Here is a 68277-nt window from a genome sequence, read left to right as displayed (position 1 = left end):
TGGTTCTTAACCTTTTCTAAGTCACGGTGCACTTTTAACCGTATGAAAAATTTCAGTGCACCAAATTCATACGGTTAGAAAACAAAGAAAAATATGCGGACATAACTTATACATTGGAAGGACACTGCCAGTGTTGCCAGAGTAGCAATGATACCACATGTAATATTATGTGCCGCGGAAGTTTCGTCTCAAATCACATTCAAGTCTCATGTTGTATGCTTTTACCTCAGAGTAATAATGCGTAACCTAGAGAGGAGCCCAAACGTAGAAAAAAACATTCTATGACTATTGGGTATTAAGTTAGCTACAGTTCGCAGCAAAACAATAGGCCGCACTCAGGTCGAGAATTGCCAAATGGATATTAATTTGCATTGTAATTACTTTTAAATATGTACCTGTGTATTTATCATTGCAGGGTTATTCCAATCTATTTTTCTATAATTCGCCTATATTTATTTTATAAAACTGAAAATACATGTTTGTGTTTATTTTTTTATTCATTTTATTCACAATATATTTATGCTATATTTGTTGAGACATAAATCCCAACTCCATTAAATCAAAGTCCTGTGTTGAGTTTGTTTGTTTGTCATGTCTCCGAAATGGTGAGTCGTAGCGGCCTGAAATTTGGACACGTCATTTTAGATGCGATTTCAAGATTAACGTTGCTATTTTCGAGTAAAATTTTAATCGACCTCTACTCGATAAAAACTCAAACTTTATATGGATGCCTAATGCGGCCCCGACATATTGCCTATAATCAACTGTCATTATCAGCAATAAACATACTTTAATTCACAAATTTATCTCCTAAATTGAGAAAAAAATATTATCTGAAGTAAATATGTTGATATAAGGAAAGTTTTTAAGCAACATAATACACGTGTCGGGACAAATAATGCCAAAAATCTATGTAAATCATGGGAAAATATTCGGAATCAATTACCTGTGAAAACTGTCTCTTTTAACAGCTTTGACGCTCCTACTGCTGCAATCAAACATACTGCAATTCACCATAGTCGATTTTTATTAATTAAAACGTAAATATCCAATTTATTTACAAACAAAGCCAAGCAGAGCTACAAAATCATCCGATCGAACCGTTATGTTTATGTTGTCAAAACAAAATGGCCACCAATTGGTTGCTAACCAACAAACCAGCATCGCTTGTGCTCTATGAAACATAGTGATAGGGCTTATCTCTAGGTTACGCATTATTACTCTGAGGCTTTTACGGTGTGTAATATTTCCTTACCATTTTTGCAGTGCACCGGTTAAGAACCACTGCTTTATAATAATCGGTAGACGACCAACGAGCAAGAGTCATTCTCGACGCCTTTATTGGTGAACCCATATTTAACCACAAAGTTAATGCTTAGAATATTCATTTTAAAAATCATCAATGGAGTCTCCCGCAGAATTCAGTTTATGACGCGTCAATCGTCGAGCCTTTAAGCGTCGAAATACATAATATGGTAACAATAATCCTACATATGAATCCGAAATATACTCATATAAGTGAATGCAAACAAGTGTAACATTAACAGCAATATAAAATACAAGTCTTTTGTTCAATTGCTTTTTATAATATAATGTATGCACAGTTAGAAGAGCCTCCTTAATTCAAACTATTTGTGACTACTGAGAATATAACCAGAATCTTGGATAAGTGTGGTCCGCTCTAACGCTACGCTCAGGTGTAAATCATGAGAAACAGAATGACGTGGGTAAGACCTGTCACTGAGAGGATACGTATCACTTGATCTGCATCACCAAAGTGACCGAATCTTTTGAGTAGTTCAATTGAACGAATGTATCTTTCGCTCATTCGGCTCATTTAGGTCATCGTATCTCCGCATCTTCGTATCATTTGTGTCTTTAGTTCGTTTCGTTCTTTTGTTTGCTTTCGCTGGTTTGTCAGCATGATTTTCTTTATAGATTTCATAACATTTTTCTTTAGATATTATAATATTACAAACCTGAAGAAAAGAGATAAATTATTATATCACCAAAAAAGACATCAATACTGTTAGGCATTTTTTATGGAACAAATTAAGACATAAATTATATTTCATGCAAAGTTAATTTATTTTTATTTACTTTTACATTTAACGTTTTCTTTATTTTTTTAAATAAGAAATATTTTAAACATTCTTAGCAGGTTTCCTTTTTTTTAAGTAGGTTTTAAAAAACAATAATCGGCCTCTAGCACAAAATGGATAACTGACCTAACAAGTAACTCCACAATTAGGTTGTTATTTTTTACATTATTTCATTTCTAATTATTTTTTCATGTGATTAGATTGTTATTCTGTAATTGTGATATTTTCATCACTATTTATTTTAAGTTACTTTATATATTTTTTGTTTATTATTATGGCTTAACACGAGCACAGCCTAAACAGCCATAATAGGTAAGTGAATATGAATGTTTTTATAGTGAATTAATAAATTAATTAAATTGTTTCTGTAATTATTTATACTAAACAGAAAAATATATAATATCTAATAAGCTCGAGCAAACAAACTAACCTCTTGTTCACATTTGAGGGCATTAAAATATGAATAACTAATGTATACATCTCAACTTAAATATTAATTAATAAAACAGCATTTTTATAGTGACATTTTAAAATTAGTGTAAATTAAATTTCAAGTGTCATTCCTTTACCGGCACCGACACGGCGCGCGGGCGATAGCGAAAAAGGAATAAATAACAAAACAGCCAGTATAGGCAGTTCGGTACCTACTATAGATACAGAGCGTATATGTAGGTACCTAATCTACCTACTAACCACAGAGATAAGGACACAATCTCGTTCAATGGATGAACTAAATGAGCTAGAGATCCAAAAGACACTACACAAAGATCCATTTAGTTCGGCGCTCTTTTCGTTCGCGAACTAACTGACCGAGATGAGAGAAACATAAATCTAGTTCAATGTTTCCGACCTTGTCAGTATGACCGGGTCGTTCGCGAACTACACACCTCTAATGACCACTTCGCAGTGGCATAGTTGGCACGATTGCCCGTCTTGTTTTAAGGTCCTGGGTTTGTTCCCAGCAAAATCGACATTATGAAAATAAAATGATGTTTGGAAATAATGTTCGAAATACTCTCCAATTAGAGAAGCTTAGAATAATATTTTTAACCTGAGAGCTTATTTGAGGAGGAAAAACAGCGACTGGGTTTTGAAATGAAATACAGTATACTTTTTGTATGAAGAAAAAAGCTGAAGTAATCAGCTTGTTTCATTCCCCACTGGGAATGGCCTGGCGCTGGGTGCGCTTAATAATGTTTATATATTTTTTTGTATCAAATATATTGGTAAGCTGCACATAATTTTTGCCGGTTGATACCGCCCGTCAATTAATAAATGCGTAGGTAGTGTCTAGAGTCAATTATTGTAATGGTATCTACGCAGGTACCAATGAACAAAATGACTCGCCTACAGTCTGTATTAAATGCCTCAGCGAGACGTGTTTTTGGAATCTCTTAGTACAGTCATATCACTCCACTACTTCAGCAATTACACTGGCTACGTTTTCCACGGACAGCGGAATACAAACTCTGTTGGCTTATGTATAAGTCATTCCACAACTCTGCCCCGGAACATCTAAGGGAACTTTGCATTCCAGATGAACTAGCTGACAGGCGTCTTACGCTTAGCTCAGCGACGGCGAGAGAAAAAGTTATTATACCTCTACGCAAACAGCGCACTAAATTCAGTGAACGCGCATTTGCGGTCGCAGGCCCTACGGCATGAAATGCTCTCCCAGCAGAGGTGCGAGGCTGTGAGAGTGAAGTGATGTTTCGAAAAAAACTTAAAACCCACTTGTTCTCTAAATCATTTAAATAAATCCGTAGCATTTGATGACAAAGCACATTGTTTTTCTTGAATTACAAATTAAATAAGTTGAAATTGAATTTATTTATTTATTTGATCGCTTTGTAAAGCGCCCTTCGGGTATTATATTGCGAAAATGCCGTTTTATAAGTTATCCATAATAATCGCTTTTATGGACGATTCTTTTAAATATTTATGCGTTGAACTTTCGAGCCACAGCGACCTATACTCCGAAATGAGGGAACAGACGAAAAAAGCCTCAGAAATATTTGGATGCTTGAGAAATATCGCACGGCACAATAAACACATGCGGATTGAAAACAAGATCCGGGTATACAAAACGTCTGTCAGACCAGTCATGCAGTCAGAGCGTATGCAGCAGAGATGAAGGCAGGTACGGTGAGACCGAACAATCTGCTCAGAACGTCAGAGATGAAAGAAATGAGAGCAACAGCAGGGAGAACCCTAGGAGACAGGATCCGGAATCAAGAGATTAGACGTTGTGATACCCGAGACAGAGTACGGTGGACCAGAACAAGAAGGTTCTAGAGAGATCTCGTCGATAGGATGGACAGCAGGGCGAGCCGATACTTTTTTTTTCCAAATTTTGAAATGAAAGGGGTCTAAAAAATTGCCTTTTGGATTACTCATCATCATCATTCCCTTTCCGCACCAAATGGTGTATAGGGCACTGGATTGGTACACTAATCGCAGCATACCTCGATCTATTTTGTTACATTAATGTAAGGTGATCAGTCTTACGCTTACGCGTCCAGGAACTGTAAAATATTCTAGTGTGAAAACACCCTTTTAAATAAATATTTCATATCAACCATATCGGGAATCGAACCTGAGACCTCTTGCATGGTAGGCAAGCGCGCTGACCATTACACCACGAGGTCGACAGATTACTCGGAATGCAAAAAATATCAAAAGAAATATTATATACTACTTTTGGCCCATAGCTTGAAATCTTTTACAAAGGTCGTTTTTTTTACGCTAAACCGGCTGTTTTTTCGTATTTACGTAAGAAAATCAGTCCAATTAAATGTTATAATGTGCATTTAGCCTTATTAAATAAGCATCTAAGGGCGCGCGTTGCAATTTGTTTTGTAATAAATGGGTAGCATTGTTTTAATGAGCCATTGTTTTCGTCAATATTCGCCAGGCGCTCGACGGAACCAGTTCCGCGGAGTGCAAACTTTTTGCATTTCGGTAGTTTTAAAACGTGTTCGAATTTGTAATTTGATTAAGTTATATCTTTACTAACAAAAAACAATTTCATCAATATAGATAATTAACAAAATGTCCAGACAGTGATAAACTTCAAACTTCGGTTGATTGCCAAAAGTAGTAAGGAATATTTTTTAAAATAATTTTTACGTTCAATGTGATTCAAAATGCAACTTTTTAGACTCCTTTAACTTTGATGTCTAAAAAAATAAAAAACTTCATACATCATCGGCCCCGTCTAATAGACAGGCCCATGAAATTCCAGCTGGTCGCCGTCGGCCCGGAAGACCACCAAAATGGAAGGACAGCTGGAACTCAGCGTCTCAGGAATCCCCCTCTGACCACAACAGATCAACCGATCTAAACAGAGAAGAAAAAGTCTAAATTTTATGCTAAATTAAATCGATATATCACTTTGAAAATTTCCCTTGAGGAAAATATTCGCTATTAGGAAAATAGCGCTTTATCCATAATAATTTCTAGAATCCAGAAAAACTCACGTTGCATCTAAACGGCGAAATTTCATTTTCAAATTAAAATAAATTTCATGGTCATTATTTAGATTTAAGATATGAGTCTCTATCTAAGGAAAGATCTAAGTTTTTTGTGCAAATACATTAAGATATTTTTGAAATAGTGCAATATTGTCTATACACTGGGCTAATACATAACTTTCATGTAGCCTGAGCCTTTATTTTAAGACCGTAAATAATACTCGGTTATACAAGTTTTAATAGTATGTACAACTTTTCTTATTTTATACGAAAAAATATATGAAGTGTAAAAGATATATCTAACGATTGACTGTCACATATTTTCAGTTTAATTAAAAAATATTCTCTAGTTACAAAAACAAGCAAGGACAATGTGGAAGCTTGGTGTTACAATATTTTGACTTTGTCTAATTGTTTGTAGACAAGGTTTCGCCCCCTAGTCAGTTACAAATATCACCATATTATTAAGTGTTAACATAAGTTGTGTTCGTTTTACTTCAAATTTTAAAATGAGCCCAAAAGGTAAATCAAAATGGTAAAAGTTATACATCATTCAAAAGAAAATATTCTGCTCTTCAAGATGTTGTCTGTTTTTACATTACATATATTATTTAATTTAATTACAAGCCTTCAAAGTAGAATTTCAAGTAGACGAATGTGAGCACTTTCGACATCTCCTTCTGTTTGCGTTCGATCGCGGGAATAATGCTGCTTGCAATATTTGCGTGTAAGGTGAAGATGCTATTAATTATTGACTGATTTGGTATAAAATAATGAAGGAAAATACATTATTGACTAATTTGGTGTAAAATAATGAAGGAGTATACATTATTGACTGATTTGGTGTAAAATAATGAAGGAGAATACATTATTGACTAATTTGGTGTAATATAATGAAGGAGAATACATTATTGACTGATTTGGTGTAAAATAATGAAGGAGAATACATTATTGACTGATTTGGTGTAAAATAATTAAGGAAAATACATTATTGACTAATTTTGTGTAAAATAACTAAGGAAAATACATTATTGACTGATTTGGTGTAAAATAATGAAGGAGAATACATTATTGACTAATTTGGTGTAAAATAATGAACGGGAATACATTATTGACTGATTTGGTGTAAAATAATGAAGTTTCCACCACCATTTCTGACTAATTTGTTGTTTTTTTTGTTATCTCCTTTTATTCCTTTTGATTTGGAAAAAAACAGACAAAACTTATGTTAACATCCAATAAGTCTTTTTGGCCATTCTTTAGTCTTCCATTCGTCGCTCTACACCTCCAAACCAACGCAGAACCCCATTCTTGACTTTTTTTATGGTGCGTATCTCAGCCTTAGACAACGCAGGGATCTCGCCATTTATTCACCTACCGTATAATGTTTGGCTACTCAGAGATCGCATTTCGACAGCATTCAGCCTACTATTGCACGTGTTCATCTAATTCCAAACTTTGTTTGCCAATCCCCTCTCAATTCCTTTCTTTTACAGCATGTCTTCCCATACACATAGCCTTCCATATTCCCAACAGCCTCATCTCTGTTAAAACATATTCATAATTTACATACAATGAGGAAGTTCATTGCTGTGGAAAATTGGATACAAAAATGTGTTCTTCGACGCGGTAAAAATTAAAGCATTTAACATGGTATTTTCAGAAGTCAAGAATAATGTCAAAAATACCATATAAATTTCAAGCTGATTTTTACGATTCTATTGATACTATCGATATATTTGAAACATGTTTTCATTTATAATTTTCAGGTTTAAAAATGAGCATATAGAAAATGGTTCGCAGTTGGGATCACCTCATTTTGGCGTCATGCGTTATGACCGCCGACTGCGTTTCTAAAAAACATTGCGTGCAAGTTTGGCGCTGAAACGTTATTTTGACGTCATGCGTTATGACCGCCGACTGCGTTTCTAATAAACATCGCGTGCAAGTTTGGCGCTGAAACGTTATTTTGACGTCATGCGTTATGACCGCCGACTGCGTTTCTAATAAACATTGCGTGCAAGTTTGGCGCTGAAACGTCATTCGTGCCGTTTTTTCCACAGGACGCAAAACGTCTCGTTTTCGGGTTATTCAAAATATGTGTAATTTAAACCCTTGTAGAAATTTTATCCGACGTATTCTGCTTATTGAAAAATAAAAATAATCAAAAAACGTAAAAAGACCCAATTGTACGGCGAAGTTTCTCAAAAAATTAATAAAAAATATTTTCAACAACGTTTTGAGTATGTCCAAATGTTTGTAAAATCTTAGATCTAAATTTGTTACGAAAACATTATTGAAAAGGGAATATGGAATCATTGGCTGGTTTAAACATCACACAAAATATAAAAGTTGAGAAAATGTAGATGTTTAAACGTAGGAGAATTGTGAATTAATGTGGCCACTTAAACCAGCCAATGACAGGTTATAAGCCCTGTAAATGCCTAGACTTCCATCTACCCTTATCGAAAATGTTTTCCCTCTCTGTTGCGACAAATAAATCACGTCTGAAGAAACATCTCCTTTCTCTTCCTTAATCTCTCCTCCTATCTTTTTTCCTCTTTCCTCTTTTTTTCCTTTTTCCCATTGTGTAATAATTTTGATTTAAGTTAATTTATAAACAATTTTTATATATTTTTAGCTTTTTAATCTTTTTTTTTTCTATTGAATATGTTCTGTAACTTGAATTATAAAAATAAAACTTTTATTTTATTGGTTGGTTGGAAGAAATTGCCATTTGACAATAAGCCCGCCAATGTACAAATAACATTATGTACAAAAAGTTAAATAATAATAATAATGATAACAAATTTAGATAAAAATAATTTTAACGAATTACAAAACGGATGGCGAACATTTTAGAGAAGGGAATACGGATGCCTAGGCATTTACACGGCTTATGACCTGTCTAAAAATAATTCAATCAGATGAATCTATTCACAACAATGAAGGTTTCAGCTCGTTAACTTCTCTCAATCAACAGATGGAAGAATTGAAGAATATGAACAAATTCAGATCGAAATAAATTTCAAATGACAAAAAAATGTAAAAAATCACTTCTCATTTCCGAAACAAAAGTACATTGCACATAAGAACAGCTGCGTGAATAACTTTACAATAGGAGTTTTGAAAATACGTTGAAATCTTAAGACAACTTTCATAATATATTCTGTATAGATTGACTTATTACTATAGATTCAGGTTTAAATTGGTGTTTTTACAAAAACTTAGCTAATTGCAAAGGGTGTTTTTTTTTGTCGTAATACAACTTTCGATCGGACAGGACACTTATTACGCAAACACGTAAATCCCACTGTTCACCAATTGCAGCGTTTCTTGATCATTGTTACATGAAAGCAAGATGATCATCTTACACTTCAGGGCCTCGATTATGATGGGAAGATAAAGACGTCATACCTTCATCTTAACGGTATAGTTGAAGATAAATATAAATATATGTTGCTCACTTGTTCGTCCTCTTTTAGAATATGCATCCGTGATCTGGTCTCCCTTCTATTATTTATTTATTTATTTATTGACACTTTATATACATACACAATAAATATACATATAAGGGCGGGCATATTGCCTTAAGGCAATTTCTTCCTACCTACCCAAACCGTTCAGTTTGAGAAAATTATAAATATATTGATATATTGAATCTTACGATTTTATACAAAAATTAAAAGCAAAGATTAACAAAAATAAATATATGTATAAAAAAAATATAACACTTTACTATGAAGAGAGGAGAGGGGATAGGAAGGAAAGAAGAAGGATAAAGGAACAATTTAAATATTTAGATAGTGAAATTTCAATCTTGACTTAAATGTAAATAAAGAAGGGGCGTCTCTAACATTAGTGGGTAGATTATTCCACAATCGAGCGGCTACTACTGTGAAAGAGGAGGCAAAAAAATTAGAGCGATGACGGGGTATTAAAAGAGTTCTCTCGTTACTAGAACGAAGAGATAGTCCGTGTTGTGAAAGAGGTTGGATGAGCTCTCTCAGATAAACAGGCGAAGTGGGATTATTTAAAATATTGTGAAGAAGTGAAGAATGAATTCTATGTAGGCCGGATAAATCATATCGAATCCGTGCAACATCGTTTGCTAAGAAAAGTAGCATGGATGATCGGCCTCGAGAGGGGAGACTACACTTACGGAGAAATGGACTCAATGTTCAAAATCTCAAGTCTACAAAAACGTAGAAATAACATTGACTCCATATTTATGTTCAATTTGCTGAATGGCCTAATTGATGTGCCATCGTTACTGGAACAGGTGGCATTCAATGTTCCGATCCGCCGGTTGCGAAATAATAATGCGCTGTTCCTCGATCAGCACAGCGCAAACTATGGCTCGCATGCACCAATGTCCCGATTGTGTCGTATTGTAAACTCGAGACAAGATCTGGACTTTTTTGGTGCAAGTCTTTATAGATTTAAAAATTCACTAAGATAGACCGGATCTTGTCTTAAGGTAGAAAAATATTTTAATAAAAACGCACTTCTTTGAATGACGTCACTGGTCCATATGAACCATCCAATGATATGAGAGCTTTGAAGGATATCCGGTTTGCTCACCGTAAATGAACCAATCGGAAGAACTGTCATAGAACAACCTCTGACGTCACACGCGGAGTTTCAGAAATACAAAACTTTAAAAATCATAGCGCTGATAATACGATATGCAAAAATTAAATTTTGGCTTAGTTTAATATTCTATTAACAAATAAAAAAGAAAAAAAGACACTGAACTTTTCAATTGACTTCTTTAAAATGAAGTCCATGAGGATTATAAGATTATAATATTATTTGTTAATAGACTATTAAACGAAGCCAGATTCTTTTTTAATAAATATTTCATGTCAACCTAGTCGGGAATCGAATCCGCGGCCTCTTGCATGGTAGGCAAATGCGCTGACCACTTGAACCACGAGGCCGACAATTTATTTAAAAATGTGTTTTTACACTAGAATATTTCATAGTCCCTGGACTGACACCCGAAACGAAGACTGATCATCTTACCTTCATTAACAAAAATGACCAAGATACGCCGCGATTTGTATACTAAAATATAATGTTGGTATACATGCCCCTGAAGTATGTAAAAATTTTCAGCTGTATTCATTATTTACTCGGTCTGTGGCAGCCGCTAAGGTAAGACGTGTTCGGCGTGCTCGGCGATTTTTGTCTTGGCGATCTAGAATGCCTCCACTGGGACGAGTGAGCCTTAGTTCCGACGCCATATCCGTAAACCCATCTTTCGTCACCTGTTATAACACGTTTTAGTGATTCTGCATCGTCGTTGACTTCATTTAGTGACACCTGGAGCTCAATCACAGATAACTATCGACATGCTAAAAAACGTGCTAAGTATTTGAGCGATCACCACGAACAATCATGAACACGCTGAAGTTAAAGCGGTCGCGTTGCAAAACGCCATAGATAAGTTCCGTATCCGTAGTCCGTGGTCAAACGTCAAATCAAAAAAGTCAACACGCGTGTAATCTCGTGCCGGTTTGTTATTTCGTTTTCAAGTTACAAACAATTACTATGGCGACTGCTTTTCTCAACATTTGGCTTGCCGACCGCCGGCTAAATGCAATACGGCACTCGAGAAAAATTGAAAGAAGGCGTGTGCGAGATTCAACCAATCCTCTTGAACTGACCGAAGTTGAATTTCGTTTTGCAACGCGACCGCTTTAACTTCAGCGTGTTCATGATTGTTCGTGGTGATCGCTCAAATACTTAGCACGTTTTTTAGCATGTCGATAGTTATCTGTGATTGAGCTCCTGGAGCTCAATCACAGATGGCTATCGACATGCTAAAAAACGTGCTAAGTATTTGAGCAATCACCACGAACAATCATGAACACGCTGAAGTTATCGCGGTCGCGTTGCAAAACGCCATAGATAAGTTCCGTATCCGTAGTCCGTGGTCAAACGTCAAATCAAAAAAGTCAACACGCGTGTAATCTCGTGCCGGTTTGTTATTTCGTTTTCAAGTTACAAACAATTACTATGGCGACTGTTTTTCTTAACATTTGGCTTGCCGACCGCCGGCTAAATGCATCGAGAAAAATTGAAAGAAGGCGTGTGCGAGATTCAACCAATCCTCTTGAACTGACCGAAGTTGAATTTCGTTTTGCAACGCGACCGCGATAACTTCAGCGTGTTCATGATTGTTCGTGGTGATTGCTCAAATACTTAGCACGTTTTTTAGCATGTCGATAGCCATCTGTGATTGAGCTCCTGAGCGATTTCCATTCGCCGCTGTTTTTGTTCAAAATTCAACAATTTTGGAACAAATTTTGCTGCCACGCGTTTCATACCCAAAACACTAAAAAATATACATGCCATGAGCCAGTGGATATGCCAACATCATCAGCGACTTCTCTGATTGTGATTCGGCGATCGTTCATAACCATTTCATTCACTTTTTCTACGTTTTCATCGGCTGTTGATGCGCTAGGGCGTCCGGGCCATTCGTTATCTTCAACGTCTTCACGGCCATTTTGTAAACGCTTATACCACTCGTAAACTCTTGTTTTACTCATATCAGATTCGCCATAGGCCTTTGTTAACATTTCACACACTTTGCTACAGTTTATTTCATTTTTTACACAAAATTTGAAACAAATTCTTTGATCCATTTTGTTTAACAAACGAAAATCGCCGAGCTCATAAAAACACGTCAAACCTTAGCGGCTGCCACAGACAAAGTAAACAATTAATATAGCTGAAAATTTTAGCATACTGCAGGGGCATGTATACCAACATAATAAAAAAGAATTCACTTCGTACGCTCAAAACACGCGAAATTAATAAAAAATCCGTTATTTTCTGAACAGACCTCGTAAATATGTGAATATATATATATTTTTAAATTAACCATGTTTGTTTAACCTATTGTATTCTTATATTATGTGTAGGTATCACAATGTTTATGATCCGGTCTAAAAAAATCCGGTCTGACGATGTCGCTAGAGCGATGTAACCGAATATTGATCGAACAAACGGGATGGGTTAAAGCGTCACCCTATCATTAATTCAAAAAATAATTTACAAAATAACTACGAAATTATGCCATGAAAATGTACTAATTAACTAAGGTTTTATACAAATATATCGACGCTAAAGAAGCTAAGAAACTGATGCGCCATTGAAACAAAATAAACTGTCTTTTATATGAGTTAGTAACACTCAAAAACCTTTAAAAGGACCTTAGTCCTTAAAATATATCTTGATTAGAATGACAGCTGTCAAACTAATTTCATTAGTGATGGGAAGTTACTGATCACGGATCAAATCGATTTTATCAGTTTTTTCATGCAATCATGAAACTCTATTGATATAAAAAACGCAAAAAACAAGCCTATTATTCTGTGTTTAACACAATTATTCACCGAAAAATGAGACATTTATACTTTTTTCATGAACAACATCAAGTGAATTATTTGTTATTCGATCAATTTACATTGATCAATTTGTCCCATCTCTAACGTTTTTGCAAAATGGTGTAACCTTGTAAGAACGTCGTTAATAATTAGGTTTAATTTAGTTTTTTTTCAGTTTTAAAGCTGATTTTTTATATTTATGTTGATTTATGTGACAAGCATTGTATTAAAAAAATAAATCAACACGCCAGATACGAATCATTTTTCGTTTGTCAATATAAATAACTCCTTAGACGTCACTACAAAGTTATGTCGTCACTTTTTCTGACAAATGTCATTCTAATCCAGCTATATTTTGAGGACTGTAGTTTATTTTTATTCATAAATCATATACCACAAATTATTTTACGAGTATAATACGTTGAACTTCATTCCCAGGAGTTACAACGACTCAATTCGGGACATAAATAATATTAACATTTAGAAAATAACACATATTGAGAACAACAAAGAAACAAAGCAAGTTTAGCACCTTTATAACTAAATATAGCACAACAATAAAACGTTTATCTGTCGTTTTGGACGTACCAACACAGAAAATCTCTTTGTGATAGAAATATAATAATAATTCCCTCGCCACACCTAATGGTGCATAGGGCACTGCACTGGTACACCAATCGCAGCGTATCTTGATCATTTTTGTCACATGATATAAAATGATCAGTGTGCTTAAAACAACAACAACAACAAACCATCACGTCGTTTCCCCATAGGGGTAGGCAGAGAGGATAGAACGCCATTACACTCTGTCTTTGCATACAGACCTCGCTTTTTCTACATTCATACATCTTCTCATGCACGCACGCCGATTCTTCCTACTCTTGACATGTCCATCTTCAAGTATTTTATGGACTCAATCGTGCCATGTCTTTCTAATTCAACGTTCGCATTGTAGGTCCTTTTAGCCGTTCTTTTGCTGTCTATTCGCTCTACATGTCCAAACCGACGCATCACCCCTTCCTTGATTCTGTCGATAATGCAAGTCTCAGCCTTACAAAGTTCACGGATCTCGACATTTGTGCTCCTATTATACATCGTTTTACCGCACGTTCACCCGAGGGATCGCATTTCTTAAAACCAAAGCTTAAAACACCTTTTTAAATCAATGTTTCACGTCAACCTCTGGAGCCGAGGCCTCTCGCATGGTAGGCAAACGCGCTGACCTCTTAACCACGAGGCTGACAAATTCTGATACTCTCATAAAAAATATAAAAAAATAGTTCAGTTTCGGAGTCCGGCAAATGGGAATGTGAGACCTCGATTTTGACGATTTTAGTTAGGCATAATCAGTCCGACATCCAGTTGTCTTTTTCGCACAGTATTTGGGGAGGCTTCTGCGAGAGATTGACGGATAAAATATATTCAAATACCTATTTAACAAATCACTTTTAATTTTTTGAAATTTTCAATTTACTCTGATTTGCTGATGAATGTCGATAAATCGAATTTGGTGATTTTTTAAAGAAATGAAAGTATGACTAAAATGTGAAATCACTGTGAATGGAGTTATACTAAAACAAGTAGAGGAATTTGTGTATCTGGGAAGTATGTTTGTTAGGGATGAAATGACTGAGAAAGATATTGAAAACATGGGCGAGTGCCGGGAACAAAGACGGTGCTCTTAAATTAACCTTGGCAAATAAATGTTTGTCGCAAGAGGCAAAATTAGCAGTTCACAATGGAGTCCTGGAGTATGAGAGTAAAGTATGGACTTGGAAAAACAGGGTTGAAAGTTGGCCGAATGCTGTCGAAATGCAATCTCTCAGGCGAATGTGTAATAAAACTATGTACGATGGACGAGCAAATGTCGAGATCCGTACATTATGTAAGGTGAGATAAGCATTATCGACAAAATCAAGAAAGGAGCTCTGCGTTTTTTTGGACATGTAGAGCGAATGGACAGCGAAAGAACAGCTAAAAATATTTACAACGCGAATGTTGACGGATGCAGAAATAGAGGAAGACCGAGAAACACATGTCATGATCAAATCCAACAAATACTCGAGGATGGACATGTCAAAAGTCGGAATAATCGGCGCGCGTGCATGAGAAGATGTATGAATGTAGAGGTATATGTATGCAAAGATAGAGCGATGTGGCGTTCTATCCTCTCTGTCTACCCTTGCGGGGAAGTAACGTGATGCTTTGTTTGTTTGTTCAATTTACTCAGCCAAAATTCAGCCGATGGCGCATCAGTTAATAAGCCTTTTTATGGTCGAATTACACTTACATTCTAAGAATTTATTTATTCATTATCTAATAAATTTTATATATAATTTATACATTACATCTAATAAATTATTTGTATAATAGATAGATATTTATTCATATATCATGTTCATTTTTCTCACTTTTAAGGATTGATACACATACGACTAAGTGTTAGACAACTCTTAAAAAAATACACAGATGCATTTGAGGATATTAGAAGCACACTCAGAAATCTCCATTGAAGGAGATATTCGCGAAAAACTTTGATAAAATAATTGTGAGATTTGTAATTATGCTTCACCAACTCAATGGAGAATGCTAAATTTGCGGTGTCAATATGTTAGTTAAAATCTGTTTTTGCAAGATTTAGAGACGGTTTTAAATTACGCTATTATTTAGGTTGGTAGGTTTTTATGTATAGTTTATTTTGGTATCAATAACTCATTTTCTTCTTCTTTTAAGATTTCTAAGTTTGCTTCTAAAACCCTCGTGTAATATAATCAATTAAAGTAACATAACCAAAAAAAAATTCCCTTTCAGCCCGGTTGCTCATTCACAAAATTAAATATTTATTTATTCACATAACTACCAAAATTAAAAAGCGGTAAGTTAATTTCTGTGGCATTTAGGTGAAGAGGTTTTTGAAAGGGATGAAAATATAACTAAATGTGAGATCAGTGTGAACGGAGATATTCTGAATCGGACAGAAGAGTTTGTGTATCCGGGAAGTATGTTTACTAGGGATGTAAAGGAGGGTGGGTGCCAGGAACAGGGTGAACGGTGCGCTGAAATCTACTTTGGCAAATGTTTAGCGCAGGAGGCAAAATTAGCAGTTTACAATGGAGTTCTAGTGCTAACTTTAATGTATGGAATTGGAAAAATGATGATGAAAGTAGGTTAAATGCTGTCGAAATGCGATCCCTCAGGCGAATGTGTGGTAAAACGACGTATGCTAGGTGCACAAATGTCGAGATCCGTAAACTGTGTAAGGCTGAGACACGCACTATCGACAGAATCGAGAAAGGGCGCTGCGTTGGTTTGGACATGCAGAGCGAACGGACAGCCAAAGAACGGCTAGAAGGATCTGCGATGTGAATGTTGATGGATGCAGAAAACGAGAAAGACCGAGAGAGACACGGAACAATCGAGTCCATCAAATACTTGAAGATAGATACTTGCAAATATTACACCTGTGCATAAAAAAGGAAATAAGAGTCTTGTAGTAAATTATCGACCCATTTCTCTTCTTCCCATTTTTAGTAAAATCCTTGAAAATATAGTAACCGATCAGCTCTTCGATGTTATAAAACCACATATTAATCCCAATCAACATGGATTCTATAAGAAACGGTCAGTTGAATCAAATCTTTGTGAATTTACCGATATTGTTTTGAATGCAATGGATGCAGGTTTTCAGGTAGACGTTTTATATACGGATTATTCAAAGGCTTTCGATAAAATAAGTCATTCGGTCTTACTTCGCAAGCTTTGGAACATTGGTATACGGGGGAATCTGTATCGTTGGATATGTTCCTACATTAGTAACCGCAGTCAATCGGTCTCACTCAAGGGATTTAATTCATCATTTAAACCAATCCCATCAGGTGTCCCTCAAGGTTCGCATCTTGGACCCTTATTTTTTATTATTTATATCAATGATATAAGTTTATGCATTCAAAACTCAAATTTTTTGCTATACGCTGATGACAATAAAGTATTTAAAATTGTGTCTTCAATAAATGATTGCGAAGTTCTTCAAGCTGACTTAGATAGAATCTGTTGCTATTGCAAGGACAATCAGTTATTATTGAATTCTGATAAATGTCTTGTCATGTCATTTACTCGAAAGAAAAAAAGTATACTATTTGACTACAAACTATCTGGGAAAATTGTCAATCGTTCAATGAAATCGAGAGATTTGGGTGTACTGATGGATGATAAGCTTTTATTTAGAGATCACATAAATACAATAGTAGATTAGGCGTACAGACTTCTAGGGTTTATCTTACGAATCTCCAAGCCATTCTCATCACCAAATACATTAAAACTTCTTTACTATACTTATGTGCGAAGTCAACTCGAATTCGCTTCATTAGTATGGTCCCCTCAATATAATGTATATATTAATCAAATTGAAAACATTCAAAAGAAATTTATAAGGAGCCTGGAATATCGTTTTGGTAACATTGAAAATGATTACGGCGCATCTTTGATCAATTTTAATATAGAATCACTACAAAAAAGGCGCCTTAGATATGATTTAATTTTTCTTTTCAAAATTCTCAATAACATAGTTGATTCGCCGTATCTTTTACAAAATATTGGTTTCCGTTGTCCTCTTCGCTATACTAGATTAAATTCCCTTTTTATGTACCAACTTGTAAAAACAATTATACCTCGAATTCATTCATTAGACGCACCTGTAGAAATTATAACGGACTCAGTATTGATGTAGACATTTTTAACTGCACGTTGCATTTGTACAGAAAATTTCTTCATGGGGTCGATTATTTGGGATAGTTGCTGAATGTACATCTTGAGTGGTTTATGCTATGCATATGTGCCGCATGTAATGTATATGTTTGTGTATGTTTTATATGTGCGTTCATGTGTGTGCGTGGATGGCTCGGAGTGTACATTCGGTATTTTTATTTATTTTAATTTATTACCTCCATGGAAAACGCAAATGTCAACAATTATCTTTTTTTCACTTAAAATTCTTATTTATTTTTTATTTTTTGTCACATTTAATGTTTATATCTTTTTAATTTATGAAAACTTAATTGGTCTTTTTATGTTAAAAAATTGTTGTTTTTAATACTGATTTTGTATGACTGTATGTTTTCTAAATAAAATAAAATAAAATAAATAAATAAATAGACATGTCAAGAGTAGGAATAATCGGCGTGCGTGCATGAGAAGATGTATGAATGTAGAGGAAGCGAGGTCTGTATGCAAAGACAGAGTGATATGGCGTTCGATCATCTCTGCCTACCTCTACGGGGAAATGGCGTGATATTTTGTTGGTTTGTTTGTTTGTTGCTGTAAAGTTAAGTGTGCAGCAGTGGCGAGCGGTGGTATTTTTTATAGGTAATATACAAAAAAATTGTCATTAATTTGTACCTGCAGTAAGTGCATGATTTATAAGAACAGTAGAACTCCAATTATCCGAATCAATTAGGACCGGACCCAATTCGGATAGTTGGATTTTTTCCGAAAAAGTTGCATATTTGAATTAATTTATGTATGTTTGTTGAAAATGAAAATGAATGATTGAAATTTTCTAGCAAGGAGTTTTTTCAATCTGCAGTGCCCTGGACGGGCTCTAGTGATGACCAGCTAAACAGCTGACTTGCATCTTTTTACCTAAATGCCACAGATTTTTTAATTACTGGTATCCCTATGTACGCCTCTATGTTTTTCTGCTTATGTTGGCAGTTGAAATTACACAAGATTTTTTTTAGTTTGACAGCAGGGGCCACGATTTCCGCAATTTGACGAGTGACAGCATACGAACCACCCGTTTGAATGTCGATTGAAAACCAATCGACTTTATCTCGACATTGAGAATTGAATGCGACATTGTAACTTCAGCTGTCAAATTTCCTTCGTGTAAAGAGTATTTTTACTGCATTTTAACTTAAAACTAACAACACTGTTAAATGTTATGATGTTGGCGCATCAACAAATGTGCAACATAATAACTACACACTTATTTTCAATCGATTAGCAAATGAATTAAAAATTATTTTTCGATCGTCAATGTCAAAATACGTTTTTGAGAGACAAAAAACATCATACAATAATATACTATGATTTTAAAGGGTATTAAATGAATATAAAATATTTCAATAACATTATAAACACGTTTTTTCAGGGCAAGACCGCGAAACTTCAGAGGAATGACTTTTTGGAAAAAAATATTAGGATTTTTTTTAACGCTTACCATGAGGAATATTCCTCTGAAGTTTCGCGGTCTGGCCTTGAAAAGCCGTGTATATTTATAAAAAATTCAGATAACTACTTAGAATACAATTTGTTTTTTATATCAATGGGAATTAATTCAGGTATGAAAGGGTTAACTTACGCCAGTTTCTGTAGCTCGTAAAATTGAAGAAAAAATTTGATCAGATTTTGTGTGTGAACAAGATTTTCCTACTTTCGAAACCAGTTTCTTGCTCTTACTGTAAACACATAATTAGGTACAAGATGGTTTATGATTATAAAAAATGCTAATTAGATTTTTCTGTTTTGAGACCAGTTTCGTGCTCATACTGTAAACATATAATTAGGTACAAGGTGGTTTATGATTATAAAAATGTGAACTGGGTTTTCCTGTTTTGAGACCAATTGTGTGCTCATACTGTGAGCATATAATATGGTAGAAGATGATTGATAGTCGACTTTATACGCTGGAGGTGATTTGGTGGCTGCTCGTGTCGGAGTTCAGAGTCAGGTTGGAAGCCCTCAGGGAGTGTGGCAGTGAAGGAGCGATGAAGAATTCCTGCAAATTGTTTTAAGGTTAAATCATCGGTTACTGCATTACGGTGTTTGAAAATGTCATATTAATATGAATATTAAAATATTCTAAATGTATTTATAAAAAGTTAGGTTAAATTATGTACGGTAGATGTACAAATGTTGAGATCCCTACATTATGTAAGGCTGAGATAAGCGTTATCTACAAAATCAAGAAAGGAGCTCTGCGTTGATTTGGACATGTAGAGCGAATGGATAGTTAAAGAACGGCTAAAAATATTTACGACGCAATAATTTCACCTGAAATTTAGTATGACGACCGATGAAGCAAGTCAGCGTTTTCCATTGAATGCAATACAACATATCATGCTAGTCTAACAGTATTGCACAAAACGACGAGAGCAAAGTCCTGCAGTACGTTTACACCGTTCCTACCATGGAGATATGAAGAACAAAGGAACGTGGCCTATAAAGAGACCACAGGGCGTGGTTACGCCCAGTTAGTCAGTGAGCACTAGTCAGCCTAGCCAGCCCAAAGACTCAGCTTAACGCAGTTACTCAGTTCCAGCGAGTCCAAGTGCAAACAGTTCAACTTTTCATCGCAGTGCAATTCAATTCAATTCAATTCATTATTTACTCGTCATGTAATAAATACGATTTGATTTAAGGTAATTTATAAACAAATACGTTTATTTCTATTTTTATATATCTTTAGCTTTTTAATTTGTTTTCTATTGAATATGTTCTGTGACTTGATTTATAAAAATAAAACTTTTATTTTATTGGTTGGTTGGAAGAAATTGCCACTTGGCAATAAGCCCGCCAATGTACAAATAACATTACGTACAAAAAGTTAAATAAATACGCATTCAAACCGCAACCTCGTGTCTTCTGTCAATCTCTGACTAGGGTAGGAGCTCCACAACCCTCAGAAACCTAATTCTACAAAGGGAATAGACGATAAAACTACTATGTTTTGAGTATGTCCAAATGCACAGAATTATAATATACCAGAAGGCGTGTAGAATCAAGTTCACATACGTCGTACTTTGTCCAAAAGTCTGCCAAATGCTGGCAGCCGATAGAGATGCATGGAGGCTCTTTGTGGACACCATATGCTCCAACTAGGAAGCGGCCATGCAATGATGATGATAACTTTACGGGTTGTTTAACCCATCATGAAATGCAGACCGTAAATATAAGGTAGAAGTTAATGAATCGAAAGCAGATAACTGCTAAACTGCTTATATGTACAGAAAAATAAGTTTATATCATCCGCATCAGTCATATTTAGCAAGCGAACCTAATAATGATTGAATTCTGACTAGTATTCGCACGTACAGCTTCTTGGTTCGTGAAACGTGCATGGGAGCTTGCCCTAGTATAATTATTGGGATCATACGAACTGATCTCTTTCAGTATATTTGGATTATATACACTTCCAGAAATCAGCTTATAGAAATGTTTCCAAAAAACAATTGACGACGAGATTCGAGGACATAATGACAGGTGCAATACCAGTTGGCAGCAGACCCCCCGGAAGACCACCAAAAAGATGGCGGGACAGTTAGACGTCCGGATTCCAGGAACAGGCTTCGAGCAATAACAGGACGCAGTCCCAGAGAATGCAGAAAAAGAAGAAGTCTAGTAATATGGGACTTAAATAATACCAAGATCTTTAATTTGGTAATGTCAATTTTTTAATGCTATGATCCAAAAGTATTTTTCAAAGTACAAAGTTCCAGACCTGCAAGTCTTGGTGTATAGGCGCGGTCAAGAGGGCCCGGGAAGGAGATTGGCAGGCGGCACATCCTCGGGAAAGAGTGGAACAATTCTTCCTCTTCATCATGTCAGCTACACACCTGGAAATACCAACAATCGTCATTTATCCTTCGAGGACGAGGGTGTTCTTTTTTTCATCATTGTGGCACACCACATACTAAAGAAAATAGTTTTCGGGGGTGAAATATAGTCAACTAAACCATATTTACTTAAACACAGGAGGAGTGAGGATAGTGTTTTGTGACAGTGTCCATTGTTAGTCGGCCTCGTGGTGTAATGGTTAGCGCGTTTGCCTTCTATGCAAGAGGTCTCGAATCCGATTCCCGACATGGTTGATATGGAATGTTTATTTAAAAGGGTGTTTTCACATATAATTCTTCTATTTATCCGGAGATTACACTTGCCTACGAATGTTCAGGGAATATTTGAATACAAATATTTTAGCCATCTATCGTGTATCACCCTGTAAAGTCAAAAATGTCTACAGACAGTTGCCACGTATGGAGCTCGATTTTTACAACTGTCTAAAGATAGCTCCCGCTCGCATTGGGTTAGCCTCATTTTCTGACAAGAAGTTTCCCATACGGTGTATAGTTTGAGGATCAAGGATGGAGCGGAGCGATGATATGTTAAAAAGATAAAGGAGGAGTATGTACTGTCTCCATTGGACAACCAAAGAATATGCAATCTAAAGTCTCGTGGTCCAGACCACATTCGCACCATGGACTTCCCACAGCATTTATTTACTTATAAACAATTTATTACACATTTTTTTAAAACATAAGTCCCTTTTCCATGGGATCAAAATTTCTGCGTTGAGTTGGGACGAGTCATAAGTTAGCACATACATACGAATATATCACCGCAAATATTATATAGGATCAGAACCACATAATTTAAAAAAATAAATAAATAGGCACATCAATATGGTAAACAGCAAACGCAAACAGTCGGAAAATCCCTCCCACTAATAAAAATCCAGTCCTTAACTAACAAATAGTTATTGTCCTTGAAAGCTTAATAAGCTCTTTCAAAATATTGAACACTCTCCCTGCGATAAAGGAAAGATGTCTCTGATCAAAAGTCGAACGGGTTTTGGGTATAACATAATCCGTGCTCTGGGAAAACGTCGTACGGACATTTTGCTGAGACCTCTCTTTATTGTTGGACCAGAAGTGTGTAAGTGCTTCTTTTAAATTCAGTTGTCTCATATCCAGCACCTTCGTGTATTGGAACAACTGTCCTGACGAGTATGTTCAACACTGATTTTTAACCGATGGCTATTAGTGCTACAGTGACCAATTCGTAAACTCTCAATCTCTTAGACAGGTCTGTTGAATGGAACTGAGGAGAGTTTGGACTTCTACTATTCGTAATACTAATTAGAGATACGTGTGAAATAAAGGATACCGAGCGATGGAGCAGATCCAGACAAAGATACCGGAGTGACAGACTTGTGTACGCTGCAGCTAATGAAATCCCATCTGAACAACGTCCGCCTGGAAGATCACCCAAGAGATGGAAGGACAGTTCGACCTCATCATCTCAGGAAAATAATAAATCGTTTTCTGTAACACAGATCTTTGGATTTATTAAAAAAATTAAGATGTTAATGTGTGTGTCTCAAAACCGGTAGACAATAGAATGTCGATAGGTAATAATACACTAATATTCACAAAGCCTATGCTAGTAATTCTATGACTACGCTGGCGTTTCTCACCTGGCGTGCAGGATGTGCGAGCAGGGCAGAGCCTCCAGGGCCGCGGGCGTCGCGCCCAGCGGGCCTCCGCAAGCGGGGCACGCGGGGCGGGGGGCGCAGCTGGCGGCCAGCCCTTCCTGCTGAGCGCGCGCTTCCTCATCCCCCAGGCTGGAGTAGATGCCGGCCAGGCGCTTGCGGACGGTCCGCACAAGGAGCTGAACACACACACTGTTGCTATCATCGTAACCCGGCAGCCCGGCTCTAAAGACCTATAGTCTAGTTCTGAATGTCCCGGTTTTGATGGACTTATGGATTTGAGACCGACCAATTACGCGATGATGGTTAGGTGTTTTCTAGTATTTGGTTTGTTAGCACTGCTTATTTCCCTCCTTCTCTAGCTATTTTAACCACGTATTGCCAAATGTTTTTAAAATATTAATTATAGAAGAGGAACGAGGTGATCACCTGTACTTTCTTTGGAGAATCTGAGTGTGGTCTTAAAGGAGGAGATTTAGCAATATATATATGTTTTTTTTTTTTAATGTTTTTAGTTAAATTTGTTTATTTTATAAACGTTTATGTACATTACAAAAAAGTTCAATGCATACATAAAACGAAAAAATTAATACTTAAATTTAAATATACAAAAATGGTAAAATAAAAATACCCAGCAATTATAGAGAAAGAATGCTATCCTCTCTGAACTTTTTTTCACTAATATGAAAGATGTCAATATCCGAAGAGGTACGGTTGAGTAAAGACATTGCTCTTCCTACTGGCATTACCATCGTCAGGTTGGTTCTGCAAGCAGGAAGATAAAACAACTTTAGCAGTCTATGTCTAAGGTAGTCATTAGGAACATAAAGAAAAATACTCTCCGTTACACCTATGTTGATCGTAATACCACGGATCAATCGGAAAAAATAGATAGCAAGTATGTATTTCTTCTTTTCTCCAAACTATTGTAGCCAAGCATTCCCAGTATGAAGTCAGACGGGTACAACCACGGATAATATCCGCACTCCCTTAAGTAAAGATACCTCAGAAATTTCTTCTGAACCATCTCCAGCATAAGAGAGTACTTCAATTCGTGGGGTGCCCAATATATATAAGAGTATTCGCCCACCACTCAGTTATCACCACACCCCTGTCTGCACCCGATGGTGAATAGGATACTGCATTGCATACATAAAGATAAGGTGATCAGCTTTACCCTTTAAGCGCCAGTCTAGAAACGTGTAATATTGCAGTGAAGGTGAATGCATAACCACTACAATATGAGACGGACTCCATCGAGTCCAAAGGATTTCCAGGTTCAAGTCAAGGATTCTAGTTCTGTTTCACGCACAGAACTGTATTCTTCCTATATAGTATTTTTCATATTACATACCTTAGCTCCAACAGAAGTAGCGACTTCTAAGAGTCTGGTATTGAATTCCAGTGGGCGACAGTTGCATATCTTCTGTTGTAATCTGTAAACAATGATTTGAATAGATATGATTTTATCCACAATAACCTAGAGTGAAGGAAACAGGTTGGAATAGGTTGAAATAGGTCATTATTATACTGGGTATATCCAGAAAGTATGTTCCGTTTGCAATAGCACCGCCATTTATGCATGGGTGGTACTTATCTTAATCTATTGAGAAGAAGTTGACGTGATTATGAGTAAGCTGAGTTATGTGCACGTTTCGTGGTGCTTGTTTGAAGTGCCACTTTAAATTTTTAATGCTATGTTATGATGCCATTACTTTGGTCTTACGAGTTCGTCTGTGTGTTTCTATGTTTTTACCACCTTTCATCCTTGTTTTTCCAATTCGACACCAGGACTCTATTGTGAATGGCTTATTTTGCCTTCTGCGGCAAACATTTACTTGTCGAGATTGATTTAAATAGACAAACGAAACTCGTATTTACCGGGGATCAGATTTTGCAATTATTATGACCATAAAAATCTTACCGTAAAGCTTCCAAACACCTGGCAGCTCCATCCATCGCTTCCATCTGTGCTAACCTATCTCCCATGGCTTGACCGGCTCCCATTGCTATTTCGTATTGCCTGTAAACAAATGATTTACTTCTATAAGAAGTCATCCATGAAGAAGAGTTTCTAATTTGTACTGCAGTGGAATGGTGAAGAGTTAATATGATGAGGGAGTAAGTACTACAGAAATGATGCTGTAAAGTACAGTAATAGGGGCGTTCTGGTGCTCTAAAGAGTAGTAATTAACGTTTCTTATTACTGTCGACATAAAGGAGTTTGAACTAGGTGAAGGATTTGTTTATTTTATTTATACTTTCCCCTACCTTGTAGACGATGAGGGGGAGTTTTAGAGCGACAGTGAAAAGGACATTGAAAGTTGTAAATGTAAATATTTTTCGCGCTTTTCCTTACTGAATTTGGTTAGTAGAGGAAGAAATTTGTAATGAAAAAAATAAATTGCTTGCTTGAGATTCCGAAGAAAGATATTTAGTTTTTAAAACGGATTCGGGTATGTGGTGGGTGCTTTAATGCAGTGGAATGGTCTTGAATATGTTGATGCGAGATTCTTCTTGCAATTTTGGTAGATGTCTGAATCGGGGAGATTTTTTCTCCTCTCCCGACGAAGCTTGGAAATCATAGCAGCAACTCAACTTTGTTAGCAGCTACCCAGAACAAGGACTGAGTGCTGCAATGGAACCAGTCACGCAAGTTTGCAAAGAACTTGCGTCTTCCTTCAATCTTTCCCTGTAGAAAATATTATATTTTTCGCCTTTCATCACATGCCCAAAGTACTCAAGTTTTCTTTACACGGTCTTCAGTACCGCTGTATCTTTTTTCATCCGTCGGAGAACGTAATCGTTTTGGACTCTTTCCGTCCATGAGGTTTTTAATATCCTCCTGTAATACCACATTAAAAGGTTTTGATCTTTTCAGAGGGTGTTTTTAGACTGCAAATAGTCATGTAAGGGTTGCTCTGTAAGAGCATAGAATGGCTGGTAAAAAGGTGACAACAACTCTGGATTGCCCGACCTAAATTGGTTCTCCTAGTTTATTAACAGGTTAATAGCTTACACTCTATCGCCATTATAATTTGGAAAATTAGACTGATGGTGTCCTTAAAGTAACGGGTTTTTAGGTAGGGGGGAGCGCTCTAAGATCCTCAGGTTTAGCAAATGGTCCACCTAAGAACCGGTTTCTTTTGTGATATAAAGGAACACATTCACATAGAATGTGCAAAGGTGTTATATCATCTGCACTGCAGAACCTACATCTAGAGATTTCAGAAGTTTCATTCAAGCAATGTGTTTATCCAATCTGTAGAAAGCAAACCTTAAATAATAGTACTAATATTTCAAAAAGGTGACCTTAATGCTCTTCCTATATCACATTTTCTTCGGTAAATATCTCCGGTGATGCGCACAGCTCGTGCGTAGCTGCCCTGGTCTCCGGCCACTGTAGACAGTCTCATCGCTTCCTGGAATACCAAAATAGTTAACATTAATCAACTTCAACATAACATTGACAATTGTAAAATAATGTCTTTCTCGCGACGAAAGAACCTGTACAATTCAACTGCAAACTAAAAAATATTTAAAATTATTGAAATGTGACAATAGCAAACCAAATGCAGTGTATTTTAACCATATGTTACATAAAGGTAAGACGTTTAGTCTAACACTTCAGGTGTCAGTCCAGGAACAATGAAATATTGTAGTTCAAATAACCTGTGGGGTTCATAGTCCATGATCGATGACACACGTGATAAATAATTTCACCGGAAGTTATAGTGCAATGACTCCAAGAAGCATGTCATCGTTTTCTATAGAATCCAATACAACATATTATGCAACTCTAACAGTATTGCACATAAAGACGAGATCGTCGTCCTGCAGTACATTCACAGTAGATATATGAAGAACGAAAGAACGTGGCCTATAAAGAGACTACAGGGTGCAGTCAACGCCCAGTCAGTCCAGTAAAGTTCCGTTCAGCATCTGTCGGCCCAACAAGTCCAGCTCAGGCAGTCCGAAGACTCAGCACAACACAATCACTAAGTTCCAGCATGTAGTTCAAGTACTGTTTCTTCAATACATCACACCGCTACGCTCACGCTACACAACCAAGTGCTGTATCTTATTTGCCAAGTAATAAATACGCATTGAACAACAACCTCGTGTCTTCTGTTAATTTCTAACTGAGGTAGGAGCTCCAACCTTCAATAGCAAAATCCTACAAACCTATTAAATATTTCACACCCAACCTGCCAGGAATCGAATATAAGACCTCTGAAAATTAGGAATGAAAACTTGTTTTTAGTACGTTGTTAATTATATAATTGGTATTGTAAAAATTCACTGAAAATATTTTATTTTTTAAAAACGTTATTCCTGATTTGTGAAAAGACCCTTTTGAAAAGCATGTACAAAACTAGAAGAAAAAATCTGGGAATGTGTGTTGAGACGTTTGTGGCGTTCCATCCTCTAAACTTACGGTACAATAGTCATGGGCGTCTCCAAGCTCGCCCTGCCTCCTGAGGGAAGCAGCCATCTGCAGAAGTGCCGCCCTGTGGTGCCTGGTGTTGAGATCCCCAGGCTGCAGTGACCGCGAGAGATCATACGCTCTAGCCGCGTGCGCCGCCCCCCGCTCAGAGTCTAGCAGCCGGCCAAATACTTCGGATAGTCCAACGTACACCTAAAATAAATACAGTATAATCTATTATTAATTTGAAAGATACCTAAGTTGACTGGTTAGGATTGGTAACTGTTTATTAGCCAGTATCGATGTTACATTTGGCGTACCTCAGGGTGCCTACCTGGGACCTCTTCCTTTTAATTTGTGTATTAATGTGCCTAGACAAATGTTCAGAAATCAGTTGCCATATTTAAGTTATTTGACTGATTGTCACAGTAAACATGTAGTTATATTAATCAATCACAAAGTTAGTGCTTCAAACATTCATTTTTACCCATATAACTATTTTAATGCTTTTGAGGTGAGTTTTCGCAAAAAGTGAGTTATGTGAATTAGCCAAAAAAAAAATATTATTAGAGGGCCAAAGTTTGATCCCTGTGGAACCCCAGCACAATACCTGCAGTAGAAGAGCATTATCTTGAGTAGTCTGGGCTGTTTTGTGGGCGCGTTGGAAGCTGTCGACCGCCTTGCTGAAGGCTCCTAACTCTAGTGATACGGAGCCCACGGTGAGGTGCACATAACCCATGGTAGAACAGCCTTCGCAGTCATTGTAGAGAGATTGCCTTGCATAGGAAAGTGCCCTGAAATCAATTCATTCGTATTTTTAAACAAAACTTTGCAGACAATCGCTCGACTCAACCTCCAAAGAATTTTATTGAATTGAAAAAAATATAGGTTATACGTTATTCGAAAGACGAACCTTTACCGTTTTGCTTAACTTTTGGTACTCATTTTTAAATTTTGAAAAAAAAACAGACCCCTAATACAAGAATGAAAAAATAAACTAGAAATCTTGATGCATTTTACAAAAATTCAAAAGAGAATAATTATACATATTTAAACATATGGAACACGGCAACACTACTGACTAGTCCAACTTGTTAGCGTCCATGTCGCGAACCCCGGGCAATGGAATCAGACTCATAACGGTGTGATCACAGCAGATAACGAAAGGATGAATGGCGAGTTTCTGGCGCCTCCAAACCAAAACCAACCAGCTAAGGTAAGGTAACTCCCACAGAAAAATTCACCAGAGAAGGCAACGGGAAACCATTTTGGCCATCTTTTCCCAGGAATCGCTACAAAGAGTACATCCAACAAGCAGTTTTCTTGGCCTTGAAGTAGCGCCGGACCGAGATGCTTTCTTGGGACCTGATAAGGCACCCAAGAAAAGAAAACATAAAAATATGGCGAAGTTTAAACAGTATGTTAAGTTGAAACTTAATGTAAGATCAAGTGCCCTGTTCACACAACATTGTTGAATTGGTGTTCAAAAACTTTTTATTCGATTTTCGGACCGCGTTATTTCGAGGCCGTGTAAAACGAGGTTCCAGTGCACAGTGTTTTCACTCGCCTCTCAAGCCCTCCCAAGGTCTGATGAGCTCTAGCAAGGTTGAGGTACGCCTCGGCTCTCATAGAGGGAGAATCTAGTTCTTCGGATATTCCCAGCTGGCGGTGGGCAAACTCTAGTGACTCCCTGGGAACAGAAAAAAGCACAAGATGAGGATTCAGGCAACTATCTGGACACGCTCAAAATATTTTATCAAAGTAACATTCTACGATGTCTGATATTTTTTAGAGTAGTAATGAAAAACATTTATTTTGGCACAATATTTTGAGTTTGTCGAAGTGTTTGTAGAAAGAAGACTGGATTTTACTAAGACTCATTAAGATTAACATATTTCAACAGAGATACAGGGCTAATGACCTGTCATTGGCTGATTTAAGTGGCCACTTTACACACTGTGTAACATTCACCATTTTGCCTATGTTTGAACATCCATATTTCTTAAATTCTTCAATCTGTAGACTTAAGTGAAGTTAAAGAGCTGAAACCTTAATTGTTGTGAAGAGATTCACCCGATCAAATTATTGCACATGCTAGGAAACGCTTGAAAACAATTTTCAAATTTTGAAACTTCTCCTTGGACCAGTTGGTTTTATTACAATATTTTGAGTTTGTCCAAATGTTTGTAGATATAAGACTGTATTTCACCCCCTAGGGAGTCATTAAGATTAACAAATTTCAGATTAATCTCTTCACAACAATAAAGGTTTTAGCTCTTTAATTTCACTCAAATCAACAGATTGGAGAATTGAAAAAATATAGATGTTTAAACATAAGCAAAATGGTGAGTCTTACTAATTTTTAGTAGTTTTAGTAATTATTTAAATATGGAAATTTAAATCATTACTAAGACTAGGCCTGTATTAATATGAAGAATAATAAATTTAGTACGATTGATTGCGTCCATCGTGTACGGGCCCATTTCACACGCATCACGTCAATCCACTCGGTACGGTAAAATTAGGGTGGGTGGATACTTATTTATTTTTTTATTTTTTGTTTTATTTATTTAGTTTCTAACCGCAGGTGAAAATTTTGCAAAAAGAAATCGTGTGGAGATTAGTCGGCCTAATTGTGTACTGGTTTGTGTCTTTATCTGCCGATTGATAAATGAAATAATTTAAAATACAATTTTTTATATTTCAAGGATCAACTTTGTGGTCAAACATTTTCCTAAATGTCATTAAATATTTGTATATAACCACTTTCAGACTTTTCTATGACTACCGGTTTCGTCAAGACACCAATTAAACCAACATGCAAAACCCACTATACACCTTCACCATAGTTGTTGCACAAAAATTAGATTATAAAAATATTTTATATTGTTTAAGAAATAGTTGAAAAAAAGAGTATAGTGGGTTTTGCATGTTGGTTTAATTGGAGTTCTGGCGAAATCGGTAGACATAGAAAAGTCGGTAAGTGGTTATATACAAATATTTAATAACATTTAGTAACAAAAAATATTATTCATAAATCCGCCCTACGATCTTCATGGTACCGTGCTATGTTGAACGATTGACTAAATTAGCGGATAGAAATTTGAGCTCTATTCTTTAAGTATCTCGAATTCATTTTCGTGTGTTAAAATTCGTCATCTTAAGCTTGGGGCGAAATCGTCCGACGGCTCAAATCATTCGGTATAGTACCGTCTTTCTCAGTCCTACGGAAACGATGTGTATGAGGGAGAAAGAGTTTAAATTTCTCGCTTACAACTTTAATGAAAGTCATTGAAATGGCAAATCAGCACTGAACTGTATTTTTAAAATGTACAAAGATTGTTCATAACCTGTACTTCCCGAAATCCATGTACGCTTGGTAGAGGTAGCCCAGCAGCTGGAACTTGTCACCTCTCTGGCGGATGCTCTTCAGGGCGGACAGCCAAGTCTTCACAGCGGCCTGTTGCTTGTGGGCTGCGTACAGCTTTATCCCCTGCTCGATCTGTAAGGCGAAGTGAGATTCAGATATTTGAAAAAAATATATAAATGGCTCGAAATTCGACAGCGCGCAGCGGTGAGATCATCACAGCCTCTCCAGATCATGGATTACCTCTTCTGTTCACGTTCTCTTAGCATATGAGGAACTTCAGCCTTATGGGAAATTGGATACATAAACTGTTTTCTTGCGCGCGGCGAAAATTAGAGCTTTAAATTGTACGACAAAGTTTCTTGAAAATGTACAAAAAAAAACGTTTGAATAAAAATGAACTCTAACAACCCGAATCAATTGGGACCGGACCTCGAAAAAAGGGTCGATTTTAATTCATTGCTGTATGTGTGTTGAAAATGAAAATGAATTATTGAAAATGAAAAATGAGCTTCAAATCAATATAATGAACCACACATAATTATTTATTGTATATGCAGACAATTGGTAGAATTCCATATTAAATTTGGTAATGTATCGTATGGTTTTTAGCCGAGAGAGTCATCTAAATGTAAATCTCCAACTCAGAGGTCAATATTGAGAGAGTGAAACAGTTTAGGTACTTAGGCAGTATATCATCACAGAAAATCTAGACCCCGACATTGAGATAAAATTCAGAATAGAAGCAGCCCGAACAGGATTTAACAAAATGAAAAATCTTCTTTGTGACGATAATATAAACCTTAAGCTGAGACAACGAATGGTCAAATGTTATATATGGTCTGTCTTACTGTACGGCGTAGAGGCGTGGACTCTAAAAGTTAATATTATAAACCACCTTGAAGCATTTGAAATGTGGATCCACCGTAGAATGTTAAGAGTATCTTGGACCGATATGATAACCAACAATGACGTATTACGTAGAGCCAATACGAAAAGAGAACTATTCACCACTGTTAAGCTCCGTAAGATTTCATATTTTGGCCATGCGTCGAGAGGTGATAAATGTGCCATACTTCAGCTTGTCATGAAGGGGAAGATCGAGGGACGTAGAGGGGTCGGAGGAAAACAGCTTTCCTGGCTTCGAAGCATCCGAGCATGGACCAGGATTAGAACTGTGGAGGAGCTATTTCGCACTGCTCAGGATAGGGAAGCTTTCTCCCAAGTGATCGTCAACGTCGGGGGGACCCGACATGACACGTGAAGAAGAAGAAGAATGTATCCAAAATGAAATACGTTTATTGTAACTGTCTAAAAAGACGAAACGCGTCACAATATACGCTCTTGTATGTTTTAAAAAATAAAGTAAAATCAAAATCCAATAAATGTGTTTTATTTTGGATACATTACTAAACAATTAAGTAATTAATTAACAAATGTTGGGCATCTCCTTAAGTGACCGAATAAAAAATGAGGAGATAAGACGCTATGCAAAGGTGACCGATATCGCAGAAAGAGTGGGAAGACAAAAATGGCGGTGAGAGGGTCTTGTGGCGAGACAAGAAGTCGATAGGTGGACCCCAGAATACTAAATTGGAGACCCCATGAAAATAAAAGGAAATTAGCGAGACCACAGAGGAGATGGACTGACGACATCGTCGAACAGAGTGCCCAGGACAAAAAAACATGAAAAAAATTTGGAAAAGGCCTATCAGCAATGGAGAGAATCAAGTTGATAATGAGCTGAATAAGTCCGTAAATAAATAATAAATATGATGAGAAATGTGGGGTCAAGTACCTAGCTAATATCTAATAGAAATAAAATGAATTGTGTTACCTTCCTCTTGGCCATGTAGCGGCCGATACGATGCCTACAGGCGCCGAAGCAGGCCAGGAGGCCACCAGAGGGTGCTGCGCCCCCGCCCCCGCGCGCCCCTGGCCCCACCGCTCCTCCGTTGCCCAGCTCCTCCGAGAAAGGGTAGAACTCTGCGACACAAAACGCGGTATTAACCATTATTACTATACTTGAAGATGGGCGCAGCGTTAAATACGCTCCTGACGTCCTGACCTGCGTAGATCTATTGTGACCCGTAAATAATTCTTGCCCTCTAGGCCTAGGTCTTTAGATCCGGGCTACTGAGTGGAGGTTGAGAGTTCGCATATCTATTGCTGTGTCTTCTTCTTCAAGCCTAGGTATTTAGAGTCGGGCTGCTGAGTGGAGGTGGAGTTAGTATTTAAGAACAATTAATTAAAGTGCAATTTTCTAAAAAAACATTTTAAAGCGGCGTGGGCAAAACCCCCGGAAACCCCCGCATATCTACCCCAGGAAAATAATGTAAAACATACAAGTAAAAGTTTAATTTGTATTTGTGAAACTGTTTCAGCAGTTGCTTGTTCCAGATGATTAGCCGAACTGTTACTGAAACTGTTATTTAGAAACCGTTTTACAAAACAGTTAAATTAAGTCATTTGTGAAACGGTAATGTTTAGTATAAAACAGCATTTACTGATATTATTCCTGGCCGATTACCTTTCTTACCATCCTTCCCTTGACCCATCCTTATGGTACCTACCTAACATCAAGATAGAAGATTTATAAAAATAGAACATTTGGATTTGGAACAATATAAACCAAATTGACATTACATAAGATATCTTGCTATCGTCGTGCATCCACGTGAAAGTTTCTAAAATAAATCGTTAAATATCATAATCATAGTGAACTTTCATCAATAGGTGCTCCAATATTGAAGAACATCCTGATCGCGTCAAAGGTAGGTCCATTCCCGTGCTCCATTCCTTTATTAAAATATTCCAACTTTGTACAAAATTGAATGATATTCGATTTTATATTATACAGTCCGCTTTTTGTTAACATTTGGTCACTCGGTCACCGGATTTATCCAGGTTTTAATAATTCGTTCACTTTTGTTGGTTGAAGTATTGCTCCTTCATTGATAGATGCTTTTTTATTAATCGTCGTGGTATTTTTCACAAATATCGATTTAGTTCTTTATATTTTGGTACCATTGTTGTTTCGTAATTATTCTCAAATTTGATCTTTTTAAAACAGAAATATTTTATTATTGCAGTAAATACTAACTTATCTTTTTGGTGGATAAAGTAAGTACCTAGTACCTACGTTATAACTCGCACATTGCCTTTAGTATATTTGAATTTCGATTTGTTTATTATTGAATTTTTAAAATAACATGTCGATAAATGGTGCAAATGCGTTTTGAAATCATTTAAATCTATTTAACAACTGTTGCACCTTTTAAATAACCGAACACCCCATCTTCAATTTGCATGATAGTATAAATTGTGTCTAAACGAAACTTAAAGACACAGAAAAACGTCGATAGAACGCCACATCACTCTGCCTTTGCGTACATACCTCAGTTCCTCTACATTCGATCTCCAAGTATTTGCCATGCGCCATATCTTTTTCGATCTTCCTAGTTTTTTTCAACTACGAACATTAGCATCGTTTTATCCTTCTGGCCGTTCTTTCGCTGTCACATTCGCTATAGTAATAATACATACCAGAGCCTTCATCTATGGGAAACCTCGTGTTGTCAGGAGACCCGAGGAGTCTTGTGGCAGACAGCTGGTGCGACGGTACGCCGCTGAAACAAAACATTGCCATGTACAAATACTGACACGCAGACTACTTTAATATATATTTACTTAGGTACAACTTTCTAAAAAAATATATTATGAAATTTCCTTTCGCTTTTTGGCGCGTTTCATGCTTATGTGATATTGGCGTTTTATAGAAATCCATGAAGTCCTCTGTTACCAGGCGATAGTATATCATATTCTCTACCGTCAAAACTTTACACATCGGGAAAAGATTTTCGTAGTCATTTTGACAAGTTATCAAGTTGGTTTTACTTGCTAACATTTTAAGGAATCTAATTTGTAATTTTTTTATCCTATTTGTATACGTTGTAAATGTTAGCCCGTAACAACTCACTCCATATGATATAATTGACTCAACCAGCGCATGGTATAAACAGTACAAGGTGGCCCGCGGAACACAGAATTTCTAATAATTAAATTTTATAAGTACCGCTTTTAGTTTTTGGCAAACACTTTCTACATGTAATTTCCAATGAAAATTATTTTCGATAGTTAAGCCTAGATATGTATATTGTTTGACCATTTCTATCGTTTGACAGGCACAAGGTGATTTTTTTATGCGAAGGTAGAGAGTGGACATTTGACATTTCATAATTAGACATTATAAAACTACTTGTAATTTGTGGAGCTGGGAAGCATGGTTTGTTTCTTACCGAAAAATACCGTATTTTACCAAAATCTGGTAAAATACCGCGGTAATTTTACCGCATTGCATCTCTAGTGCCGACCTTTATGCACGGGAGCCAAGTCTTAGTGTGGAGTTGGAAAGTCAAGGATCAAGCCAGGCTGAAAGGTGTCGAAATGCGATCTCTGTGTGGTAAAACTAGGTATGACAGGTGCGCAAATGTCGAGATCCGTGCGTTGCGTACTTGCCTTGCGGCAGAGATGATCATGGCTGTCTAAATCAAGAAAGGACCGGTGCGCCGGTCTGGATGTGTGGAGCGAATGGACAGCGAAGAACGGCTAAAAGGATTTACGAAGCGAATGTTGATGGGTGCAGAAAACTAGGAAGGCCGAGAAAGATATGGCAAGATCAAATTCAACAGATACTTGAAGATGGGCATGTCAAAAGTCAGAGTAATCGTCGTGCGTGCATGGGAAGATGAATGAATGCAGAGGAAGCGAGGTCTGTGTGCAAACACATTCAACATAAATTGTGGACCTACGCTACCCACAATGAGGAACTTCAGCCCTACGGGAAATTGGATACAAAAAATGTTCTCTTGCGCGCGGTGAAAATTAGAGCATTGAATTTTACGACAAAGTTTCTTGAAAATGTACAAAAAAGACGAACTCTTTTGAACGACGCCGACGTCACTAGTTCTTGCAACAGAGGGGAAAAACATTTTTGAGAGGGGAATATGGAAGTCTAGGCATTTACAGGACTTACCGGCTGGTTTAAGTGGCCACTTTACACACTGTGTAACATTCAGCATTCTGCCTGTTTAAACATTCACATTTCCTCAACTCTTGCATCTGTTGGCTTTTGTGAAGAAAAAAGAGTTGAAACCTTTATCACGTGGGTGAGATTCATCCGGCTGAACCAATTTGCCTACTAGGCAACGCCCAAAAACAACTTTATAATTTTTATACATCTGTAATGCTGTGGTCACTTAAAGCAGCCAATGACAGGTCGTAAGCCCTGTAAAATGCCTTGACTTTTATATTCCCTTCTCTAAAATGTTTTCTCTCTCTTTGTTGCAAGAAATTTAGATCTAGGGAGGAAATCCAGCCTGTCTGCTAACATTTGGACATACTCAAAACATTGTTGGTATCCGGTTTACCTGGCGTAAACGGACCAATCGGCAGAACTGACCGAGAATAAGCGGAAGAGAACCTCTGACGTGACATGCTTGACATGAAATATTTATTAAAAAAGGTGTAGTAATATTTCACAGTCTCTGGACTGGTACCTGAAGCGTAAGACTGACCATCTTACCTTCATGTAACAACAATGATCAAGATACGCTGCGGTTGGTGTACCGATGCAGTGCCCTATACACCATTAGGTGCGGAAAGGGAATGATTAGTTTAATAGTCTATAATCAAATTAAAAAAATTAACCCTCAGTACTAGAGTAAAAAAAAACTTTTTTTGGGATTTATAAAATCTATTATTTTTTCCAGAATATACACAATTTTTTTAAATTTTTGTATAGTTTACAGAAAAACATGTACTTCAGGTATTACTAAATCATTTGAATAAATCCGTAGCATGTGACAAAAAAATAAGTTGTTTTAATGAAATTACAAATTTAAAAGCTTCAATTAAATTTATTGAACTATAGAATCACTATGTAAAGCGCCCTTGAGGTATTGTATTACGAAAATGGCGCTATATACGTAATTCATAATAATAATAATAATTACATTGGGGTTAGGGGGTGTTAAATAAAGGTACAGAGTAATCTAATGGTTCTTAGGGCACAACATTGGTACACTAATCGCAGCGTATCTTGATCATTTTTGTTACATGAAGGTAAGATGATCAGTCTTACGCTTCAGGTGGAGAATGTGATTTCGGACTTGAGATTTCGAGACAATCGAAATATGATTTCGGAATTGACATTTTGAGACAATCGAGATATGAATTCTGACATGTGGGTTTCAAACATTCACAACTTTTAACATTTTTTTGTGTCGTATCATCATTTTAATTTTGATTTTATTTTGAAATTACTCTGCGTGTGACGTATTAAGTTCACGTCTGTTAGTTTGTTTCCCGGAAATAGGATAACTATCATCGTCATTATCATTCCCTTTCCACACCTAATGGTGCGTAGGGCACTGTATGGGTAAACCAATCGCAGCGTATTTTGATCATTTTGTGTTACATGAAGGTCAGATGATCAGTCTTACGCTTCAGATACCAGTCCAGGGACTATGAAAATATTCTAGTGTGAAAACACCCTTTTAAATGAATATTTCATATCAACCATGTAGGCAATCGAACCCGAGACCTCTTGCATGGCAGGCTAACGCGCTGACCATTACACTACTAGGCCGACTAAGGAATATATAACGCTTTTATATTTTTTATACAAAAAAATGGTAAAAAACATATAGAATAAAAATATAAAAAAACTTCTTTTTTCAATTTTACATATTTTTAAGAATAAAACCAAAAAAAAACTTATTGTGTTTGTTTTCTTATTTTTTTATAATTAAAAAAAAACATCACAATAATAAACAAATTACAACAGGGATGGAGAATACCTTAAATAAGGGAATATGGTAGTCTAGGCATTTACAGGGCTTATGACCTGTCATTGGCTGGTTTAAGTGGCCACTTTACACACTGTAACATTCACCGTTTTGCCTATGTTTAAACATCCATATTTCTTCAATTCTTCCATTTGTTGATTTTAGTGAAGTCAAAGAGCCGAAACCTTTATTGTTGTGAAGAGATTCATCTGATTGAATTATTTCACATACCAGGCAACGCCTGAAAACAATTTTTCAATTTTTAAACTTCTTCTTGGACCAGTTGGTTTCATTACAATATTTGAGTTTGTCCAAATGTTCGTCGACCAAAGACTGGATTTCATCCCCTCGGGAGTCATTAAGATTAACAAGGGAAAGTAGATTCTTTAGGGTCTTGTTGAGCATTTGACGTTTGGATTTGCATCCGTCTGCCTCTGAGATACAGCTATATTTGGCTAGATGCTTACAAAAAATGGGGCAGATTGGTTAAGAAAATAACAAGATATGATTATTTTTCTTCGTGCGCCTGAGAAATGACGCAATAATAAAAAAAACAGAGAAATTCCTCATTGCAGATCTTTTTAGCGATGTGGCGTCTCTACAAGCGATAGCGCACGCATGATTACTGTTAGGCGTTCTCTGTTGATTTTTGATGAGTGGCCATTCTTTTATAATCCTGAAGTCAAACAACTGATTTACAATGATCTAGAAAGCGGTGGACCTGTCGTACGAGGCTAGCAGAAACAGCTGTCTTAAAATTATTAGATTCTAAACTTACCGTCGAGTGATCTTCTAAGATGGCAAAAATAAGAGAAAAATATACATATTACATATATAGTTTAATACCATAGAATTAAGAATAGTCCAGAAACCGCATACGCACATCAAACAGAAGACGACTCAACTACTCATAGATAAAATAGATTTACGTTTTGACCGATTAGTTTCTTTGTAGACGTCGCTCAGTACGCAACTCCTGATTTGAATTCAACTATGCCGTGTCGTGTCCTTTTAAAGTGTAGAAATACTGCTAGGATCTTAAAGAAACAGAAAAGTATCACATTTCATGTGTAATTGGCAAACGAATGTTTAAGTAGCAAATGAATTTCTTAAAAATTGAATTATATTTTCATCTGTCAGATTGTCGAAGAAACAAAATGAACGTTTCGTTGGTGTTGCCAGGTTAGATTTTTTTTACCTTACTTTGCTCATCTAATGAGAGAACTAATGAAAATTGGACCTCGGATTAAACAACGCCGTGGTGGACATTTGACCGACATTATCTTTAAAACATAAAATATTATTTAACATGATATAAAAATATCCGTTTTATGTCAAATAAAATTTGTTTTATATTTTAAGTTTAAAGTTCATTAATTCAATTACTGTTATTAAATGAGCCTTTACTTATCTACTCTGTTCAATCAATATTTCCGCGTGCACAATAAAATTTTAGAGAAATTAAGAGATTGCTTTTTTTTTTACTTTACGTTTGTGTTATGACTATATTTTTTCCCACCGTGCAACATTACGTGGCGACACCACGAATGCGCGCGGCGAAAGTGGGGCATAGTGGCGGGATTATTGGACACAGTCCGATGTATTCAAATATGATTCTACGCTCTTTCTGTACTATTATTAATTCTATGTTTGATACAATATACACCTACCGAACGTCCAGTTTATTAAAGACAATTCTGAAAAATAAAAGCTAAATTCATACCATAGAATGAGGGAAATATCACATACTAGGAATACCGATACAAATATATTAAATGGAATAAAAATAATTCATTGTATTTTCAAAATCAATATGGATATTGTGGAGAAATGTTTTCATACATAAATGTAAAAAAGATATTCAATAAAAATACGTTCGTAGAAAAACGCGACGTGTTTGGCCTTGGTTGTTGTGACGTCAAGATTTCTGATATTATTCTACACAAATTTCGATGGCAGAAACAAACAAACATGAATTGTGACGTATTAGGGGCGTTGCCAATGGAACCACCGTTTTTGCAATCAATATTTTTTTACTGGACAGTATTTTAAAGACGTTTATTACTTTAAAACTGTAAAAAAAGTGATATTTTTCAATTATGAAAGTCCAGAAACCGCGTACGCGCATCAAACTGAAGCCGACTAAACTACTCATAAATTAGTAGGTTTACGTTTTGGCCATTAGTTACTCTGTAGACGTCGCTTAGTACGCAACTGCCGATTTAAACTCATTTACGCCGTGTTGTGTCGTTTGTAAGTGTCAAAATACTGCTGGGATTAAAGGGAATAGGGTGGGATCACATTTAATGTGTAAGTAGTAAATTCACAAACAATCCTACTCAAGAATTCGATTATTTTACCGTCTGTCAGATTGTTAAATAAAACAAGGCGGACATTTCGTTAGTTTTGCCAGGGTAGTCAATCAACAATATTTTAAGTTTGTATAAATTTTCGTAGACAAGTACTGGATTCAACTCCCTGGAGAGCTGTTAATATTACCATATTACAACAGAGATGAAGAACATTTTAGAGAAGATAATATAGGTGTCTAGGCATCCACAGGGTGTATTTTGTTTATTCAGAAAAACAACAGCAATACAAAAAAATTACACCATAAAAAAAAACATAAAATAAAACCAAATCAGTTTTCCACATAAATACAATTATAAAAATCCAGATCAGTTAGATAATAATATATGTAGAAGTGCATGTGTGCGAGTTTTTGTGTGTGAGGATGCGTGGGTAAGTGAGTGGAGTGTGGTTTTGGTAGGTATGTGAATATGTGTGTGAGTGTATACGGGTGTGAGGGTGAGTGTGTGTTTGATATGAGTGAATAGAAACATCTAAAATTTATAATGTAAATATTTATAAAGAAACATAATTTTTTTCATCTAATAATTTTTCAATTCTAGTTTTAAAAGTGAGTTTACTGCAGTTAAATATGTCTATGTTACTGAAAAATACATTATAATTACGCGCCAAGCGAATAAGAGGAGAGTTCTGTGCATAGTTGGTGCGAGCTGTAGGTACATGGAAAAGAGAGACCTATGACCTGTCATTGGCTGGTTTAAGTGGCCAATTTTTGATAGTCAATTTTTCAACCCGGTTTTCTATTAATAAACCTTAGTGTAATATTAAACGGTATTAAATATTAATTTACTCAATTACTAAATGATTTTTTTTACGTTTGCATAATAAAAGTATCTGTTTTTTTTACAGTCCAGTCAGTATAATATTTTTTGTGGCAAAACATAACATAACATTACACAAAATTATCCAATTCGGCCGTTATTATTATTATAGTTCGCGGTCTGGTAACATTACGCAGCTACTTCACGCATGCGCGCAGGCGGGATGTCAGACTTTTGGACGCAGTGCAATGTATGTAAACATGATTCTACGCGCCTTCTGGTACATTATAATTCTATGGTCCATACTATATAATCAACATCTTCTACACTAGTATTTTTAATGCGAAAGTGTATTTGTTTGTGTGTTCTTCACGTCTCAACAGAGCGGCCGATTGACTGGTTTTTTTGCACAGGGATAGTCGGAGAGATGGAAAGTCAAAAGAGCTACTTACTTTTTATCCCGAAAATAAAAAAAAAAACGAAATATAGTAACTACGGTGTTAATAATCGAATAATAATATTAATTTATGTACTTGATTAACATAACATAACATTTTGCATGATCATAACATACTTTCAGTTACAGAAAACTTTGTTTTATGGGCACGCACTCTCGCCGCATTTTCACCACTAACAACACCGCGCAAGACACACCGGAACTGCCCGACGTCGGCACGATCGGAGCTCGCCAGAATCTGCGTGTGCCCGGTCGGCTTCGGTTCAGTTGGCTTTTGCTCTCTTTTTCTAAAACTTACAAATACCCATAGCATGTAAATTTGTGTCACGGTCAATTCATTCAGTGTTGTCTTAAACTAATCACATCTTTGTATATCTTGTATTCATCATATTATCTATTAAATCTCATAAAAATGTAAGTAAATCTTTCATTTAATTCACGCTACCTGGCAACGAAACTGCGGTAAGTCAAACCAACCATTCGTTTCATTTTAACAAAATATTTCTCTACGGTTTTATTTCGAAAAATGCCTTTCGACATATCTATGAATTTATTTTATAATAATCCTTATGTATTATAATGTTTAGGTTTAATTTTCGTTAAACACTACGCTTGCCAGACGGGTTGGTGTGCTTTGAATTTCGGGACTAGCAGGACTGAAGTGGCAATGGGCAGGACATGTTGCGAGACAAGACCCCACAAGACGGATTCCTAAAATTTCAAGATAGACGCAGAGAATAAGCGAGGCGTCAGAAGACCTCAAAAAGATGGTCCGATGACATAGCTGCTGTGAGGGGTAAAAATTGTTTGCAAGCAGCAAGCGACCGGAAGAAATGGAAGGGTATAGAAGAGGCCTATATCCAGCAGTGGAGGACAGAAGGCTGAAGAAGAAAAAGAAGATGTTTATATAATATTTTTTGTAAAAGGTCCGTGGATAATCGAGGCACTTACCCACGAATAAAAGTGCCTCATATTATGCGCCTGTGACGTGTTCATTCCATTATTACCATTGTCTATAATACCCTAAATATAATCCCCCTTTTTTGGCACGATTTGAGAATTGATGACGCGGGAAAACGACATTACTCTTCATTATTTGCGAATAAATCTGCTACAAAAAGGTAAACGTGTTTTTTTCCAGCCAATTTAATAAGCTCTTAAAGCGTCATAAATTACTGAGCCTTGTCTATTCAATTTAGCCGATATTATTGGGGACTCGAAAAAGTTCAAGTTTAAACAGTGTTTTGAGTATGTCCAAATGTTTGCAGACTGGCTGGAACTCCTCCCTAGGGGGTTATTTGGATCTGTAGGGTCCATAGCCCATAGTCGATGACACACGCGTGTTAAATTAGTTCACCTGAAGTAGACTAATGACCGACGATGCAATGTCATCATTTTCTATCGAATCTAATACAACTTATATTTCAATTCTAGCAACATTGCACATAAAGACGGGATCGTCGCCCTGCAGTACATTCACATCGTCCCTACCGTTCAGAAATTAATTACAAAGGAATATGCTCTATAATGAGACCACAGGGCGCAGCCAACACCAGTCAGTTCGTTCGATCAGCCCAACAAGATCAGTGCAGTCCACTCAGCTTCAGCATGTAGTTCAAGTGCAGTCTCTTCAACCCATCATCAACGTAACACTCGTCCGATATAATTGTTTATTTATTCGCCATGTAATAAATAAACATTCAAACATCAAACAGCAACCTCGTGTCTTCTCTGTCAATCTCTGACAAGGGTAGGAACTCCAACTAACACCCAACAATTTAATCCTACAGATCTAAATTTGTTGCAACTGAGAAGGAAAACATTTTTGAGAACGGCCAGCCAATGACAGGGCTTAAATCAGAAATGCAGAACCGAATTCACGTCATGTGTTGTCTATTTCCGCAAAAGGGAAGAGGGTTTATCTACTAATACGCTAGCGAGCAGAGCTGGGAGGCGCGTATCGGTCGGGGGTCGGGGGTCGGGCTGGGCTGCTCCTTCGCCGCCGCGGTGGGTTGTTGCGGACGCTGTCCTGGATAAGATTGGGTTTTCGTATTGCAGCAAACAACAAACAAGCAAACCATCACGCCATTCCCCCTACGGGCAAGCAGAAAGGATAGAACGCCATAACACTCTGTCTTTGCATACAGACCTCGCCTCCTCTACATTTAAACATCTTCTCATGCACGCACGCCGATTATTCCTACTCTTGACATGTCCATCTTCAAGTATTTGATGGACTCGATCGTGCCATGTCTTTCTCGGTCTTCCTCGTGCTCTGCATCCATCAACATTTGCATCGTAGATCCTTAAAGCCGTTCTTTCGCTGTCCATTCGCTCTACATGTCCAAACCGACGCAGCACCCCTTTCTTGATTCTGTCGATAATGCGTGTCTCAGCCTTTCTCACTTCACGGATCTCGACATTTGTGAACCTATCATACATCGTTTTACCACACATTCGCCTGAGGGATCGCATTTCGACAGCATTCAACCTACTTTCATCATTATTTTTCCAATTCCATACTTCGCTCCCATACATTAGAGTTGGAACTAGAACTCCGTTGTGAACTGCTAGTTTAGCCTCCTGCGATAAACATTTGTTTGCCAAAGTAGATTTTAGTGCACCGTTCACCCTGTTCTCGGCACTCACCCTCCTTTCAATATCTTTATCGGCCTTTCCGTCCCTAGTAAACATACTTCCCAGGTACACAAATTCTTCTACCTGATTCAGAATTGTTTTACCACACATTCGCCTGAGGGATCGCATTTCGACAGCATTCAACCAACTTTCATAATAATTTTTATAATAACTAATTTAACACGTGTGTGTCATCGACTATGGACTATGGACCCTACATACTTGACTGGTTGCTCTGACGGCGATCGGGGTATTGAAAGCAGTAAAGGAAAATTCAAAAAATAAAAATACGCGAATCTTTTGAAACGTCATAAGCCCTGTAATTGCCTGGACTTCTATATTCGCTTCTCAATGACTCCCTAGCAGGTGAAATCCAGTCTTTTATCTACAAACATTTGGACAAACTCAAAATGTTAAAATAAAACCAGCTGGTTCAAGAAGTAGTTTAATTCGATCAGAAGAATCTCTTTACAACAATAAAGGTTTCAGCTCTTGAACTTCACAAACGTCAACAGATGGAAGAATTAAAGAAATATGGATGTTCAAACATAGGCAGAATGGTAAATGTTACACGGTGTGTAAAATGGCCACTTAAACCAGCCAATGACAGGTCATATGGCCTGTAAATGCCTAGACTTTCATATTCCCTTTTCAAAAATGTTTTTCCTCTCTGTTGCAATAAAATTAAGTGTTAGTTTAGTCGGCCTCGTGGTGCAGTGGTTAGCGCGTTTGCCTACCATGAAAGAGTCTTAGGTTCGATTCCCGACATGGTTGACATAAAATATTTATTTAAAAATGAGTTTTTATACGAGAATATTTCACAATCCCTGAACTGGCAGCTGAACCGTAAGACTGATCATCTTACCTTCGTGTAACAGAAATGATCAAGATGTGGTGCGATACGGGTAGCAATGCAGTGCCCTTTGCACCATTAGGTGCGGAAAGGGAATTATGAATAAAGGTTTCAGCTCTTTAATTTCATTAAAATCAACACATGGAAGAATTGAAGGAATCCGGATGTTCAAACACAGGCAAAATGGTGAATGTTACACAGTGTGTAAAGTAGCCACTAAACCAGCCAATGACAGGTCATAAGCCTGTAAATGCCTAGACTTTCATATTCTCTTCTGTAAAATGTTCTCTATCCCTGTTGTAATTTCTTGGTCTTAACGACTCCATTTTGTCTACAAACATTTGGTCGAACTCAAAATATTATCACTAGTCTTAAACGAGAACACGGGGGCCATCGAATGAAAAACACTCGTCCAGGGTCCTGGTTCCATTTCCCACACAGAGCTGTACTCTTCACCCATCCGGACGCATGCTAAACTATACAACAAAAGTAGTACTACCTCAGATATCTCCTCGAAGCTATGGACTCCCATGACATGACTTATGGGGCTGAGTATGGCTTATCCTCTCTGCATACCCCGGTCCAGCCACACTAGAGGGTCGCTCTCTGCCTACCCACACGGGACGTCGCATGATTGTACGTAGCGCCCATATTTCAAGCCTGAAACACACAAACAAATTGAGACAGCGTGAAAGTCTAGGCGTTCATTTACAGAGCTTATAACCCGTCGTTTTAAGTGATCATTTTACACACTGTATATCATTATTTACCATTTTGCTTGTGTTTATACACCCAGATTCCTTCAGTATTTATGTGTACACACTTTTATAAGCATTAATAACTCTAACATATAGCAACAGAGATGGAGAGCATTTTTAAGAAGGTAATAGTATTGTAGAAGTCTAGGCGTTTACAGGGCTTCTAAACCGTAATTGGCTGGTTTTAGTGTAACTTTCACATTCTGCCTATGTTTGAAATTCATATTTCTACAGTTCTTCCATCTTTTGATTTTCGTAACGTTAAAGAGCTGAAACCCTTATCGATGTAGGTGAGATTCATCTGACTGAATTATTTATTTCACCTATTAGGCAACGCCTGAAAGAATTTTTCAGTTTATGCTTCTTCTCTTTGGAGTGGTTGGTTTAGTTGACAATATTTTGAGTTTATAGATTTTGAGGAATCAAACCCCTAATTTTTCCCTGGAACCCTTGACGAGAGTTTTCGACTAGGTGGCTGCTCTTGGGTGGAAATCCTGAATATGGAAATGGAGTAAAGAGAAGTCCACCTATCATGCAAAAATTGCGAACCAAACTACCTAAAGATTGCGAACAAAACTGCATAAATATTGGGAACAAAACAGCACAAAATTTGCGTACAACTGCCTAAAAGTTGCAAGCAAAACAGCAAATTAAATGCTAACATAACTGCATAAAGATTAAGAACAAAATTGGACATTTGCGAACAAGACTGCGTAAAAATTGTGAACGAAATTGCACAAAGATTGGGAACAAAACTTTATAAATATTGGCAATAAAACTGCATAAAGATTGCGAAAAAAACTGCATAATAATTGCGAACAAAACTGCCTAAAAATTGACATCACAGCTGCATAAAGATTGCGAACAAAACTGCTTAAAAATTACCAACTAAACTGCTTAAAGATTGAAAACAAAACTGCTTAAAAATTACAAACAAAACTACATAAAGATTGCGAACAAAACTGCTTAACAATTGTCAACTAAACTGCATAAAGATTGCAAACAAAACTGCTTAAAAATTACCAAAAAAACTGCATAAAGATTGCGAACAAAACTGCTTAACAATTGCCAACTAAACTGCATAAAGATTGCCAACAAAACTGAATAAAAAACACAATTGCTTTTGTAGCTACGATTTGGTTTACTGATTAGGAGCCGTTTTGGTTGCGGATATGTTGTGATGATTTAAAAAAAACTATATTTGAGCTCAATTAGAAAATAAATAAATTATTGTCTCTGTTCCTATTAAGGTCTGATAAAAAGTATGGTACGATTTTTCCATTTTAAAACACCGTACTTTCAAAATCAGTAAAAAATAAAGTCAATCAACTTTAGATACAAATGATCATTAACTAGCTAGGGTATTTCTGTTAAAAAACATGCTTTCAATAATTAAAATATAATTACTTTTCGACCGCAGATTACGCCCCTTGAAATTTAGACTAAACATATGCCCATTGGCACTCATATAAAAGCAAAGTATTTAAGAAAAATTTGTCCTGATGAATAAGATAATAAATTGAACAAGTAAATAATAATAGAAACAACTTAAATTTTGGTTTATAAAAACAAATACATGCATTTTATATCACAAACAATAGTTTTATTTTCTTAAATTCTACGTTAAATGATGTCTTCAATAAACGTTTAAAGTTTAAAAAAATAATAAGTAATTAAAAACAACTTTGTTTTTAACCACTTGTTTTTTCTACTGACCGGTTTTAAAGCAACACGCACCTTTTTATCAAGGTATACTTAACTTATAAATTCTATCCTATTTTATTTTATCAATATTACCCATGGACCTAATAAATCAAGTCTTTTTAGTAAGGATGGGAGCGTAATGTGAGATGGATACGATCTTTAAAACTATTTGTTACATCTATTTTTATTGTATATATTCAAACAATACTAATACACATAGACATGCCCTGTGCCCTTAAAAATTATAACACTTAACTCATGCCCAACGCGTATTTAGTCATTCTTTAACAGCCAGCTAGGCGTGATGTTTAGAATCGAAACCAACATTTCGAGGACCCTATATAGATACTCTCTTTAGGTCCGGAAGGGTTATATAGGAACCAGGGTATGTATTCTGATGGGAAAATAAACTTTATCTTTACAATTTTTTTTTCTTAATATGTTCAATTACCGGTTACCGACGAAGATACTTTGAATTTTCATATAAATATCTATATTATACTACGACGGTATAAAATAATGTTTTATACCGTCTCAGTATATACCGATGAAGAAAGCCGTTCATAATCGCATCCCTAATGTACATAAATTTAGTCTTAACTTGAAGAGGCGTAATCTGCCGGTCAAAAAGTAATTATATTTTAATTATAAATATAAAACTTTAAAGTATACTTTTTAACAGAAATACCCTAGGAAATTACCGTTTTTATCTAACTTTATTTTTTCAATGCCGCGATTTTACAAGTACGGCAGTTTAAAGTTACAAAATCGTATGATTTTCTTACGTTTTAAAAGACACAGATTATCACAAAAAAGTTATTTGCAAATCCCGACTAAATACGGATTTTATTTTTAGCTCGGGAAATTAATATCTAAAAAAATCTTATGCTTTGAATAACAAAAAAAATATTTAAAAAAGCATAATATAAAATGTTATTTAGTTTATAGACGGGTGAGCCTAAAAAAGCCGAAACGATTTTTTAATTAGGTAAAACTTATTAATTAAATACATATTTTAATATTTTGAAATGAGATAAGGTAATTTTTTAAATTGGTTTGGTAATAAATATATTAAGGCACATTTTTTAAATGAATATAAATACTTCAATCCATGACCCACTCACCTATATTACGATTGTGATTCCATTTTATCCCGTCATAAAATATACAATATACCACAGAGTTTTACGAAAAACCAGCGCGGATTCTGTCGTCTCTTTACATTAACAATTCACTCAAAACTTGCATTGAAACAGTAATAAAAAAAATACAGTTAAACGTCCCGGATTCGCTTGAAAACCAACGCGACCCAGGGTAACCTACTTCGCGCTAGGACCTATTCTAATTCTAACAACATATTTTATATTGAAGACGAAAAATATACGCTCCGACATTTTGCAACCAACTGGACACAGAAAACACCCGAACAAACACGCGAACGCTCGTCAAAAGGTGGAAAAACAACAGCGTGTAAACAAGCGTTGTTCCCCCGTTTCGACTCCACGCCGCCGTTTTACGAGACTTTCTTCGACCGCTCGCGCTCAGCTTCCAATACTAGGGCATTCTGGACCAAACCCCTATTTCGTAGGTTTCCGTGAGTGTTCGGGCGGTTCCGACGCGCTTCGGCAGTGGTCGGCATTTGGGGGTGTGATATCAAAAATCAAGGAAAATTCGACGCAGCGCAGCGCCACAGCGGCCGAATGCCGAAGCTTTTAAAACTGTATTTTTGGTTCGAGTTTTGGGTTTGTTAAAGCTTTCGGAAAATGCCAAAAGGATTTTAAAAATGGCTTTAAAATGATAAAATTACGTCTTTGATGCTGTAATAATATTTCAAGGCTTTTTATTTCTTTTATTCCTTCAGGTAACTCACTGTACAATTTTAAACTTTTGTTCAATGAGTTTTGCGACTCTGTTTTTTTCCTGATTGGTGAGTTTATCTGTTTTTTATCTCTAGCTTCGTATGGAGTATGACATTGCTGGTTAGATTCTCAGAGTGATAACGCGCCGCCTGCTTACAGAGATGCCATTTCGGTCAATTGCAACAAAATTTTTGCCAATTTTTAGTTTGGTTTTTGATTTGACAAGAAACGTAACTGACGCTTTCGTCGCTGTGCTTGGCTCTACTCATAAATAACGAGGGAATTTCCTTTCCATTCAAAAGAAGAATTAGAGAAATATACATAAGGATAACCCTACAATATTAAATATATATATATATATATATAGTTGGATAATTTATAAAGCGCCATTTTTGTGAAAATCACCTCAAGGGCGCTGTACAATTAATAAATATCCCAGTACGTCTTGCAGCTACAGAGCGCATGGACGGTTGGGATTCTAGTTCCTCGTTTTCAATTAAGATCAATCAAAAATTATAATAGATAGGAGCTAGATTACAGGACGTCTTGCAGCTACAGAGCGCATAGACAGTTAGAAATTTAGCCCCCATTTACACATTTTAAAAAATGACAAATAAATTTAGTGTATTACAAAATAATAATAATATGAATAGTAAAAAGGAGTAAGATTACAACACGCCTTGCTGCTACTAAGCGCATAGACGATTGGAATTCTAGACCCCGTTTACAAAATTAAGGTATTTTAAAGTTGAAATATGAAAGCTAGATAACCAATCATCGTGCAGCTACAAAGCGCATGGATGAGAGGAATTCCAGCAAAGTTAAAACAATATCAATAAATTTATAAAAAATAGAGTATAGTAGTAAATTGGTCAAGTGTTCATACCAAGAAGTAAGCAATAAAAAACTAAATAAATAAAGCACTGTATCAACTCCATGGTTAACAAAGGGAGATAGATGTCCGAAGAGAATCTTTTGTAGACAGTAGGTAGATATCGTCACCATGTGGTCCACTAGGCTGCTGGAGAATTTCTGGAAACGCACGTGTGTAGACTGGGGGATTACGCCTATTGTTCCAACGACTTGGTGTCAGTATCAGTACCGTGGTATCAGTAACAGGTATGGTTAAAAAACACTTCATTATACAATCCCTCAAACTTTCAATAAGATTCCTAAGCATATCTTATAAGAAAATGTTGACAAAACTTTTCAGAAAAAAAGAATTCAATAGCTAATATGTAACAAGGCTTTATATTGATTATTATTTTATGTTAACAGTAAACTATTTGAATTTTTGTAAATATGTTTTGTGTGAAAAATACGTATGCTTTTAGTTCTTAATAATGCTAATAAAACTATATCATTTCTTTAACATTTTTTTCTTTGTAATGCAAAATCTTCTTATCTTACTTCACCCACTAAAGTAATTCTAGTAAATCACTTTTGGATGGATTACATCCCAATATGGTTGATTCTCATTATCAACTAAACTCAGACATATAATTGAATCTTTCGACTTATCTTACTTACCTCTTAAACCCGCCCACTTTGGTAATTCTAATAAATCACTTTTGGATGGATTGATTACATCCCGATATGGTCAATTTTCATGGTCAGCTAAACTCCGACATATAATTGAATCTTCCGACTTATCTTACTTTCCTCTTAAACCCGCCCACTTTTGTAATTCTAATAAATTACTTTTGAATGGATTGATTGATAATTGAATCTTTCGACTTATCTTACTTACCTTTTAAACCCACCTATTTTAGTAATTCTAATAAATCACTTTTGGATGGATTGATTACATCCCGATATGGTCTATTCTCATGATCAACTAAACTCAGACATATACTTGAAACTTTCGACTTTTCTTACTTACCTCTTAAACCCACCCACTTTGGTAATTCTAATAAATTACTTTTGGATGGATTGAATACATCCCGAAATGGTCGATTCTCATGGTCAACTAAACTCAGAAATATAACTGAATTTTTTAAGTAATTCTAATAAATCACTTTTGGATGGATTGATTACATCTCGATATGGTCAATTCTCATGATCAACTAAACTCAGACATATAATTGAATCTTTCGACTTATCTTACTTACCTCTTAAACCCACCAACTTTAGTAATTCTAATAAATCACTTTTGGATGGATTGATTACATCTCGATATGGTCAATTCTCATGATCAACTAAACTCAGACATATAATTGAATCTTTCGACTTATCTTACTTACCTCTTAAACCCACCCACTTTAGTTATTCTAATAAATCACTTTTGGATGGATTGAATTAATCCCGAAATCGTCGATTCTCATGGTCAACTAAACTCAGAAATATAACTGAATTTTTTAAGTCATTCTAATAAATCACTTTTAGATGGATTGATTACATCTCGATATGGTCAATTCTCATGATCAACTAAACTCAGACATATAATTGAATCTTTCGACTTATCTTACTTACCTCTTAAACCCACCCACTTTAGTAATTCTAATAAATCACTTTTGGATGGATTGATTACATCTCGATATGGTCAATTCTCATGATCAACTAAACCAGACATATAATTGAATCTTTCGACTTATCTTACTTACCTCTTAAACCCACCAACTTTAGTAATTCTAATAAATCACTTTTGGATGGATTGATTACATCTCGATATGGTCAATTCTCATGATCAACTAAACTCAGACATATAATTGAATCTTTCGACTTATCTTACTTACCTCTTAAACCCACCCACTTTAGTTATTCTAATAAATCACTTTTGGATGGATTGAATACATCCCGAAATGGTCGATTCTCATGGTCAACTAAACTCAGAAATATAACTGAATTTTTTAAGTCATTCTAATAAATCACTTTTAGATGGATTGATTACATCTCGATATGGTCAATTCTCATGATCAACTAAACTCAGACATATAATTGAATCTTTCGACTTATCTTACTTACCTCTTAAACCCACCAACTTAAGTAATTCTAATAAATCACTTTTGGATGGATTGATTACATCCCGATATGGTCAATTCTCATGATCAACTAAACTCAGACATATACTTGAATCTTTCGACTTATCTTACTTACCTCTTAAACCCGCCCACTTTGGTAATTCTAATAAATCACTTTTGGATGGATTGATTACATCCCGATATGGTCAATTTTCATGGTCAGCTAAACTCCGACATATAATTGAATCTTTCGACTTATCTTACCTCTTAAACCCACCTATTTTAGTAATTCTAATAAATCACTTTTGGATGGATTGATTACATCTCGATATGGTCAATTCTCATGATCAACTAAACTCAGACATATAATTGAATCTTTCGACTTATCTTACTTACCTCTTAAACCCACCCACTTTAGTAATTCTAATAAATCACTTTTGGATGGATTGATTACATCTCGATATGGTCAATTCTCATGATCAACTAAACTCAGACATATACTTGAATATTTCGACTTATCTTACTTACCTCTTAAACCCACCCACTTTAGTTATTCTAATAAATCACTTTTGGATGGATTGAATACATCCCGAAATGGTCGATTCTCATGGTCAACTAAACTCAGAAATATAACTGAATTTTTTAAGTCATTCTAATAAATCACTTTTAGATGGATTGATTACATCTCGATATGGTCAATTCTCATGATCAACTAAACTCAGACATATACTTGAATATTTCGACTTATCTTACTTACCTCTTAAACCCACCCACTTTAGTTATTCTAATAAATCACTTTTGGATGGATTGAATACATCCCGAAATGGTCGATTCTCATGGTCAACTAAACTCAGAAATATAACTGAATTTTTTAAGTCATTCTAATAAATCACTTTTAGATGGATTGATTACATCTCGATATGGTCAATTCTCATGATCAACTAAACTCAGACATATAATTGAATCTTTCGACTTATCTTACTTACCTCTTAAACCCACCCACTTTAGTTATTCTAATAAATCACTTTTGGATGGATTGAATACATCCCGAAATGGTCGATTCTCATGGTCAACTAAACTCAGAAATATAACTGAATTTTTTAAGTCATTCTAATAAATCACTTTTAGATGGATTGATTACATCCCGATATGGTCAATTCTCATGGTCAGCTAAACTCCGACATTTAATTGAATCTTCCGACTTATCTTACTTTCCTCTTAAACCCGCCCACTTTTGTAATTCTAATAAATTACTTTTGAATGGATTGATTGATAATTAAATCTTTCGACTTATCTTACTTACCTCTTAAACCCACCTATTTTAGTAATTCTAATAAATCACTTTTGGATGGATTGATTACATCTCGATATGGTCAATTCTCATGATCAACTAAACTCAGACATATAATTGAATCTTTCGACTTATCTTACTTACCTCTTAAACCCACCCACTTTAGTAATTCTAATAAATCACTTTTGGATGGATTGATTACATCTCGATATGGTCAATTCTCATGATCAACTAAACTCAGACATATAATTGAATCTTTCGACTTATCTTACTTACCTCTTAAACCCACCAACTTTAGTAATTCTAATAAATCACTTTTGGATGGATTGATTACATCTCGATATGGTCAATTCTCATGATCAACTAAACTCAGACATATACTTGAATATTTCGACTTATCTTACTTACCTCTTAAACCCACCCACTTTAGTTATTCTAATAAATCACTTTTGGATGGATTGAATACATCCCGAAATGGTCGATTCTCATGGTCAACTAAACTCAGAAATATAACTGAATTTTTTAAGTCATTCTAATAAATCACTTTTAGATGGATTGATTACATCTCGATATGGTCAATTCTCATGATCAACTAAACTCAGACATATAATTGAATCTTTCGACTTATATTACTTACCTCTTAAACCCACCAACTTTAGTAATTCTAATAAATCAGTTTTGGATGGATTGATTTGATTAACCACAACCAAATAAAATCTGTCCCGATTGTCTTCTCTGTGCAATGCTAATATTTGCTATTTTGACGCCAATACGGAACTCATAGATCATCTGGATCGTTTGCAGAATCACTCAAAAAGTATGACTATGTATTACCCTTTCGCTCCAAACTCAAGTGGCTTCGTTTTTATTCGCGCATAAACTTTCAATCTCTCTCACTTCTTTATAATATTCTTCACAACCCTTCCGCTCCAAAATATCTTGCTGAGAATTTAATTTACATTTCAGATCATGGTTTTTCGCTTCGACCCTTTCAGGAGAGAGCACATTCCTAGACATAGTACCTTATTTTTCAACTATTCCTTCTCCATTCAAGTGCTAGATTTTGGAATGAGCTTCCTTTCATAAAAAATGCACCTTCTCTAACATTCAAGAAACGCCTGAAACATTACTATATATCCTCAGAATCCTGAATTTCCTTGTATATTAATTATTATCTTTTTAAATATATATTCTTATCCGTTTTCTTTCCTTGGATCCTCTTTCTCTTTCCTTCCATACTCACCTTTTGTTGTTTTGAATTAATTAGGTTTTTTTATGTACATATTTTCGTCTTTCCGTACAAAATTTTGACTAACTCTTAGTTTGACTAGCCTGTTTTTTGGTTAGCTGGAAGTTATTGCTTTAATAATAATAAAAATAATATAATAAAATAACCTACTAATGCTACAGTCTCTCAATCTCTTAACAAGTCTGTTGAAGGGAACCAAGGGAAGGTTGAAATTTGAATACTTAAATATACAGCTATACGTGGTACCTAAAATGACAGCATCATTTGGTCAAAGGAGTCAAATATACCTTGGACCAAGTATATATAACTATTTACCATTTGCCACAAAAGCAGATAAAACTCTTGAGCAATTTCAACTATTTGTAAAAAAATGGCTACTTGATTGGGGTCCCGAGAACTGTCTCGAGATGGTCACCCCACCAAAGCAGTAAACTTGTCAATATATAATTCTTTTTGCTTTTCGTGTTTTGTATTTGTATCCACACAGTGTCTGTATGAATATATGTCATATACTCGTACATTTGGCATTTGTGCGGATGTTGGGCCACCGGGAGCTGACAGCTGACAGTAGCTTGTTACTTGACCTAATGTCTGCACAGTAGTTAAATGTGTGAGCTGTACTAATATTATCATGTTGTTTTCTTTTGCTTTATTTTTTTTTTTTTTTTCTCTCTTATTATTATGTATATATATATCTGTGTGGATTTAAATGTGAATATGTAATACTTTATATGTATTTTATATATATTTTTTAGACACTAAGTATAAAATATTAAATCGTGTAAATGAATGCCTCGACACGGGTTGTGCCCAGTGAGGTATTCATATTAAAAAATAAAGTTTTATGGACCATTCCATCCACTTTTTGTCTCGTTCTGAATTTGAGGGGACATGTCAGAAATACACACACTAGTCGAGAGGACGAGAGCCATCTATTGATTCCTCTTTCGCCAGTTCATCTACCATCGAATTACCTCTAATCCCCAGATGTGCCGGGATCCAGACGACAATCAGCTCTTACTCGCATATTGATCACTAGAGGTGGGTAAGACCCTGTCACCGAAAAGATACGTATCACTTGATCTGTATCTTTAAAGTGACCTAATCTTTTCAGTACTTCAATTGAACGAATGTGTCTTTTGCTCATTTAGGTCATCTCATATCTCCGCACCTTTCGCATCATCGAATCATTTGTTTCTTTCGGGTCTCTAGTTCGTTTAGCTCTTTTGTTCACTTGAGTGGAGTGTGTGCGAGATAGAAGCTTGATTTCTGCATGTCTTGCAGCTACAAAACGAATAATTGTTTGAAATTCTAGTATCCTTATAGTGCATGAAACAATTTTATATATTTTTCAATTATTTAAAAAAAGTCTAAATAAATTATTTTTGAATTAAGTCAATAATATATAATCAGCCTCATGGTGCAGTAATCAGCGCGTTTGCCTATCATGCAAGAGGTCTCGGGTTCGATTTCCGACATGGTTGACATGCAATATTCAATTAGAAAGACGTTTTACACTCAAACATTTCAAAGTCCCTGGACTGACAAGTGAAGCGTAAGACTGATTATTTTACCTTGATGTAAAAAAAAGAAAGAAAGATATTCGCTGCGATCAGCGTACCAATGCAGTGTTCTATGCACCATTAGATGCGGAAAGGGAATTATGATGGAATAATATATTTTTTAAATTTAAAAAACGATTGCTGGTTTTTTATGAAAAAATATTAATTATTTCAATATTTTTAGTAGGGTTTATTTACAAAGAGAATGTTTGTTTTTATGTATAAATATTAAGCTTTTTATTTTGTTTTATTTCTTTTTGGTATTTTTTGATAATAGGGAAGAAGTGTTTATAAGAGTTGCCTCTGAATACATTTGAAATAAATAGTACAATAAATGACAATCCGCCCCAAGTTTTATCGTGCCGTTTGAATTTGAACGATTAGTGTTAATTGGGCCTACGTGTTCAATAAACACCCACTTGTACACTTCGGAAATTTTTATAGATACAGCAAATTACTATGTACGCTTGGCCTTAACTTAAAATAATTTACCTATACTTAACCTATCTGCTAACTACGCATACCGTATGGTGACACGGAATGCGGACACAATCGTTGCGAATGAATGAACTAAATGAGCGAGAGATACAAAAGATACGAAGATTGATTTAGTTCGGCGCTCTTTTCGTTCGCGAACAAACTAACCGAGATGAAAGAAACATAAATATCTCTAGTTCAATGTTTCCGATCTTGTCAGTATGACCGGGTCGTTCGCGAACTACACATGCATATTGATCACACAAATAAAACACAACACATATTAAAAAATATTTTATTTACATAAATTTCACCTTAAAATTTAACATAAAAAATTATATAAAAAAATATGTCAATAAACTTTTAATACAAATAATTTTCAGGCCATTTAAATTGTGTAAAGTATCATTTATTTAACTCCGCCTTAAGGGCGCTGTACAATAAACATCCCAACACGTCTTCCAGCTACAGAGCGCATGAGCAGTTGAAATTCTAGTTCCCATTCACAGTAAAGGCTGGATGACATTGTTCTCGTGAGTTGTGGAGTGGTGTGTTGGGGAGCCTTGCCTTGTTGTGTCGAGGCTCCCCAACGCACGACTAAACTGTCATTTTATTTTTTGTGGAGTGGTGTGTTGGGGAGCCTCGACACAACAAGACGACCACACGAGGGGACTTTAATTCTAGCCATGTAAGCGATACGCGCCAGATAGCTCCCAACACGTCATTCCACAACACACGAGAACAGTGTGGTCCTAACTTTAAAAATAATAAATTTTGTGTAAATTTTGTGTACGGATAGAAGCTAGATTACAACACGTCTTGCAGCTACAGGGCGCTTTGTTGAAATTCTATCCTCCATATTAGGTACATCAGTAAAATATTTCTATGGCAAATTTAGTTTGCCGATAAGGGCTAGTTTACAAACACGTCTTGCAGTTACAGAGCGCACGGACGGCATGAAATCTAGCCCCTATTTACAGTTATAAAGATGAAATATTTTGATAACAAATGATTTACAGATGTTAGCTAGTTGACAACATGTCTTGCAGTTACAGAGCGCGTTGTTTATTGGTATTCTTGCCTGTATTTACAGTTAATAATGATTCAAATATGGAATTACATGGACATGAGATTCAATTTAGTGACAGGAGGTAAATTACAACTTATAGCTACAGATCAAATTTCTCGTTAAAATTTTAGCTCTCAATTACAGCAATATAATATTTTTATGACAAATTGAGTTAGTCGATGGGAGCTAGATTACAACACGTCTTGCAGCTACAGAGCGCATGGAGGGTATGGAATCTAGCCCATATTTGCAGTTATAAAAATGTAATATTTTGAAAACAGATTATTTACAGATGTTTGCTAGATTACAAGTCTTGCAGCTGCAGAGCGCGTTGATGATTGGTATACACCAATAACCTCTATCGAAAGTTAAAAATTATTTAAGTATGAAATAACTCGACATGAGATTCAATTAACAGATAGGAGCTAGATTACTAACATGTCCTGCAGCTACAGAGCGCATGGGAAACATATGAATAAGTATAAAAAAGTAACATAAATATAATTTAAAAAAAAATAATAAACATGTATAAATTATTTATTTATTTATTAAAAACATACATCGGTTGATAACAGGAACAGTTAATAGCGACAACCAGGAACGACCCAAGCCTGTGAACTTGCCCCGACTCGCTATAAATCCATGTTTAGTCGGGGCACTAGCAATGCGTTCATAAACAGACATACACACCCTCATATCTGGTATATGTACACATTATTGTAGACAAGTAGTAAATTAAATATCCTACGGAAGTTATTTTTCACCGGCCACTGGCAGGTCATAGGCTCTGTAAATGCCTTAATGGTGTGCTGTGTTTATATGTAATACATAAACCTTTATATTTATATTACTGTACTATTTGAACTAAGTCTTGAAAATATTTTCACATTGCGGTTTTTCAGTAAGTGCGTATACTTGAGTTCGAAAACGCCCTAAAAAGGCAAAACAATGAGGAAGTTCAGTGCTATGGGATAATGGATGTAAAAAATATTTTCTAACACGCGGTAAAATACGAGCATTTAATTGTGCGGCTTAGTTTCTACAAAATGTATGAAAAAATTAATAAAATCGATTTTAAAAACCGTTATGTTTTTGATAAAATCACTTATATATATATATAATATAATCTATGATTTTGTAATGTTTCAAATTATATGTGTAGGGTAAGACGGGGTTATACGCAACAGGGGTACGTTGCAACGACCGATTTAAATCTTTCGCCAAAAGCGTTTTAAACCTAGTTTTCGAATTGTACGATAGATGGCGGTATAATGCACATTTTGATGCAATTCCAGTTTCTTCTGTCAAGTTTAACGGAAGAAATCAGACAAAGTGTGTTTTTGACGGTACGGAGTATTTTTTTCGTATAAAAGTAAATATTTTCTGTAATTTTTTTATTATATTATTTTGATAGTATGTGGTATTGATTATTTTACTTAAATATTGTAGGGTTTAATGAATTACTGCAAATTCAGTCAATCCTAGAGCCAAAAGAGTTTTTTAGGTTATATGTCATTTCGATACGCCGGGGAAAGTTGCAACAAACGCGCAGGGGTTATTTGCAACATGTTGCATCTAGCCCCTAAGATACTTATTGACATTTGTGTAATATATTGTGATTGTTTTAGTAATTTTTTTTGCAGAATAGCGACGAGAACTTATGAACGAAAAACCGATGGAGGTATGACGCCTTTGGACGTTATGAAAAGAGCAGCTAATTTGGTGACGGAGTGTTGGAAAGAAGGAATTTTCAATCAGGAATGTGGCTTAACATCCATTATTCCATGCTATCAAGGTTTATTGCTGAAATTAAAAGAAATGCTAATGAGGCTCAACATACACAAATGATTGGGCAGTATTTAAATCTCTTCATGAAATGGCTCCAAAATACCTACCGGACCTTTGTATTAGGGAAAATACATGCCAAAGAAAATCTACTCTTAGGTCAGCATTTGATTCAGGAAGAGGAAAACTTGTCGAAATCCGGCGCTCCCCAAACACTAGATTTGGAGATCGTGCTTTTGCCGCCGCTGGCCTCTCTGCCTGGAACCGATTGCCTTTAAACTTACGAATCATCGACAGTCCCAGTCAGTTCAGATCCCAACTAAAATCCCACTTCTTTAGACTATCATACCCTCAATTTTAAATATGGAAATATAATATATGACTTTAGTTTAGTTGGAATGTAAGTTTAGGTATACAATTGTAAAGCGCCATTGAGGTGATTTTTTACAATGGCGCTATATAAATCAACCAAATATTATTTATTATAATTATTATAGAGCATCTTCGACGTGGTTTTGCAGACCGTTTAAATTTAAGTTCGCCAGAGAGACAAAAGAACTTCCAGTAGCAGAAAAAACCTACATCGATAATCAAATTGATCACCTTCAACCAACAATATGAATATTTGTATTCGTTATATCTTTAATCTTCGCAAATTTGACCACATAACCGAGTATCGCCCGCAACTACACTGGCTCAGTATCAGGCATAGAAGAAACATTCACATTCTATCACTTCTTCACAATATTTTAAATAATCCTACTTCGACTGTTTATCTGAGAGAGCTCATCCAACCTCTTTCACAACACGGACTATCTCTTCGTTCTAGTAACGAGAGAACCCTTTTAATACCCTGTCATCGCTCTAATTTTCTTGTCTCCTCTTTCACAGTAGTAGCCGCTCGATTGTGGAATAATCTACCCACTAATGTTAGAGACGCCCCTTCATTATTTACATTTAAGTAAAGATTAAAATGTCACTATCTGGGCTGGTATTCCGAACGCGTTTACAGCGCGCTATAATGCGTACTTAGTACGTAAAAACGCGCTATAATTTCGTTTGGAATACCAGCCCTGAATATTTAAATTGTTCCTTTATCCTTCTTCTTTCCTTCCCATCCCCTCTTCTCTCTTCATAGTAGTGTTTTTTTATATATATATATATATTTATTTTTGTTAATCTTTGCTTTTAATTTTTGAATAAAATTGTAAGATTCAATATGTCCATGTATTTATAATTTTCTCTAATTGAACGATTTGGGTAGGTAGGAAGAAATTGCCTTAAGGCAATATGCCCGCCCTTATATGTATATACAGGGCGTCCCAAACTTATGGGACATGAAGGGGAAGTACCTTAAATATCGTAGATAGTGTATTTTGCTGAAAGAAGACTTTATGTTACTTTTAAAAGTTAGTAATTCTGCATTCATAGATTTTCTAAAAATTACTTGCTTCGTCTGGGAATCGAACCGACTTAAATGTAAAAAAAAAATCACCCTACTTTTATGATGCCAATCGAAAGAATAGCTAAAAAATAATAACTTTGCTTAAGTAACATAGTATTTTAAAAGGAAGGAACAACGTAAAATGATTGAGTAAAATTTCAAGAAAGTTATTTATTGCCGACGACGAAGTTCGAAAAGTAGCGATATTATCATTCCAAAGATAGCATTGATTATTCGTAAATAAGTACCCACTTCATAAATTTTGTTCTTAAATTTGAAAATGGAACAGTGTGTGCGAGCGTTTGTTTTTTTGATATTGATCTGTTTAGTCTTAATTCACTTACACAAGTGTTATCGTATTAATTTATTGCGAACATGGCATATCAAGTAAGTTTTGATCTAATGGAAGCATATTTTTTGAACGATAAAGATATCTCTAGAAGTTTGCGGTGGTATAGCGTAAAATATCCTAATAGACAAATACCGTCTCGTAAAGTTTTGAAAAGGCTTGTGGACAATTTGAAAACTCTGGGACGTTTCGATAAACGCCCAAGAGAACCACAGCAAGAAAACCACATGATCAACGACGAAGAACTTGATATTTTAATTTACTTTTCGGCTTTTCCGAAAACATCGGTGAGAGAAGGAGAACTTGAAATTGGAGTTTCGAAAAGTAAAATACACCGTGTATTAAAAAAACACGGTTTTAAGAGTTATGTTGAAGGACGATTGGTTCAAAAATTACTTCCGGGCGATACAGAAAGGAGAAAAAATTTCTGTCTTGATATCCAGGCACGCTTGCTCGAAGATCCAAATTTTTTGGATAATATTATTTGGACAGACGAATCTAACTTTAGCAATAACGGTATGTATAACCGCAACAATAATCGTATTTGGTCTAAAGAAAATCCCCTACGAGTTACTGAAACGAATAACCAAGTGCGTTTTTCACTCAACTGTTGGTGCGGACTTTTAAAAAACCGGGTTTTCTTAATCCACTTTTACCAAGGAACCTTGAATACAGAAAAGTATTTAGGAATACTTCAAATTTTAAGGGATGAGATAAGAAATCTTTCCGCGGAGGAGCAAGAAAACTTAATTTTCCAACAAGATGGAGCTCCGGCTCAGAATAGTCTGAGAGCAGCAGATTTTCTAAATGAATGTTTTCCTACATGGGTTGGTACAAATGGACCTATTAGATGGCCGGCCAGATCCCCGGACCTTACACCATTGGATTTCTTCTTTTGGGGATACGTGAAAGATATGCTATACAAAAAGCGATACGAGAACTTGGGCGAGTTGCAAACAGAATCGATCCATATCACATCGAGTGTTCACCATAAAATGATAAGAAAATCAACAGGCAGCGGACTCATTGAAAGATTGGCGATTTGCGTAAGACAAGAGGGATCACATTTTGAGCATTTAATTAATTAATTTACAAAAATACTTACCTAATTGAAAATGATTCATTTCATGTTGTTCCTTTTTTTAAAATACTATGTTACTTAAGCAAAGTTATTATTTTTTAGCTATTCTTTCGATTGGCATCATAAAAGTAGGGTGATTTTGTTTCCTCTGGACATTTTAAACATTTACCCTTCAAATTTTGACAAAGTGTGTGATTTTATAAAATAGTGAGGTTTACTTAAGTTGGATACTAAATATGTGTAAAAGAAAACAGTTACAGTAACATTACATTATTACATTACAATATTCAAAGTGTTGCACAGCGTTAAGACTGTTTTTTTTTTCTGTGTGTGTGAAATTCCTGGAACTGCTTGAAGAAGTTGCCACATGTTACGATTACAGCATAGCTAATGCTTTCGGAATGCACAAATATAACGCATTGATGTCCAAGACATTGAGTTAATATCATTATTATTATGGATAACTTATACAGCGCCATTTTCGGAATATAATACCTCGAGGACGCTTTACAAAGTGCTTAAATTTAATTGAAGCTTTTAAATTTGTAATTTAATTAAAACAATTTATTTATTTTGTTATCACATGCTACGGATTTATTCAAATGATCTAGAAAACAAGTGAGTTTTTAAGTTCTTCCCGGAACATCACTTCGCTCTCGCAGCCTCTACTGGGAGAGCATTTCATGTCATAGGGTCTGCGACCGTAAATGCGCGTTCACTGAATTTAGTGCGCTGTTTGCATAGAGGTATAATTACTTTTTTCCCGTCTTAGACGTAGCTGATTTAAGCACAAGACGCCTGTCAGCTAGTTCATCTGGAATGCATATATACCCTTGATATTCCGGAGCAGAGTTGTGCAGGGATTTATACATAAGCCATCAGAGTTTGTATTCCACCCTCGGAGATAAAACGTTGCCAGTGTAATTTGAATGAGTTTATATTTATATTTTTGAGGCAATAATGTGTGGATTAGCAATAAACAATAAGTGAAAAGAGGGCTACTTAGTTGGGGTATTGTTTGACACCTGCAAAAGTGCGATTCCCAAACCGCGGACCGAGGCGAGGTAAGGCGCGGGAAGTTTTAGCTTCCTTGAAAGCCTATGCAGACGGGTGCTGTACTGAGCGACAATCAACAGCTGGAACATCTGGGACTCACGTGGCACCGGCGCGCGGCGACTCGAGCTTCATGTACACGCTCGGTACACAATAGAGACACCATTAGTTTTAAATGACTGCTATTGTTGTATAAATGACGTTATTTTGTGGATTTTAGTGTTAGATACTTCTGTGAATACTTATACTGTGAGTCTTAGAAATAATCTATTTTAGTCATTGTTTTCATTTATTATAGTTGAGCATTTAGGTAGCATAGTATGAGGGGGTATAATAATTAATATTAAGTAGGCTGCTAGAACGGGAGGATGCCTTTGACGAACTTCGACGAGGCTCGCAACCCGTCGAGTCGCTTCTTCCGTGGGGGCGCACAGAGGAGGAAAACGCAAGAATGCAGAGTTGCGACATGGAATTTAAGGGGACGCATGGGTGAAAAAATGAACGAATTGTGTGATGTGATGAGGAATAAATGTTTAGATATATTATGTATTACGGAAAGTTGGAAAAAGGGAAGCGGCTCGATGGAACACGGTGACGCGTTGGTTCTCTGGTCTGGAGTCCAAGATACAGACAGAGCCTGCCAGGGTGTTGCCGCGTTTCTGTCTCCCAGAATGATAGAGTGTATGAAAGAGTATGTTTTCATAAGTTCTAGACTTATGTTTGTCAGATTCAAGATCGGATTGACAGGAATTATTTTAATAATAGGGTATGCGCCTGTGAATTCTGACTGCGAATCTGAGAAGGATAAGTTTTGGACAAGTGTGATGAATGTAATGAATGGAAAAAAAGATAGTGAGAGAGTAATACTTGCGGGAGATTTAAATGGGTGGGTGGGAACTCGGAGAGACGGGATGGAGTCGGCCCTAGGTATGTTCGGGGATGGAAGGCAAAATGATAATGGAAGAAGGCTGCTAGAAGTATGTCTGGAATGGAACCTTTTTGTGTCAAATACGTTCTTTGATCATAAGGAAATCCATCAGTATACGTGGGAAAGAGGCAACGAAAGGTCTATAATCGATTATGTAGTCATCGACTCTAGATTGAAACCTGTAACAGTTGATACGCGTGTATATAGAGGAGCCGAAATGGAAACCGATCACTTCTTGGTAGTATCAAGAGTAATACTGTTCCAAGGATGGCGGTCCAAAACCCGTTAGATACAGGCGCCTTCTAGAGTAAAAGTTGAAAAACTTCAAAATGATGACATGAAAGATAAATTTGAAAGCGCGGTTAATCGTAGATTGATAGGGGAGTGTGGAGGAAGTATGAACATTGATGATATGTGGGATTGTCTGAAAAAAAGTATGTGTGAATCAGCAACGGAAGTATGCGGTGTGGCAAAACAAGGAAGAAAGAAAGGTGGTGCATGGTGAGATGATGAAATAAAAAAGCTCGTTCAAGAAAAGAAGAAAGCATGGCTAAACTTGTTAACAGTCAGTCAAACAGATACTAGTAAGTATGCCGCATTAAAAAGTGTATATGTTGAATGTAAGAAAAGAGTAAAACAAGGTGTGTGTGAAAGAAAAAAATTACTGAAAGAAAGTGAGGGAATAAAAATGACAAAAAAATTCCAAGAAAATATAAAAATATTCAGGAAAGCAGTTAAAAATTACCAAAAAAGTAAGGATAGTGGATGTATGACAGCAGTAATAGGAAACGATGGAAAAATGGTGACGAATGATAGTGGAATTAAAACGAGATGGAAGGAATATTTTGAGGAGGTGTACGAAACGCACACAGGAAATATAGCCAGCGCACCACCTTCTCAAGTAAACATAAATGCAGATGACGATGCGAAAGAGATACGTATGGAAGAAATTAAAAATGCTGCTAAGTATATGAAGAATGGGAAAGCGCAAGGTTATGATAACATTGCCACAGAGTTTATAAAAGCGGGTGGAGAAATAATTTTTGTATGGCTACATAAGCTCTTTAACCTATGTTTAGAGGAGAAATACACTCCCCCTGATTGGAGGAGAGCTGTTGTTATGCCTCTATACAAGGGAAAAGGCTCTAGAGTGGACTGCGGAAACTATAGAGCTATCAGCCTTTTGAGCGCTGTTGGAAAGATTTATGGCAGAATACTGATTGAGAGAGTAAGAAAAGTGACTAAAGATAGAGTTTGGGATATACAAAGTGGATTTATGAATGGAAGAGGATGTATGGATCAAATATTTGCTCTGCGAAATATGACAGAAAAGCTCCTGGCTAAACATCAGAAACTTTTCTGCGCATTTGTCGATCTGCAAAAGGCATTTGATAGAGTTGACAGAGAGAAATTGTGGAAGGTTTTATCGGAGTATGGAGTAAATGGTAACCTGACAAGGGCTATTGCGTCACTGTATAAGGACAGCACAGCATGTGTGAAGGTGAATGGGTCATTCACATCGTGGTTTAATATTCCGAAAGGAGTCAAACAGGGATGTGTAATGTCACCATGGTTGTTCAACATATACATCGATAACTGTATGAAAGAACTGAAAGATTTAAGAATGAGAGCAAAAATGAATGGTATAACTGTTAACTGTCTTCTGTACGCGGATGATGCCGAGGATTGGAGGAGACCATTGAAGAGGAAGGCCCAGAGTCCCGCAGAGAGAGGGTGGAAGAATTTTGTATAAAATACGCTACATGCGCGATAAAGAGATATTCGAAAGTTTAAATTCGAGAAGTAAGATTCGAAGGAGTCGTGACGTCAGAGTCAATTCGCGATGTGATCTCTCAAGTCACTAAGTTCGAGTAGTAGGTCACGGGTGACACTCGCTCAATTCGCAAACCGCGATCAAGCCCACTAAGTCCGATGGCTTAGAGCGAACACACTGCCGTACGCCACCGTACACCGCCGCAATTCCTACACGCTCAAGCCGCAAGTAAACACCTGTCCGATTAACCATAATCGCAGGTACTTACTTCGGAAGTTCACGCCGCGTTATAAGACGCCTAAGAAGATCCCAGGACCACGTCGAGTCCTTCAGCCGCCGCCTTCCGTGCCCGAAGTCTCCGATCAAGCTGCAGCATCGGGATCCAGCCGCCAGAATCTGCCGAAGACGCATCGAGCTGCCACACGTCGCCGCGCCGCGACGCTCACCCCCGTCACACACTCTTCGTCAGGGTATTTTTAAGTTATATTTAAGATTATTTCTAAGATAGATTTATTTTTTTTTCCTATTATAATTCTTTATTTCACGAAGCCATAATTTATTTCTTCACCCTCTCCCCCTCTTTAGTAAATTGACTGACATAAGCAAGAAGCGAACTAACATTACGATTTTTATATTTTTATTTTTATACATATTTTTTTTAAATAATTTATTATTGTACAAAGTGCGTAAAGCGCTATCGTCAATTGGCGCCCAACGTGGAACTTTGTGAGTTTGAAAAACCGCAGGTCCGCTACCCTGAGATAGGAAGTAAATAATTAATTGAAACGATCAGTCAATTTACGGGGAGAGACTTCATTGTGCAATCGAATCATAGAGGAATTTTTCTTTATCAAAAATATAACCGCAGTTGCCTATATTCGTATTTCATATGTTTCCAGTTATATTTCATTTTATATTTAATTGTTCTTTAATAGCGACGTTTATCGTATAGGTAGTTAATTGTTTTTGTTAGGAATATTTTTTTGGGGATAGGAATTTTTATACAGAGTTAAATCAAAATTATTGTGTTCTTGTTCGTATGGTAGAGTTTTTATTAATTGATCTTCGTTTTTTTGATAATATTTTTGTGTACCTACCTTCTTATAAAATATTTCACAATGCCGCAAACGAGGAATGGAACTGCTCGCCTTGACGTAGAAGAGCAGAAAGGGGAACGAATCATATTTAATGAACCTACTTGTCGAGGAAATCGTGTCCTGGAAGACACATTTTCGGGTTTGCCGGAAGAAGACCCTTGGGAATTTCTAGAGGTTTGCGAGGCATATTTCGCTGCAGCGGGCACAAGCCCGTCCACAAAAGTAAATAGAGCCGTGCGACAACTGAGCGGGGAAGCCTGGGAGTTCTTCCGACCCCACGCTAGTGGACGTTGGACCTGGGAAGACTTCAAGGAAGTCCTCTTGCAGAGGTACAGCGCAGAATCAGCCCGTGCTTCCCTCATCGTGAACATGTATGGGGATCCGCAGAAGGAAAATGAGAGTGGAGTGGCCTTTGTCCAAAGGAAACATGCCGTGTACCGTAGATTATTTCCTAGAACCGAGAGCGCAGACGACGTTTGTGGCGATGTGATTGCTCTAATGAGGCCCCGGTGTAGGGAGTTACTACAATGCTGTAGTTCTGGTACGTTTACCATGGCCTCGCTAAAGGCCCGAGTATCGGCATTAGACTTCCCAAAGCAGCTGTTGTTTGCACAGCCAAGTGGTATTAAGCAGGAGACACCACGGAATTCTATGCGATGCGAAGAACCCTCTAACGATGGAAGACGCTTCCCAACGCAAACAAATGCTCAGAGGCCTCCACCTAAGTGCCAGTATTGTCCGCAGAGACATTTTCACCGCGATTGTCCAGTGCTGAGAGAACGCTTTCCAGCAAGAAACGCAGGAGCTAATGGACATAGTCAGGGAAACGCCATCCGCCCGGACGGGAGAATTCTCCCAGTCCAGGGCTCATAGTAA

At 36.3% G+C, this 68277-nt stretch overlaps 1 protein-coding gene across 1 annotated transcript; it reads right to left on the bottom strand.

The window, feature by feature from the left end:
- Nucleotides 1-18485: 18485 nt before the first annotated feature.
- On the bottom strand, nucleotides 18486-48836 carry LOC148285747 (43 kDa receptor-associated protein of the synapse). Its single transcript, XM_088232243.1, has 14 exons — nucleotides 48548-48836; nucleotides 45461-45621; nucleotides 34582-34664; nucleotides 32873-33021; nucleotides 31019-31170; nucleotides 29236-29358; nucleotides 28279-28462; nucleotides 27681-27881; nucleotides 26555-26664; nucleotides 25167-25265; nucleotides 24597-24678; nucleotides 23228-23421; nucleotides 21473-21587; nucleotides 18486-19750 (listed from the first exon to the last, which is right to left on the bottom strand). Exons 2-14 carry the CDS (start codon nucleotides 45496-45498, stop codon nucleotides 19652-19654), a joined length of 1629 nt encoding a protein of 542 aa, XP_088088369.1. The 5' UTR covers nucleotides 45499-45621; nucleotides 48548-48836; the 3' UTR covers nucleotides 18486-19651.
- Between the last annotated feature and the right edge of the window lie 19441 nt (nucleotides 48837-68277).

This window comes from Micrasema longulum, unplaced genomic scaffold (genome assembly GCF_059751315.1).
Source record: "Micrasema longulum isolate JH-2025_06_02 unplaced genomic scaffold, ASM5975131v1 h1tg000008l, whole genome shotgun sequence".
Lineage (NCBI taxonomy): Eukaryota > Metazoa > Arthropoda > Insecta > Trichoptera > Brachycentridae > Micrasema > Micrasema longulum.
The sequence above is the reverse complement of the archived record's forward strand: the minus strand, read 5'-3'. Positions and strand labels throughout refer to the sequence as shown.

What these genes read in the sequence shown, in the direction of transcription:
- LOC148285747 (XM_088232243.1), bottom strand. Translation starts at nt 45,498, where the DNA reads ATGTCATGGGAGTCCATAGCTTCGAGGAGATATCTGAG. An exon ending in TCCCATAGATGAAGGCTCTG is followed by an intron (nt 33,022 to 34,581) that starts GTATGTATTATT and finishes TTTGTGTCGCAG; the next exon opens with AGTTCTACCCTTTCTCGGAG. An exon ending in GCTACATGGCCAAGAGGAAG is followed by an intron (nt 31,171 to 32,872) that starts GTAACACAATTC and finishes TTCGCCTTACAG; the next exon opens with ATCGAGCAGGGGATAAAGCT.